Raw genomic sequence first — 72089 nt, 5'->3', positions numbered from 1 at the left:
TATAATGTAATAGGAAATAATCCTGTCAGAAACGGGGAGACATCTGAAGAAGGAGGTGGATGTATGGGGAGCTCTTGGCAGAGCTCAGGTTTTTAAAGGACATGAACAAAAGACAGAGCAAGGGGATTTAGATAAACTGGAACACAAAAGATTGTCATGAACCTTCAGAAACAGAATAAAGGAGGCTAAAGTCAGAAATAAACCTAGCTTTCCAAAAGTGCTAATGGCTGTTTCAAGAACCCTAAAAGCTTTGCTTGCGGTAAGGAGGAGCCCACACTTGGAGCGACTTGCTCTTTGAGTAAGTAAGGTGGTCCAATGTTAACAAGTTAAGTAGTTCTTACTTTTTCCTATTGTTTATTTTGCTTCTGTCTTCTCCAACATGCAAAAAGATGGAGAAAATTGTATTTCTCTTAGAGGGTGTGGAAGGAATATATTAATATCCACCCACTTGAGCATACCTACTTGGGATATTCCCAGGTTCTGGGTATCAAAGACAGGGGAAGACTTGGAAGCCCTGGAGCCAAAATTGGGGAGAAAGGTGGTGAGGAGATGATATAGGAGAGAGACAAAGCCCCTCCTCCCCCTCCCACTCTGCTCAGATTTTGGGTAAATTCCACTAAAATTTATTACTTGCTTAGTGTGAATGGATTTCTTAAGGAAATAAAATATGGACTCAGCTTGACTTTCTATGGGATGTGGGGAAAATAGAAAGCAACTCTTAGAGGCAGAAGCCAGAGGAAAGGGACTCCAGGATATGTCACCTTTAATTTTGAAAGGAAGGTCAAGTGAGAATTAAAGTCCCACATAGGTGAGAGTGTAAGAAAACATAGAACCTCTCTAACTGGATTTAGGTTTCTAGAGGTAGAGGAATTGAATGGCAGGAAATTGGAATAATGTGCAATGCAGAGAGGTTCTCAGAGCCTCTATTAATAATCCACTGGGATTATAGCAAATAGGAGAAGTGCCTGAAGACTGAAGGCTTTTCCGAAAGGGGAACAGATTAGATCTACCAGCCATGGGTCAGTAAACCCTGACATCCATTCTGCTGCAAATGATCAGTCTAGGGCTAAGCCAATCCTGGTTTTCTTTTCTTTTCTTTTTCTTTCTTTTTAAATATACTTTTATTAATTTCAGAGAGGAAGGGAGAGGGAGAGAGAGATAGAAACATCAATGAGGAGGGAGAATCGTTGGTCAGCTAACTCCTTCATGCCCCCTACTAGAGGTTGAGCCTGCAACCAGGGCATATACCCTGACCGGGAATTGAACCGTGACCTCCTGGTTCATAGGTCGACACTCAACCACTGAGCTACACTGGCCTGGCTAACCCTGGTTTTCCATTCCCCTTGCCAGGATGCAGTGCGATAGTGTCTTAATCCTGGTTAATAAGACATGAGGGGCAATCTGCCAGGGGAAAAGGCAGAAAAATGACAGGAGGAGAAGACTGGTTCTGCTGCTGCTGTTGGCAATTTTGGTATCAGATAGAACTCTTGGAACTGCTCCATATTACCTTGTACTTATGGAGGTGGCGGTGGGGAGCCAGCTTGAGAGCAAAGCCAGTATTGTGAACTTAGTAGAGAGGTAAGCTGAACCCATGAGGGCATTGCTAAACCACTGCTCTGCCAGCCTGAAGCTCATACTTCCAAAGACTTCTTTATAAGTGACTAGAGGCCCGGTGTATGAAATTCGTGCACTGGGGTGGGGGGGGGGGAGTGTCCCTCAGCCCAGCCTGCACCCTCTCCAATCTGGGACCCTTTGGGGGATGTCTGACTGCTGGTTTAGGCCCGATCCCGGCAGTCGGACATCCCTCTCACAATCCTGGACTGCTGGCTCCCAACTGCTCGCCTGCCTGCCTGCCTGATCACCCCTAACCACTTCTGCCTGCCAGCCTGATCACCCTCTAACCACTCTTCTGCCAGCCTGATCGCCGCATAACTGCTCCCCTGCTGGCCCGATTGCCCCCAACTGACCTCCCCTGCTGGCCTGTTTGCTCCTAACTGCCCTCCCCTGCAGGCCTGGTCGTCCCCCCAACTGCCCTCCCCTGCAGGCCTGGTTGCCCCAAACTGCCCTCCCATGCAGGCCTGGTTGTCCACAACTGCCCTCCCCTGCTGGCCATATTGTGGCTGTGGGTGCCACCTTCTTTGAGGGCAGGGCAGTCAATTAGCATATTCCCTCCTTATTGGCTGTGGGTGCCGCCATTTTTGCGATGGTATGAGGGTCAATTAGCATATTCCCTCTTTATTAGATAGGATATTAATAAACTTCCTCAAAATGTAAGGCAATTTGAGCCAGGGTTTACTAATATTTGGGGCAAAGAAATCCTAACTGATACACTGGGATATATTGAATTAAAAAACCAAACAGTTCACAAATATTTTCACAGTGTCACTGATATGAAAATAACTTGCAGGCCAGATAATAATACCTGGAAGAATATTTGTGCTGGCTGTGCTAACCTGTGCAAGACTTACACATATTGTCTGACTGTTAGGATATAAGCCTTAATGTTTTATCAAAAACATGGCAACATTCCATTTGAAGATAATTTAAATCTCAGGAAAGTCTAATACAGAAGATAGAATTAAAATTCAAAATGACTTCACAGGCTGGAATGCTAAGATAAAACCAACAAGTCAAACAGGTGACAAATATGGGATCCAGCCAGCCCAGACCCCAAACATCTACTCTAGAAGTTCGAGATGGGTGACACTTGGCTTAGTAGAATTTTAATGGGAAACACCTGGGAGTTTTAGAGCATGGCTAGTGGATGCTATTGTCTGCTTCTTAGATTCCTCCTTCAGAACTTAAGCAATAATACTCTCAGCTGGGGGGTGTATTGGTGGCCATTCTGCAGCAGAGAGCTATATACCTTGTGAAAAATAGTCCCCAGTGTGCTACTGGTTCTTGGTAGAAATAGAATGCCTGACCATGAGATACCAAATATCCATGCAGCCAGAATTACCCATCATCGGTTTTGTCAGACCCCCAACGACAATCATAAGATAAAAAGTTGTACATCTGGGATCAGGCCTGAGCAGAACTAGAGAGCACAAACGAGCTGCAAGTAGGTGACCCAGACTTCTGTGTCATCCACCATTGTTGAACTGACACCTCATCCTTACTTAGCTCATACTTATGGGCACATGGAGTAAGGGGAAAAGCTGAGGTTGGTTTATGGATAGGTAAGATCAGTATGAGATTGCAAGCCAAAAAATAGACTAATGCTGTGTTTCATGGGTGCAGCCCCACTCAGGGGTGCCTCTGAAAGATAGGAATGAGGGGAATTCTTCCTAATGGACAAAGCCTCAGGCACTATGCCCATCAAAAGAAGTACTTCGACATAAGAATATATATATCACTAGTGGGTAGTAGTGAATCACTTGGCCAGTAGACTCTGCAGAACATAGGAAACAGAATGTCTTAGCTGTTTGATGTCAGCCAACTTCTATCAGTGCTGGCACGACAGGCACATTAATGTAGGAGCAGATGGGAAACGGAGTCACCATCCTCACAGGGCTAATTGACCTTGATCCTCCGGAGAAGGTCGCTTTCTGCTCCTGGAGTAATGGAGACAGAAAAGAATACTCCTTTGCCCGATTTTGATGGCAACAGACAAGCACAGCAACCATGGCCTGAGAAAGGGTGGCAAGGATGGAGGCTATGCATGGCCCCAAAACATGGGCTCCCACTTGATAAGTCTGATATAATCACTGCCACTGCTGAATACCCAGCCTGCCAGCAGCAGACACCAGCACTGAGCTCCCAATAGAGCTCCAACTCTTGTTTTAATATTGCAAGTATTAGCTGTATTTTTTAATTTAAATTTTATTTTTCAATTACAGTTTATGTTCAATATTATTTTGTATTAGTTTCAGGTGTACAGCATAGTGGCTAGACAATCATATACTTTACAAAGTGTTCCCTGTGATATTTCCAGTACTCACCTGGCACCATACATAGCTATTACAACATTATTGACTATATTCCCTGTGCTGCTGTTTGCATCCCTGTGACTATTTTGTAACTGCCAATTTGTTCTTCTTAATCCCTTCACCTTTTTCACCCAGTCCCCCAACCCTCTTCCCCTCTGGCAACCATCCGTCTGTTTTCTGTAGCTATGAGCCTGTTTCTATTTTGTTTGTTTATTTTGTTCCTTAGATTCCACATATAAGTGAAATCATATGGTATTTGTCTTTCTCTGATTTATTTCACTTCACATAATACCCTCTAGGTCCATCCATGCTGTCAGAAATGGTAAGATTTCATTCTTCTTTATTGGCTCCAACTCTTGAAGACACCAATCAGCTTCTTAATGTACAAGTTTATTACAATGGGCCCTTCCATCTTGTGATTTGTCTTGATAGGAATTGACTGGAATTGATATATATTCTAGCATGACTTACTTTTCCTACTCATACAACTTCAGCCAGACAGTGCTTATGTAGCGTTTGATTCATTGGAATAGAATACTGCCAAATATTGCATCAGACCAGGGTAATTGCTTATATCAATGGAGGTATGGCTGTGTGCACATGACCATGAGATACACTGCTTCTATGACATATTACTAGCCTAATGGAATGTGCAACAGCTTGTTGGATGCACAATTGAGGCATCAGCTCAGAGATACCTTCTGATGATTCTGTACCAGCCTTTAGACACAGTATACACTCTAAATCAAAGCCCATTATACGTTGCTGACCCAACCAGTAGAATATATGAATCTGGGAAACAATAAGTGGAAGTAGAAGTGCCTCTGACTCACTTGAGGAATTTTGTACTTCTTGTCCCTGCAATTCTAGACTCTGCAGATTTAGAGGTGCTTATTCTTTTTAAAAAATAACTTTATTGAGGCATACTTTACATAACATATAATTCACCTACTTCATATGTATAATTCAATGATTTTTAGTAAGCTTACCAAGTTGTATAACCATCACAACAAATCAGTTTTAAAACATTTGTATCATCTCAATAAGATCCGTACTCCCATTTATAGTTAGTCTCCTTTCCCACCCTCTGCCTCAGAAAACCACTAATCTACTTTCTGTCTCTACAAATTTGCCTTTTCTGGACATCTTATCTAACTGGAACCATACAATATGTAGTCTCATGTGGCTTGCTTCTTTCACTTAGTGCAATGTTTCTAACATTTGCCCATGTTACAGCATCTATCACTGGTTTGTTACTTTTCATTGTTAAATAGTATTTTGTTGTATTGATACACCATATTGTGTCCATCCATTCACCAATTGATAGATATTTGGAGTATTCCCAACTTTTCACTATTATGAATAGCACTGCAAAGAATATTAGAGTGCAAGTGTTTGGATATTTGTTTTCATGTCTCTTGGGTAGATGCCCAGGAGCAGGTCACTGGCTGATATGGTACATTTACATTTAATTTTTTGAGACTGCCAAACCATTTTCCAAAGTGACGGAATCATTTTACATTCCCATCAACAACGTATGAGGATTCTCATTCCTGTGCATCCTCTCTACATTTGTTATTGTCAGTCTCTAGTGACAAATGATGTTGCACATATTAAAAAAAAGGTGTTTATAAGTAATTTTTATATCTTTTTAATAAAAGGTTTATTAAAATACTCTGCCAATTTTGGAGGATTGTTTGTCTTATTATTGAGTTACTAGAGGCCCGGTGCACAAAAATTTGTGCACTTGGGGGGGTGGGGGGGCCCCTCAGCCCGGCCTGTGCCCTCTCGCAGTCTGGGACCCCTCGGGAGATAATGACCTGCTGGCTTAGGCCCGCTCCCGGGTGGCAGAGAGCAGGCCCAATCCCTAGGTGCAGCCCCTGGTTGGGCTCAGAGCAGGACCGATTGGGGAGTTGGGGCGCCGCCCCAGTCATGCACAGAGCAGGGCAGATTGGGAGGTTGCGTTGCCACCCTCAGTCACGCTCAGGGTAGGGCCGATTGGGGGGTTGGGGCACTGCCCCTGTCACACTCAAGGCAGGGTCGATGGGCAGGTTGCGGCGCCACCCCTGTCTTGCACAGAGCAGGGCCAATCAGGGGGGTTGGGTCTCCATACCCTGTCATGCACAGAGCAGGGCCCATCAGGGGGTTGGGGAGCTCCCCCTGTCACTCACAGAGTAGGGCCGATAGGGGAGTTGGGGCATTGCCCCCTGTCACACACAGAGCAGGGCGGATCAGGGGGTTGGTGTGCCACACCCTGTCACACTCAGGGCAGGGCCGATGGGGAGGTTATGGCTCTACCCCGTCACACACAGAGCAGGGCCCGTGGGGAAGGAGGGGTTGGGGCGCCGCACTCTGTCACACACAGAGCAGGGCCAATCAGGGGCTTGGGGCGCCGCACCCTGTCACACACAGAGCCGCAGGGCGATCAGAGGGTTTGGGTGCTGCCCCCTGTCATGCTGATCCCGGTGCTGGGAGACATATTACCATTTTACTATATAGGATAGAGGCCTGGTGCACGGGTGGGGGCCGGTTGGTTTGCCCTGAAGGGTGTCCTGGACCAGGGTGGGGGTCCCCACTGGGGTGCCAGGCCAGCCTGGGTGAGGGGCTGATGGCTGTTTGCAGCTGGTCACACCCCCTTCAGGGTCGGGGTCCCCACTGGGTTGCCTGGCCAGTCTGGGTGAGGTGCTGAGGTCTGTTTTCAGGCTGGCGGGTGACTGAAGCTCCCAACTGCTCCTTTTTTTCTTTTTTTTTTTTATTCTGGGCCAGCTTTAGCTCTGAGGCTCCAGCTCTTAGGCCTCTGCTGCTGAAAGCAGGTTTCTGGCCTTTGTTTACCTTCTGTATTTGAAACAATGTTGCGATCCTGCTGGCTGAAGCCCAGCGACTAAAGCAGGTTTCTGGGGTTTTGTTTAGCTTCTATATTTGTAACATAGTTGCTTAGAGTTGCAGCTCAGAGGCCGGCAGCAGCAGGCGGGGAACATTGGAGTCCTCTGTCACTGAAGCAAGCAAGCCTCATGTTCGCTTTAAGCTGCCTGGCTGCCAGCCGCCATCTTGGCTGGCAGTTAATTTGCATATCGCCCAGATTAGCCAATGGGAAAGGTAGCGGTCATATGCTAATTACCATGTTTCTCTTTTATTAGATAGGATAAGAGTTCTTTGTGTATTCTGAATACACATCCTCTATCAGAAATGTGTTTTTGCAAATATTTTGCAAGTCAATCTATTTCTAAATGGTGTCTTTTGCATCAGAAGAAGTTAGGTATGTTGTTATGGAGTGGGGATAGGGAAGAATATATTTGGTACTGGGATAACCAATTGAGGTGTCACTTTTCATCCCCTTGTTTAATTTTGATGGTATATGGATAAATGCAGCAGCCATGGCCTGAGAAAGTCGCCATGTCCCAGCTAAACCACTGATACCAGTAGAGTGCTAATCAGTAGGGAGAGGAATCTAGAATAGAAAATAGAGGACAATGATGACAATTACTTTGGCCTTGAGATTATTGTCCACCCCACCAACCTTCCAGAGGAAAATAAGTCAACTAGATTCTTGATGAAGCTCTTTATAGAATTTTAATTTATGAAGAAAGTGGAGCCAAATGGTATAGAGGGTAAACTACAATGGTCTTCCTTATATTCTGTGGTGTGCCACTCAGATCCCTCTTTAGGATTGAGGAATTTGTTCTCCCAGTTGCTTAAGAATGTTGACAGCTAAAAGCTTTCAACTGAAGAGAGTCTCCTTGCCTTTGTCACACCTCCTTCCCAGAGGTTTGCAAATTGAGTTGGGTCATTAAAAACCAAATATTCCAATCATATGGAAAAGTGAGCCCATGGCACTCTGAACTGGTTAAACAAAATATAAGAAGATTGTATTCTCATATTAGAAAAGAAACACTAACAATATGGCAGCATCCATAAGAAAGCAACCAAGATAGAGAGTGTGAGGAAATGTTACTTTAAGTAGAGACATAAGAATTGAAACCTTAGAGAACTGTTTTAATTCCACAAAGGTGGTCGTTGGGAAGATGGAATAGAGGTTTCCGTGCTAAAGCAAAGAATAAGGACCAAAAGATGAATTTTATAAGAAAGCAGATTTTGGCTTAAAGGAGGGAGGAATTTTTTAAAGGAGACATGTCACATGTCTTTCAAAGAAGTGAGCCAACTCCTTAATACAGCTGGGTGATCGTGGGTTTGAGATGTTGGAGAGAATTTCTACAATAACTATGGGACCCGGCTAACATTTCTTTCAACTCTCAAATCCCATGATTATAAGTTGTGATAAACTGCAAGCTTTTTAAAAGGTCTTTAATATGGAATCTGCTCAAAGCATAATGCAAGACAATTACATCAGTTTTTCTCAAAGGGAAAACCAGTCTTCCACCTTAGTCAGTCTGGAGTGGTGCTACACGGGGTAGGAGAACTTCATGATATTCCCTCTTAACTTTCCTCAGCTCCAATGAGTTTGCTGTTGAATTCTATCCCCAACCGCCTTTTAAGACACAGAGAAGCAACTAAGGATTGCCTTTACAGTTTTGACTTTTAAAAGCACGTTTGTAGGTTTTTAGGACTCAGAAGATGATTTATATCCTCTAGAATTATTGTTAGCTTGCCTTATCATAGTTTAGGAATCCGGACATCACTCATAAGAAAGCTGAGCTCCAGGAAGTTTACAGACTTGACTCAGACCACTAGAGGGACTATATGCCCAGGCTGAAATCTAACCTCATATTCGAATGCCATAGCTTTTGTACATTTCCCTAATTTGTCAAGTTCCATGATCTCTTCTTTCAGACCACTCACTCTCACCACATTTTATCAATTGATTTGTGTCCCAAAAATATATGTTCAAGTCCTAACCCTTGGAACCTGAAATGTGACCTTATTTTGAAATAGTCTATGCAGATGTAATCACGTTAAGACGAGGTCATATTGGATTAAAGCAGTGGTTCTCAACCTTCCTAATGCTGCAACCCTTTAATACAGTTTCTCACGTTGTGGTGACACCCAACCATAAAATTATTTTCATTGCTACTTCATAACTGTAATTTTGCTACTGTTATGAATAGTAATGTAAATATCTGATATGCAGGATGTATTTTCATTGTTACAAATTGAACATAATTAAAGCATAGTGATTAATCACAAAAACAATATGTAATTATATATTCAATATGTGTTTTCCGATGGTCTTAGGCGACCCCTGTGAAAGGGTCGTTTGACCCCCAAAGGGGTCGCGACCCACAGGTTGAGAACCGCTGAATTAAAGTGACACTTCATGCAATGATTTATAGGACGGAAATTTGGATGCAGACACACAGAGAGAACACAGGTGAAGATGGAGGCAGAGTCTGGACTTACGCTGCACAGGCTAAGGAACACCAATGATTGTCGGCAACCTCCAGAAGCTAGAAAGAGTCAAAGAAGTATTTCGCCTACAATCTTCAGAGGAAGCATGGCCAAGCCAACACCATGATTTTGCACTCCTAGCTTCCCGAAATGACAGAGGAGAAGTTTCTGTTGTTTTAAGCCACTCAGTTGGTGGTCGTCTGTGACAGCAGACCTGGGAAACTAGCGCAGTATACCCAATGGACTTTTCTAGGGCAAGAAGTGATGGGATAAGAGGAAAGGGCGTTAGGCTCAGACATCACGAGAAACGAAGATGGAGCGTCTTGAGGAATAGGTGTGCTCTACTCCTCATTCCCTGGCCAGCACAGGAATTGAGGCCCCCAAATTGCCTTAAGCATCGAATATCAGCATCATCCTGATTTGAGATCAGGCCATATTTGGACACTTGGCTGTGTGAACAGGGAAAGGGTGCCCTGTAGGGACTATCCATTTGCCTAACAATCTGATTACACATTCAGCCAAGTATCATTTAGGGAATAAAATATAAGAGAAAAATAAGATCTCATGTGGGAGGCTGAACAGACTGCACCTAATAACTTGAGACAATTAGAAAATTAGCAAAGAGAAAGAAAGGTGGGCTGTGAACCAGATAGGTATGATAGAAACAGCTGCTTGGGGGGAAAAATAATACTAATGCTAATACTAATATCAACTATAATTATTATCTCTTACATGTGTAAGTAGAGTTCGATGGTTGACATAGCACTTCTACAACATGATTTATCTAAATTTTATTATTATTATTTTTTTAATCCTCACCCAAGGAGTGAGAATATGTTTTTCCATTGACTTTTTTTTAGAGAAAGTGGAAGGGAGGGGGAAGAGGGAGGGGAGAGAAGGAAGAGAGAGAGGAGAAAGAGAGAAACATCATTGTGAAAGAGACACAATGATTGTTTGCCTTCCACATGCCACCCAACCAGGAGGTATGTGCCCTTGACTGGGAATTGAACCCATAACCCTCTGGTGCACAGGCCAACACTCTAGCCCGCCAGGACCATCTAAATTGCAAATGGTTTAGTGAGGAAAGCCAGGCCTTCAGGTCTCCCATTTTACTAATGAGAAAGTTGAAGTTCACAGAGGTTAAAACACTTGCTCAAGGTCACTTGTCCATGCTAACACTAGAACTCTAGCCTTTGACTTATTTCTGTCCATTGTCTTTTTTATAAGGTGGTTCAGGACAGCACCCTCCTGGGGGCACATCCAGCCTCAGAGGCCTGCACCCAGCTCTCCTCCCCTCCCAGTACCTAGCAGACTCTGCACAGAGCAGGGACTTGATGCACAATTAAGGTGACCGGGGGATTAATTGAGGTGAGGGTGGGTGGAGCAAGAAGTCCCAGATCTTGTGCTTGGACAGACTCCCAGGTTCTGCCTCTGCCAGTGTGTGATAAAGAGCTGAGCTGACACCAGCATCACCCTCAACTGAGTCTCTGTGTCAGGAGGTAGTCATGGAAACTCACTCCCTTCCTGAGGAGGAGAGAATTAGGTAGAAAGGAGGCATCAAGTTAATTGCCTGTCATCCCCTCTCTGCTCTCTGTGTGTTGATTCAAATTAAGCTTTTTCAGTTTTCTGATGTTAGCAGAGACTAAAGGACCAAAGCATAGGCCTGGGAGTCAGGACCTCCAGGAAACAGCCAGTTCTGAGCGAATCCTTTAACCTTTTTACCTCTCTGCTTAGCTGTGACCCACACTTTCAGGAAAAACAAATCTCTTTGCTTGACCTCTATTGATTTCAGATCCAAACTCTCAGAACTGCCTTAAGATTAACCATCTATAATTCTACATTCATTCAAGTAGCCATTTCCCCTCTGGTAGAGAAAACAAGAAGTAATTGAGGTTGAATTCTGCATTTGTTGAAATTCACTGTAGCTCAGAAAGACCACTGTTAAGTACGTCAGTGATGGTTGTTCTATGATGTATGTTTCCCACATGGAGGGAAGTGGGAGGAAAGTTCTGAAAGTCTTCTGTGAGAGGTGTCACCACCAGCTCAGTTGATACCTGAGCAAAACTGGAGGAGGGCTCCAAAGATGAGGCCTTTTCCTTTCCTGTCCTGTCCCCAGGATCCCTTCTCTGTGGCCAGATGGGCTTGAGATTCCTTGCATGCTCCTTGCTTTTTTTTTTTTTTTTTAATCTCTAGCTTGTCAGAGGTTTTCCTATGCCTGGAATACCCCTCTTACTTTTAATGATGTCTCAATCCCAACAATTCTTATTTGGGAAGCCATCTCAAGGTTGAGTATGAGATTTCCAAACACCATCAGTTCCTTTTACTATAGACAACAAGTGGGCCACCACCATGCACATGAATTCTGCACCCCCCTACACCTTACCTCCCGGACTACAAGCTTCTGGGGGCAAGGAGATATATATATACTTGTGGCCTGGTGCACGGATTCATGCACATTGAAAGGAAAACAATTAAAATAAATATTTTAATGTTGCTATTTGCCCTTTCTCGGTAATGGATGCTGGTCGCCGTCTACAGGGCAATCGGTAGGGCGATTGGCCCTGCTTGCATCCGCCTTGGCCTAGTACTGCCTGCTCACCTGCTCCACCATCCTGCTGTGGTCCCATCAGAGTCTCATTAGGGCCGGCAGCACCTCCACTGCCGCCTGCTGCCAGCACCCCATCGCTGACGCTCGCCATGTTTCACGCCGCCCCCTGGTGGTCAGCACACATCATAGTGAGTGGTTGAACTCTGGGTCGAACTCCCAGTAGAGGGGACAATTTGCATATTAGGCTTTTATTATATAGGATATTTTTATTGATTTCAGAGAGGAAGGGAGAGGGAGAGAGAGATAGAAACATCAATGATGAGATTCATTGATTGGCTGCCTCTTGCATGCCCCCAAATGGGGAATTGAGCCCACAACCCAAGCATGTACCCTGACTGGGAATCAAACCATGACCTCTGGGTTCATAGGTCAATGCGCAACCACTGAGCCATGACGGCCTGGCAGGACTATTTCTTCTTCAATCATGTTTCTGAGCACCAAGTTTTGTACCAGGGACACAAAAGGCAATCAATCCACATTTGTGATTGATTTAATAAATGAATTAAGGACTGGAGTTTTGGAGCATGGTGTCTTGGAAGAAGGAAATATTTACTTAAGGTCTCAAATTGATTGTTGGTTGTAATCTATTTGGATTTACATACTATTTGCATTTCACCCAAGTGGTATAGGCAGATATGAGGCTACATTTGGCCTCAGACTTGGTTTGCCCCAAGAACTCTGCTCTGCTTCATCAGGCCAACATCTCTCCTGGGATTTTTGGCCTTGTTGGCTCTGAAAGCAGTGAGCTCTGAGGTTAAGTTTGCTGGATCATGTAGGAACTATAGCAGTAGAGGAGGTAGAATGCAGAATCCTAGAATGAAGAGGTTGAAGTGAGTGCTTAGGATTCCCCAAGAGGCTCTTCCTAGATGAGAAGGAAATTCTAGGGAGGCAATGTTGTCTCCTAATTGCCACTGTCTAGGGAAAAAGTTCCTCTCAGTTTACAGTGGAGGTGACAATATGACTTTCTTCTTCTACCTGGATGGCATTCATAGTTTTTATAAGGCTCCTGGGGAAGACCACTTAACTAGGATTCAGCAGATTTGAGTGTTTTCCATTAACCAACATGGGGCAACAGTTTTAGGCCTCAATTTCCTTTTCTGTAAATGAAGGACAGGGTGAAACCAAATGTTCTCTAAGGACTGTCCCATGATTTTATAAAACTGGATTATGGCCCAGCTGTCATGGCTCAGTGGTTGAGTATTGACCTATGAACCAGGAGGTCAGGGTTCGATTTCCAGTCAGGTCAGAGGCCTGGGTTTCAGACTCGATCCCCAGTAAGGGGCATGCAGAAGGCAGCTGATCAGTGATTCTCTCTCATCATTGATGTTTCTCTCCCTCTCCTTAGGAAATCAATAAAAACATATTTAAAAAAAAAGATTATGGATTTCCCCGTTGACTGTTTCAGAATTTGGCATGAGAGGGAGAGTAATCCTTTGGGCTGTGTTCTCAGGAAAGCCTAGAGGTGGAGGCAGATGGAATAAAGCGAGGCTCTCCCAGGGATCTTGTTCCATCTTTTCCTTCCCACCTGTTTCTTCCCATCCCTTTATCTCTATGGTGGGAGGAAGTGGTTAATTGTATGGGCTCAGGAATTGGATAGAAATATATTTGAATCCCAGCTCTGTCACTTACTGTGTGTGACTTGGGGCGAATTTCTTAACTTTCCTCTGCCTCAGTCTGCAGATGGAGTTTATCTTGCTAAGGTTATCACTAGGGTTGTATGACTTGATGCAGAAAGAGGTTATAAATAATTGCTATAATTCCTCACAAATCTATTAATATTAATGCTGTTTATGTTTCTATCCTAGAACTCTGATTTTGACATGGAATTCTGTGATCTTCTACTCCATTGTCCAACCTGTTTGTTGTTGATTTTATGTGGAAAAACTTAGGAATCATGTGCTTTTATTTCTTCAGATATTTAATTGTTTCAGTCCCCAGTTCTGCTTGCACCATAAATCAGAGTTAAATGGCACAAGGTACAAGAACTAGCACAAGTCAGAATTGCTTACTGAGTTACAATATACACATTGTTATAGAGAATAAAATTAAAAAATGCTGGCATTAAAAGCATTTAGGAGTAACAGGTAACTGACTCACCAAATATTTCCTCCTGCTGAATTGTACACTTAAGGGCTAGAGGAAAGGGGAAAGGGACGCCTTGGAGACCTTGTAAATTTCTGGTGCACTTTAAAGTTTAACAGCATTGCAGCAGGTATGTCATGCCTATGCATAATACTAACAGTAAATTTTTTGAGGTTTGGATGATAACATTTCATAAATTATCTACAAATTATATGTTAATTCTGTAATAAATAATAGCTTCTGAAGGTGAAAAGGTAAATGATGAGACTATTCAAGTTCCTTCTAAATGCAATTTGAATGACATTTACACATTATTTCTATACTAGAGGCCTGGTGCACGAAATTTGTGCACTTGGGGGGAGGGGGGAATTCCCTCAGTCCGGCCTGCACCCTCTCGCAGTCTGGGAGCCCTCGGAGGCTGTCCAACTGATGGCTTAGGCCCGCTCCCTGTGGGAAGTCGGACATCCTTAGCGCTGCTACAGAGGCAGGAGAGGCTCCTGCCACCGCCGTTGCGCTCGCCAGTTGTGAGCCCAGTTTCTGGTTGAGCAGTGCTCCCCCTGTGGGAGCAGACTGACCACCAGGGGGCAGCTCCTGCGCTGAGCATCTGCCCCCTGGTGGTCAATGCACATCAGAGTGACTGGTCATTCTGCCATTCAGTTGATTTGCGTATTAGCCTTTTATTATATAGGATACCTTTAATCTCAGTTGTTGGAATGGGGATGTTTAGGATCTGTGCTAGGGCTTTACAAAGACTGTTCATGTGATGGTTTTGGACAGCTTCCCTGCCTGGTGCCTCAGTTCCGAGGTTCTCTGTGGTTTAGGCAAGTCCCTAGCCTCTTCTACAAGTAAATGGGCAAACACAGGAGCAGGTGGCAAACTCCTTGAGGACAGGATCTGTATTATTCATTGTCATATATGCAGAACCTGGGAGGTAACAGGCACTTTGCAGACACTTAATACTTAATGAGTTTTAGAGTCTGAAAGTACTGGGTCTCTGTTACACAGGAGATGGAGATGCCTGGGGAGGAAAACCTTGTAGCATTATGAAAAGCATATCTAAGGCATGTTCTGAACCACAAGGTTCAAGAACAATACTACAGTGGGATTGTCATTCCTTTTTCACTTAACACCCCCATCTTGAATTACTCTGGTGTTGAGACTCTTTGAGTGTAAGGGGATGGAATCAAAGGATCTCATAGCTAGAGCTAAAATACAGGGCCAGCGAGGTCTGAAATGAAGCTTAGGTCCCAATGTGGGACAATGTCTCCTTCAGGGTGAGTGATGTCTCTACAGATCCCATAAAGAGGTAGCAGCATTGGCCTTGCCATTATACTTTAGGATACAATGAATGAAAGGAATAACCAAAAAGGAGTGGGCTCATATCAGTACAAGGTTAGCCTGACAGTGAATTAGAGGTTTGAAGGAAGAAAGGCTGTCTGTTCTGCAAGATGGCTCACTGGCTGACATTTCAAGGACTCCTGGCAAGTTGAGAATTATGAGATCTGTTCATTTTTCCTTCACTGTAATGGATCATGCCTCTGATGATAATTATGTGTATGCGTAGAGTCATGTTTTATCAGCTTCCTTCTGAATTATTGCTTATCACTCAGGGGCCTTCCAACCATTTGGAGATTACCAAGATGAAGTCAGATTTTAGCTGGGGAGGTAGACCATTCTGTTTTGCAGGAAGCAGTTGATTGCATGTGCCACTCAGAGACATCCTGGCTCCAGCAATCTTCTTCCTATTACATGCCAGAGGTCATGGCAGAGTCTTTAGGAGGAGGTCCTGGCCAGTGGCCCAATGGCATGGCAGCTGAAGGTAGACATAGGAGGTGTTCTCTCCTCTCCTTCAACAAGACAGGATCTTGAGGAAGGCTTTACGGAACTCGGTGTTGAAGGTGGTATAGATCACAGGGTTGAGGGCGCTGTTCACGTAGCCCAGCCATGTTGTGGCTCTGTAAAGCCCCGGAGACACGTGGCATGCTGGGCAGTGGGTATTAAGGATGTGGGTCAAAAAGAAGGGCAGCCAGCAGACAATGAAGGTCCCTAGGTCGCAAAGGGAGAGAAAAACTGGGTCACAGGTTTTCGTACTTGTTTTGTTATAACATGAAAATGACTCATGCTTGTTTCCTTTATGCCAGTTACCATGCAGGAAGTTTTACATACCCATTTAATTTTTAAACCAACCCTGTGAAGTAGGTGTGATTAGCCACTTTTTCTTTTTTTTTTTTTTGATGAGAAAACATCAAAATATCTTTGATTTATCTTAGGCCTTTGTTCCTAAATCAATTTTCTAGTTTGATTTTTAGGTAGCTCTTTACTAGTTTTTTCTACTTGTTAATTTAAACCAAATATTTACTTAATATCTATCCATCAAGACTTGATGTTAGGCACTGACAGGAAAGAAGACCCTAAAGACACAATTGACACAATTCCTGCCATTGAGGAGATTACTTCTAGGAGTTCTCATTCAGTCCCTGAGGTATGAGGAGGCGTGGTTTGTCAGTGATAAGGGGATGAATGACCTCCACTCTATATGGTACCTGTGATTTCTCAATTTTTTAAATTTAAATAAATAAATATTTATTTAATAAGTTATTTTTTTTTACTATAAAAACTAGCTCTGATTTTATACATTATGGAAAATTTGGTAAATACAGAAAAGTAGAAAGAAGAAAAATACCCACTATGCAAAGTCAATCACTTTTGACATCATGGTGAATTAATTTTCAGGGTTTTTTTCTCTCTGTATTTCATATAATCTAGATTTTATCATACCACACGACCATCGTTTTTTGCATCCCTATTGTTTTTACTTAATATTTTAGAGTAAGCATTTGTTAAATATCTGGTAAATACCACACACTTTTACTTAATCATTATCTTACTTATTATTTAATTTATCCATTATTGTAAGTCCATGTGATAGACAACAAACACAATGGAGAAGAGCAGCCTGATAAGGTGTCCTGCTAAGTTTTATATTTCATAAATTTTGGTCTAGGTCTTGCAATTTCCACCAGTTAACATTTATACACAAACCCTTTTCAGTCATATGATAAACATTTATAAATATAACCGTCATTGGATTTCCAATTCTGTCAAATGTGGTTACCTTAACCCTCTGCCAGCTGCACTAAACTCAGCCTAACCCAACTCAGCCTAACTCAGCTCAGCTCAACCTGATCCAAACTCACCAAGCACAATGACCAACATCTGGGTTGCCTTCTTCTCCCGAAGTGGCACTCCCCGAGGTTGCAAGGGCCCCAGTTTCAGGGATGTTGACAACCTGCCGTTACTGAGTTTTCGAACCTCTAAGCTGAGCTTGGGTGCCATGGTGGGGCTGAGGGAGTTCCGAGTGCTTGCGTCCTTTTTCAACTCCCCTTCTCCTTCTTGGAAGCCTGGTGGCCCGAAGGCTGTATCTTGGCAGATGCTATAGTAACGCCTCAGCCCCATGTGTGCCCGGCCAGGGGAGAGGGGCTGCAGGTGTGACAAGAGAGGGTCTTGACATTTCTGGGGATATTGCTTATCTTCTGAATGCCCCTGAAAGAAAAAGAGGAGGCAACGAAGGAAGGGGAATCCATCATTGTGTAAAACCTGCAGAGGTTAGGCTTATATGCATGCATACAAGTCCTTTGGTTGATCTCTCCTCTTTACTAGCGCCCCCAACCCCCGCCCCGCTTCCCCTGCCTTCCCTCTGAGGTTTGATGGTCTGATAGATGCTTCTCTGTCTCTGGATCTGTTTTTGTTCATTAATGTATGTTGTTCATTATATTCCACAAATGAGTGATATTTATCTTTCTCTGACTGGCTTGTTTCATTTAGCATAATGCTCTCCAGTTCCATCCATACTGTTGTAATGGCATGGATGGAACTGGAGAGCATTATGGGTGTGAGGGCATGGCTGGGGGGGCATGGGGAGCAATGGGGGAATAAGGACATATATGTAATACTTTAATTGATAAAGAAAAATAAAAAAAGAAAAAATGTGTTATCGTCAGATAATCAATTTATGATGCAAATATTGCTAATATATCTTTTCCCCACACATTTTAATGATCTGATCAATAATAGTGCAATAATTTTTTTCCCTTTGATTTATAAAGGCCAGGCATTGACAGGCTATATAGCCTGCAGGTCAAATTTGGCCCGCTACTTGTTTTGGTGAATAAAAATTTATTGGAACACACACACACACACACACACACACACACACACACAACCTGCAGAGGGCGCATCTGAGAATGATTGGACCATGGAAAGTTAAGGTAAGTGAAATCTGCTTCTGACTCTATACTTAAAAGTACGTGCCACATGTACAACGTGTGAGAATCACAGCCATCCCTGGAAGGGGAGAGCACAGGATTGTAGCCTGGTCTTTTTACGTTAGAATGGCTAGGATATACAGAGGAACATGTTAACTGACACCACTGAGATGTAAGCAAAAAAACCGGACAAACTCCTCAGTTTCTTCAACAAATAAATTGCAATGATGACAACAGTAACATTTACCAGTTGCAAAATATGGATCTTACTTGAATTTTGATTCAAATAAATCAACTATAAAAAATTTATGAGACAATTGAGAAAAATTTGCATATTGGATACCTATATATATAAATATGCTGAGTGTCCGACTGTCCAACCCGTCTCCATGATGTGCACTGGCCACCAGGGGACAGACGCTCAACGTAGGAGCTGCCGTGACATGTACTAGCCATGTACAGAGAAATGGCACCACAGACCTGATGCTGACAAAGCAACACTCGGCTTCCCCCAAGTGGGACACAGGCCCCGCCACCACCCTAGAGTGACAGCCCACCAAATCGCAGTTGACACTGCAGAGACCCCATGGCGCAAATTTTTTTTTTTTTTTACAAAATATTTTTAGAGAGTCTTACAAAGTATTTTGAAATGCTTCATAACAATCCAATGAGTTTATGTGAATGTAAGTGGGGGTATAGATGAAATAAGATTGGCCATGAGCCCAGCCTGGAAACAGTGGCTGTGGGCACCAGGTAATGACGTCACATAGTAATGCCCGGCTTCCTCTCCCTAGCAACAGGCCATTTAACAATAAACGGACCTGTCACCCACAAAGCAACGCTCGGCTTCCCTAAAGTGGGACACAGGCCCTGCAATCATGCTGGAGCGACACCCTACCAAATCACAGCTGATGCTGCTGAAACCCCATGGGGCAAAATGCAGCGCACAGCCCAGCCCAGCCTGGAAATGGTGGCTGTGGGCGCCAGGTAATGATGTCATGTAGCAATGCCCGGCTTCCTCTCCCTAGCGACTACTAGCCTCCTTGAAGTTTCTTCAGCCCTGGAACACAACTTGCGTTATAGCCAGGTGCAAACATTTTACACTTTAACCAAATGTCCGCGAAGCGTTTTCCAGTGCCTCATCTCATTTGATCCTCACAGAAGTCCTGGAGTAGGTACATAGGAGAGTCGGTGGAATCCTATTTTCTTTCCAAGAGTCTTTGACTCCAGTCATTGGGATCTCACCCAAGAGCCATAAGCTTTTTGAGTGTCATTTGCTGATTCTTATTCCGAAGCTCAAATCAGGCAGGATCTCAGATCTGTTCTATATTGTAGATACAAGTGTGGGATTGGGCTAGATTCTATTTTGGAATGGAAGTGGAATCAAGTCAAGCCAGGATCTTTGAGAAAATATCTCTTATTCTTTTCCTGTAATTAAACGTGTGGTTTACTTACCATTTTCCCTGTGGCATCTGATGGAAATCTGGCCCTTAGTGAAAATTGCCGAATGGGGTGCAGCCGAAGACAGGAAGACTAGGGTAGGTTGAAGGAGAAATAGTTGTAGGTTAAGCTCTAAAAAGTTGAACCATATAGATGACAATGGTTTAAATACAGTATGTTCATATCCTCATCCTCCAGTGCTGACCTCCTATTTCATGAGGACCAATATTCTTGTTCTACTCAAGCCTTGGGACTTCAACTTTGAAAGTTCGACCTCCACTCAGATTGATCTAGACATCCAAATGTCTTAAAGATCAAATTCAGTTCTTACTCTGTCTCTGAACCTCTTTCCTGAGCATATTGATCTCTTTCTTCTCATAACTTCAAAGGCTTTCAATATTTGAGGGCTCAATTGTCTTCACTTAACATTTGGCAAACATCTCACTCACTTTTGGGCTGCTCATTAACTTTGGGTGGAGGTGTGCTTATTTGCTTGTTTAGAGTCCAAGCTCCATGAAGGCAGAGGCTGTATAATGTTCCTGCCGTCCCTTCCCTGTAAGATTTCAAGTGTTTGGTATGTCTCCATTCATGCTTTAGGTACATTGTGGGTAAACTACTATGACACTGGGCCCTGGGATAAGCAGAACTTAAAACCCCAGAAATTAGAAGTGTTGAGACAACAATCTTCCTTGTCAGAGCCTAACAAGACCCCAAAAATGCATCATCAGCATTCCAGTCTACCAGCTTGTCAATGCCTGGATACAGGGACTGACATAGTAAAGAAAGGAGACTTTGATGGACCCCAATAATTTTTGGAATGAGTGATCTGGCCAGAAAGTCCATCTCGGGAACCTTCTAGAAGTGCATGATGCAATTGTCACACTAAAACTTTGAACCCTGTGTGACATCCGAACTTCTGGCCATTTGGGGACAATGAAAGACTTTGAAGGGAAGCAGAACATGTTTAGAAACTATCCTATCATCTTCCCAAGTAAGATGTGCTCTAGGAAAGACTATCAATGAACTTTTTGGATTGAACTTACTATCTCTAAAGCAGAGCCAATACCAGCAGATTAGAAGGTGGGGTCAGGTGTGTGTCTCCAAAGTGGCAGTTTAGGCAAAAACATTCACTGCTGGACACAAGGCTGGGAGGCCACGGAGTCGGGTGCTGTCCTCCCTCTGCCCCACCCACATGCTTACGTGTTGGGGGAAGCTGGGCCTGACACTGATGCACTGACTGTTCTGTCGAGTGAGAATCCGCTTCCGTCTCCTCTGTCTCAGTACCACATAGATCCTCGCATAGACGAGGACAGTCACTCCGAAGGGCAGATAGAAGGACACCACTGAAGAGTAGATGACAAAATCAGGGTTGGAGATGGAGCAGACACTGGGGTCTCCTGTGACAGAAAAGGAGAAAGCAAAGCAGTTTGCCAAATATGAGACCTCAATGGGGAGCACAAAATATGGCCCCAAACCACATGTGGTATCTGCACCCTTTGATCCACACGGAGCTTGGAGGAGCAGGGATTCCCGGTCCCACCTACACCCTCAAGGCGCCCCAGTTCACATGCTGCCTCATCCAGGAGGATTACTTGAGTTTCTTATTCAGAAGCAACTCTGTCTTTCTTTGTGCCTCACAACTCTTTACTTTTGCCTGTTTTGTGTAGTTAGCACACAGGTCCTGATTGCTATGTTGTCAGCTCACAGTTCACTTAAAAAAATCAATGATTACATGCCAGACACTGGGACTGTGAAGAGGCATGACACCGTGTCTGCCCCTGAAGGAGCTCACAGCCAGTGGTCGGCAAACTCATTAGTCAACAGAGCCAAATATCAACAGTACAATGATTGAAATTTCTTTCGAGAGCCAAATTTTTTAAACTTAAACTATATAGGTAGGTACATTGTTATTAACTTAATTAGGGTACTCCGAAGACTTAGGAAGAGCCACACTCAAGGGGCCAAAGAGCCGCATGTGGCTCGAGAGCTGCAGTTTGCCAACCACGGGTCTAGACAGACAGATGATCCCTTCCATATGCTGTGCTAAGTGCCATGGAGGAATGCAGCCCAGAAGGCTGGGGCGAGTGTCACCGAGCAACGAGCCAGAAGCTTGGGGGAGGGGTGCAGCCCCAGGAAGGGGCCTGTGGAGTGGAGGCCTGAAAGGATTGCTGAACGCACTGAATGGAGGAAGCCTTCTTTGCTGAGAATGCCAGGTCTCCATTTTGAATCCAGGATATGGGGCAGGTGGTGGCTGAATATGAGACAGGCATTTGATTTTTCAAGGAATTCTAGCCACGGCCAGCAGTGAGATGGGAAGAGGACCAGTAAGGATATGGTCATTGTGGACAATGTGAATCGAGGAGGGTCCTTGTCTCTGTTCTATGTTCGGGAATGCTCCTGCCACTCCTCCTGGGAGGGCCTTGTAGCTTTGCCTTCATCACTAGCAGATGTTGTGATTCTTCCAATGCCCAGAAGAGGGCCTGGAGTTTGCCCCTCTTGAAAGAGAAATGGAAAGCAAACTAATACCTTGCAGGTGATATGCCGACGGCTTTATCCACATTATCTTACCTAATCATTATGGAAACATTATGTGACACAGGTGCTCTTACTGACTTCATTCTCAGATGAGCAGACTAGGGCTCAGAGAGGTTTAGTAAGTGACCCAACATCACACAGCTTGAAAAGGGTGGAGCTAGGATACATTCCTCTAGCTACTCTGACCCCCAAACCAATCTTCTTTCTGTGATTTGGACACCCCACCTCCCTCTAACCAGTGGGGTATGGCATATTTGTGCTTTGTTCAGCGCTGTCAGCAACAGCTGTTGGTACATCTGGCCAATCTTCATAAAGAGCTGGGTATTCTCCAACCCAAATCTGGTCTCAGAAGATATAGACTCAGGTGTGAGTTGGCAGGAAGAAGGCTGTGGCCACATGGCCCCTCATTCTGCTTCTTGGTCTCTGAGGTAGCAGAGGGCAGGCAGCCAAGGTGTGAGACCCAGGTATGCCATTTTTTAACTGTGTGATCTTAGAGAAATTACTTAACTAGCCAAGCCTCAGTTTCAGTATCTCTAAAAGATATTGCATCATATAGAGGAAATGAAAATAAATGGCAACTATTATTTATTCTTTACTATTATTATTTAAGTTTTACCTCCTCTGAGCTTTTTGAACTGAAAAGGGATGGGATCACTTGGAATAGAAATTTGGAGCGAGACTTACAGAGAACAATGTTTGGGGGGTGGAGGCGGGGAGGAAGTAACAGCTAAGAATTAAAACAAACAACCAAAAAGAGTGCTCAGAGCTTAGTGAGGATTTTAACGAGAGCACCGCCACCAGAATCTTCATGAGCTACTCGCCAATTCTCCGATTCTTCTGGGGAGGGGATGAAATTTAGGTCATATTAGTACCATCCTACCAAAGCCGGCGTCAGTGAACTTCAGGAAATGGCTCATGAAGCTTTGAGCAGTGGCCACAGATTGGCATCTTCTGGTCTGAGGGGGCTGGGGTCAGAGGTAGGAATAGGGTGGCAGCAGGTGGTCTTCTGAACTTTTAAACAGCCATGAGCTCTCCTGTCATCAGCGTCTGACCATGATTTATGATGAGAGGCACCTCAGCACGTTTTGCTAGCAAGAAGTGGGCTAGAGGGGTAGCAGGGCTACGTCCCTGCTATTCCCCTTGTTGCCTCCTTGGTGTGCTAGATAGTCTCCATTTGTCCCTCTAGGTATACCTTCTACCCTTCTCCACCCTCCTCTGGTTCTGGGAGGCTGACCTCTAAATTCTACATATTAACGACTACTTTTAAAAAGCCAGGAGCAAAAGTAGGTATATTGTGCTTCTGTTTGTGTAAAAATGGATACACACACATACACACAAACATGTATGTGCATGTGCACATGCCCGAGTGCATGTACTTGTGTTTGCTCCTAGGGAGGGAGATGAAGGAATTAGCAATTGGGTAGAAGGGAGAGATCCATATAAATATGCATATGTCTCCCATTACACCTTATGTTTTATCATGTGCAGATATTTATTTTTGCAGTAAAAATAGTGAAAGCATATATATAAGAAACAGAGTGAAGAGAGCATGTAGTGATTTCAGGGTCTCTAACCAATGAAGGCCCTGATGTATAATCACTGATCCTACATTGTCATCCCATCCTTCCTCCCCTGCTGCCTGCCCTCACACCATGTTTGGCAGCCTCTCCCCGAATCCTGGGAGGACTGTCAGCAGGCAGAGTAACATAGGAGGCAAGTGGCCAGCGAGTGGGACCCTACTCCAGTCCCCACCAGGTCTGACCTGGGTGTAGGTCCTATTTGCAGGGTAGAGTAAGGCCCCACACCAGCAATTTTGGAAGCTTCTTTCTGCTGAGTCCCGAGGAGGCGAGGGCAGTGAGGCCTTCACAGGAGCTTCGGCTTCCCCAGGAGATGCCCCAGGAGGTACCTTGTTTTAATTATTTAATTAAAACAGCACTATGCTCAAAGACAATATGCGGGTGGGGGCATGTGCTGGGGGTGGGAGCGGGTGGGGAGAGGTCAATGGGGGAAAAAGGAGACATATGTAAAACTTTCAACAATAAAGAATTAAAAAACAACAACACAGTACTGTGCCGCCACCCCAATAGTTATTGAATGAATACATGAATGATGAACAAGTGCGCAAAGTAGATGAGCATTTTACAGAAACACACAGAGTCACTAACTGGAGGTTAAAGGGGAGGCCAGGGGTTACTCCTCATTCTCTGAGACTGAGATGTTTATCCCAACTCATCTCGACATTTAAGGAGGAAATGATAAGAAGGAGGAATTATGTCATTCAACATAATTTTATGGAGCACCTACTGTGTTCGAGGCACTGTGTGGGGTGATAAAACGCTCAGTAGCTTTGCGAATGAGTCTAAAAGGCTTTTGTGGGCTAGCCTGGCAACTTGGTCCCACAGTGATGTGAGCAGCAAGACAAGAAGCAGGTTGACCAGAAAGATAATGGACTTGAAGCTCATTGAAAGGTCTCTAACCTCTACTTGTTTGCAAAGGCAGGAGATCCTGATGAGTCTGATTTTAGAATGAGCCTACTATTCTTTTACCTTTGTGCTTCTCAACCAAACTCCTCCCAGCTCCAGTGCTCTGAAGGTCAGGTGAGGTGTATATTGCTAAATCCGAATAATTGCACTCCTCCATGTCTTTGTTTCAAAGAAAAGTTAAGCTACCTGATAGGATTTTCTCAGCTTTAAGTTTTTTCTCCCTTGAAGATTTCTTACACCCTCATTACCAGCTATTGCTTATTCACTCTAGAATTTTTTATAACACAATAGTTATCTGATTTAGCAAAAATTTAAATACTAGTTATTTTTCTTGTCTGTGAAATGAAAGGAATGGGCTGCTCATTCAGGGATCTTTAGGCTTTTCTCTAGCACCAACACTCCATGCTCCACGGCTGTTGGGGGCTGGTGATGGTATGATATGGGCTAGACTTCGGGGCCTCTGCTGGGATCAGGGGCAACGCTGGGCAGCCAGGCCCCACAGCCTTGAAACTCTCTATGACTCAAGACCCTGCCTTAAATGTACATCCAGAAATACATATTGACCTTTCCTCAGTCAATAGGAGCAACTCCAAGTTGAAAGAAACTGAAGTTCAACTTTTCGCTCCCCTCTGTTCCCTGACAATTCACCATCCCGCATGGCAGCCCATTTCATAAAAAGAAAGAACTCTGTCAGAATGTGCTTTTGTGTTTCACTTGTTAGTGAAAGTTTATTTACTTCCAATATCAGGTGTTGTTGCAGTATCCTGCCCCGTTCTCCTCTGCTTTTCACAGAGAGAGTAGAAAAACATAGCTGAGAGAAGTCGTTTATATTGGGCTTTTGAATGGCCTTGGGAACTTCCTTATAGATGGAAGAGGTGCTGGAGGAACCCACATCTATCAAGATAATGATGCTGTTCTGTGAAGGACAGGCGGAGGCCGAGAAGGATGCTGGGACTCCCGCCTTGAGTTCTGCTCACTAATCCCTGAACCGAGTTTTCAGATGAGACAACTGGTCTCCTCTATAACTACCAGAATTACAACTGTTCAGATTTTTCCTTGGAACAGGTACATAGTTAAATTTTGAGGCACAGAAATCATTCCTAATACGTAACAACAACAACAACACCATTAGCTAATGTCTAATGGGGTCTTCTGCTGGACCCAACATTTTGACATAAGATATGAATAAGTGGAGGGCTTACCATAGCCTTATTAGTAATCTTAAAGGAGAGAGAGAGAGAGAGAGAGAGAGAGAGAGAGAGAGAGAGAGAGAGAGATTACGAGAGAAGTGAGAGTGTACACACTAAGTCATGGGCATTCTCTACCATCTCAATCCTATATTTGAAAATCCTTTTGGAAGGATTTTTTTTCTGAGTTTTGTTTCTGGAAAAATAATGATCTCATTGGTGGCAACAACATTGCAATGAGCTCATCATTCTTCTTCCCTTTAGATGTTGACATTAACTGAGACCTCTAATGCCAGATTTTGAGACTGTTTTAACTCTTACCAGGGTGTGTGTGCCTGTGTGTATGAGAATGAATAAGACCCCTCCACCAGTCTCCAAAAATAAGTACGAGGACCTACCTAGTCCTGCAAACGGTGGGGATTTGCTGCTGACCAGGGAGCGGGTGAGGAGACGGTTAAGCAGTGCCTTGGTCTAACAGTGGTAGTGAGTGCTCCATGCTAAAAATACCAACTTAGAATGCATTTTTTGTATTGAAACAAAGATATATAAGGTGGCTTAGTTATCAGACTTACCCAGAAAGCATACTTAACACTCATCAAAACTGGTACTTTAGTGCGTCAGTCAGTCTCTATCATCATGTTGGGGAATGTTACTTTGGGGTGTGTGTATGTGTGTACATATATACTTGTGTGTATAAAGTGTCATTCAGTGAAAATAACAAAATAACTCATGGTAAAGAGTAATGCAAAGATGATAATAACATCGTATTTTAGGAACATCCTGAGTTAACCAGGCAAATATTTGTTGAATAATTTGGCTATTTAACCTTTAATGTGGCAGAGAAACAAGCCTGACCTTGAACAGTTGGTATGTACTGGCACGTCTATCTATGTTATCCCAATTTAATCCTCATTTAATTGTAAAAAAGTCTATGAAGGAGGTAAAGTGGAATTATACCATATGTAGGGTTAGATTCTAAAGTCAATGAGTGAGTAAAGTAAAAATTATAGAGTTGAAATTTGCTTAGAAAAATCCCCTGAATCACATATAAAGATACATGATTTGATTACAGCTCTGAACAGTAATAAGTAAAATGAATGATACATTCTAAAGAGTTCAAACGCACCGTGTAATTTTAGAGATGAAGTTGCCCGGCTTATTTGTAGGAAGTCATATATAACAGCAAACATTGAAATCTTCCTAACTGAATATACAGACTGAGTCTACACATTTGAATTTGCTCAAGTTTATGCTCCACTACACTATTATTCCAAACTGATCAATAAGGACACTTAGAAAAGTTAGGTGACTTGTTCAAGGAGACACAGCTGGTAAGTAGAATTGGAGTTTGAATCTAGTTGTTTTGACTCGAGTCTCTGTCTGTCTTTCTAAATGTGTTTTGACTTCTAAATCATTGTCCAGCAAATGGCTCTTTGAAGACTATTTATAGGTTAGAATTTTCCTGTATTTATATGTAATGTGTTACATAGAATGTCTGCATAACACCCAAACACACAGCTAGCTATGTGACTTGTACACATATACTAGAAAGCACGAACCTGGAACGCAGTAGGAATTGAATGAACCAATTCAAATGGAAAAATAAGAAATCCAAATTAACATTAGAAAAACAGTCAATCAGTTCTCTCTTAGTAAGGACTCAGTATTTATCACCAATACCTATAGCTTTCCTATATGAAAATAGTTTTTGTTCAACACATGAAATTTCTGAGGCCAAAAGATGGACATGGAACATACAAGAGGGCACTGATCCATATGAGGTGTAAATTTGGAATGGTGTCATGTCTAAAATCTCAAATATCTCAGATATACACATTGTTCATCCATCTGTCCATCCATCCATCCATCCATCCTTCCAGAAGAAGTTGTACCATGTGCCAACCATTGTGGCTAGAATTTTTTTGTATATTAAAATATGAGAAATATAACCATCAACAACTTAGGGATCTGTACTAGTTCCAAAATTCTAGAAATGATTCTTACTGAGCAAAAATTAGAAATGTATATCCTACTTGAGGGCTTTTACGTGTTACTTTGCACTGTAAGTCAATTATGAATTGTAATATTTTCATTAGCAAACCCCACCTAAATTATTAATATGGCTTCGTTTTTTAACTGGTGCATTTCTTCAAGTGAATACAATGACATTTCTTTCAAAATAGGAATAAGCCAGGTTTTTCATTAATAGGGGCAGAATTTTATCCCTGTGCCAATAATCGATGAAGTTTGCTTTATATTTTTATTATAAGCAACAAAGGAGGTCAAAGCTTTGCAGTCTACAGCATCTTCATTTGATTACAAAGTACGCTGACCAAAGGTCAGTAATTTCAGGGCTGAGCACCGCTTGTAACCACTCACATGTGCTGTGAGTCACATGGGTTTTGGAAGCGGGGCCATAATTGTTACCTGTGGTGTTAAAGCCGAAGAGGAGCGGGCAGGACACAGCAAAGGCCAGTACCCAGACGGCCGTAATCATGAGGGCCACACGCCGACAGGAGCTTTGTCCCGTGCCGTGTTGGTAGTGAACTGGCATGACCACTGCAGTGTACCTGTGAAAGGTAGGAAGGATAAGATAGACTTGGTGAGAAGGGACAGGGGAGACAGCCGAAGGAGGTTCTAGAAAAATAATCAGGTTGGTAAATGTGCAAGAGAAAAATAATTTTGATGGAGAAAGAGAGAAAAGGTGAAATAGTAGAAATGTTGAGATAAGATAGATGAAGAACTCATTGAAGTGGGGCGATCAGAGAAAGGGAGAAAGAATGAACAGTTAGCATAGCAGCAGTGGGGTGCTGGAGAGCTCCTTCATTTAGTCCTGACTGATGGCCCAGCAGATCCGAGCCCTGGACTCACCACCCTGAGCCCTGAACACCCTGGGTGCTGGTGTGTGCTTTACTGTATCCCACAGTTCTCAGACAATGACAGAACTGTGCCCAAAGTAGATGTTTATCCCTGCTTGTATTCTAGTATAAATCCTAACTCTCTCAGTGACAACTATTCCAAATAACAGAGATATTGAAAATAGAGAGGAACACTATCCAATGGAGTAAAATCCAGTTTTCATGCTGTTTGGACTGCTATATAAGAAATACCATATACTGGGAAGCTTAAACAACAAATGCATTTTTTTTTTTTTGCAGTTCAGAAGGCTGGGTAGTTCAAGATCACGGCACTAGAAGATTCAATGTCTGGTGAGGACCCGCTTCCTGATTCATGGATGGCTGTCTTCTCACTGTGTCCTCACATGGTGGAAGGGGTGAGGGAGCTCGATGGGGTCTCTTTTACAAGGACACTAATATCAGTCATGAGGTCTCTACCCTCATGACCTAATCACCACTCAAAGTCCCCACCTCCTAATACCATCGCTTTCGGGGTTAGGATTTCAACATATGAACTTTTTGGGGGTGGAGGGGGGGACACAAATCTTCAGTCTACAGCACATGCTTTTACATGGTCAAAGCACCATTCTTTATTCTTGTTGGACATTGTTGTCTTTCCTATGGCAACTCCTCACACACATTTCCAGCTGCTTGTTGGACTTATTACTTGGGCACTTGTTCCACAGGCATCTCAAACTCAAGTTATCTAAAATAGATTTGCCTACCTCCCGACATTTCTTAATCTGGTCCTACTTCCTGCTTTTCTTCAAGACATCTATACCCAATACTCAGGCCTTTTGCCTCTCCCTTGGCCCCTACATATAATTTTCTCACTCATTCATTTAACCTTTCATTCAGTGTTTATTGAGTCTCCACCATATGCCAGGCCCTATTCTGGAAATATAGAGATGTGCAAATGGGACATTGTCCCTGTCCTTATGGAACTCGGAATTGAGTGGAGTGATGGACAAAAAATTGTGAGTATACAATGAAGAGTATCATGAAAGAAATAATCTGGGTGACATGTTTAAGGATGATGGTGGCTGTAAAGAAGGACCCGGCCATGTGGTAAGATAAGGGAAGGACATTTTAAACAGAAGGAAAAAAGTCCTGTAAGTTTACCCATTATGATATCCCTGTAGGACCTTCTCCCATTGAATGTAGACCGGACATGTGAATACAGTATAATGTTGCCCCCCTGATTCGATTACTGATCAAGAGACTGAAGTAATCAAAAGGGAGATTATCCGCAGTGGGCCTGACCTGATAAGTCCTTAAAAAGAATGGGGCCCTTCCTGAATACAGAGAGATTAAAAAAGCTTGAGAAATTACCCAGCTGGCTGTAAAGGAGCAAACTGTCAAGTTTGGGAAAGGTCATTTGTCAGGGAATAGCAAAAGGCCTCCAGGAGCTTAGAACAGCTCTTGGGTGACAACCACAAGAAAGTGGGGACCTCTGAGCTACAACTGCAAGGAAGCTGAGTTCTGCCGACGACCTGAGTGAGTTTGGAAGGGGACCCCAAGCTCCAGATGAGAACACAATCCAGCCCTCACCTTGGTGTCAGCCTTGTGAAATCCTGAGCAGGACACTTACCTGCACTATGCACAGACTTCTGACATACAGAAACTGTGAGATTAAAAAATGGGCATAATTTAAGCCAGTGCATTTGTGACAATTTGTTTCAGAGCAACAGAAGAGACTGGTGTCTTAGTCCAATCATTATCCCTTCTTCCCTGGGGAGCTCCTTCTTGATCAGCTCTCCAAACTTCCCAGGCCTCTTCGTCTTACAGAGACCTCTAACTCTGAACACATTGCACTCCTATGCCAATCAATCATGTAGCTCTTCTGCATGCAGTTGTCTTGCCTTATTATTGAACTTGCCTCGTGGTGAAGGTAGTTCCCATATGATTTAAGTTACTTGATGGCTCAAATCATCTTATAGCCTTGCTATTCCCCATAGGTCCTTGCCTGAAGCAAGTAGCAAAAAGCTATTGATTGATTTCCTCATGGATCCTGAAGGCCTCCTTCCCTATAAGAGAACAATTCTAATCTTAGCCAGGCCCAAGGGATATAATGGATATAGCTGGGTCTACTTATGCTCATTTTTCCTTTGTTTTCTCAGCTTCCAGGGAACCTGGAGACCAGATGCAGACAGGAAGTGCTCAGAGGTGCTAAGCCTCTGTGCACCCCAGGCTTTTGGCTGAGGAAGGGAAGGACAGACCCCTGGCTGGAGGGGCTGGAATAATGCTCCCGATGCTCTTCCTATATGTTCTTGAATCACCTGCTTTTTGTGCATCTGGCCTTAGAGGTCATGTGTCAACATTTGTATTCCCCCAAAAGCAGCTTGAGAGTCAGCTCTGAGGACTGAGATGGAGTCAGACTCTGCAGGACTTGATCTTGGCACCATGGTGCCACCATGGTCTGTGACAGAAGTGGCTTCTTTCTCGAGAGGGAGAAATAGAGGCCCTTGTTTAATAAGATTAAATTAAGATCCCACCACTAACCCTAAGGGAGGCCCACGACAACCCAGGTCTCTTCTCCTCATGCACATACATTGCGAATCTTCCCTTGAGTTCCTACCTTGGTGATGAAGGAGCAGGGCAAGTAGCACCAGGCATTCCTCCAGGCCTTTTACCCCTCTCAGGACTTCAGACCCTGCTGGGGCAGTGAGCTGAGCCTTCAAGTCAAATATGTCTACCCCAGTCTGGCCCTTAGCACTGATTGCTGAGGCACCTTGGAGAAGACAGAGCCTTGAGTCCTGCAGCTGTCATAGGGAAGCAGCTGTCAGGGCTGGGAAGGAAAAATATGATCCACTTCCTCTTGTCCAGACCAGTGGTTAGGCCCAGGCCTTCCATTTACACAATGTCCTTTGACGTAAAAGCTTGATTATCCCGTACATTCAGTGATGTGCCGTTAAACGGCCAACGACTGGATCTCTGGGTAAAGAAAGCCCTAGTTTGTACCATTTGTCAATTTCCATGGTACAAATCTCCCACCTTACTTGTTTAAAGATACACCAAAGGTTAATAACTGGCTCAAAAAATTCTTAAAATTTTGCCCATTAGCTTCTGCTAGCCATCACCAGCCGGCTCCAAGCACACCACTGAGAGTGGCGTACATGTTTTAATGTTTAGCAACTCCATGCAGGCTCCTGTTAATTTTTAATAAGCCAGCAAGTGTAGGGAACACTAGCTCCATTTTAACGTTGGAGCCAGAGACACAGAGAGGCTACATGATGAACCTGCGGTCTCACAACCGGTCGTGGCAGAGCCAGATCTCCCAACTCTGAGGCCTTGTGGAGTCAAGGGTGCGTCCTCAGGAAAGGTGGCTTGAAGGGTGGCTTGTACTTATGTCCAGAGCTGAGTTTCCCCAGTGAACTGGATTCTATCACTTGCGTGGGGGGTTCTGTTAAAATGCTTATTCTCAGGACACATCCCTGGGTATTTTGATTGTTTCTGGAGTGGAACCCAGGTATGTGTATTTTTAACAAGCAAAGAAGTGCACCTGATGATTAGACAAGTTTAGGAAAGTCTGCACTAGGGAAAATACCTTGTTAACTTCTGGCTAACTTGGGTAAGAAGTGAGAGATGAGACTACATTTACCATGGTTATATTACACTCCTTTCTAATTATTTTTTAAACATGATTAAACATTTAGAATAAATGAGGCCCCCAAACTTGCCTCCAGGGTTTCCCATAGGGACTGAGACACAGAGGCTGTTCCGGAATCCGCCATCGGAGGGCACCATAATGCAGCAAGAACTCTGCCAGCTCCGCCGGGTGAGAAGTTCATTGCTTACCTGGGGGCTCTCTAGGCCCAGTGGGAGGGAGGCAGAGCTCAGCCCCCCGGTTCCTAGAGCCCTGCAGGGGCCCTGAATTCCCACCTAACAGGCTGCTCAGCTTCTGATCTCCTCCCAAATCCATCGCAGGAGACCGACCACAGGCACGGGCAGTGCAGGGCTGGTCTTGGATGCAGCAGGAGGCCAGCCCAGGGCCGCCTCTGAACGCTGGTCCGCTGCGCTCACCGCGGGGGTTCCCGGCCCAGCCTGCTCCCCAGATGCTGCATTGTCCCTGCGGCTCCCTCGCCAGGCCCTCTCCCCTGGTGTTTGAGCTCCTAATTCTTTGGACTCTTTCTGGCGTGGCCTGAACACGGGCAGTGTGCAAGGCGGTTAAGTCCGTGAGCGTCGGAAACAGATTGACTAGCGTCTAAATTTCAGTTCTTCTACTTAACTGTGAGTCTCTAAGACTTATCTTCCTCATCTGTACAATGGGGAGAATGATTCGCTTCATAGGGCTCTTATGCATAGTGAATGTGAAGGTTTTTTTTTGTTGTTGTTTTTTTTTCTGTTGTTTGTTTGCTTTTTAGCACAATGCCTGGTACATATTAAATATTCAAAAGCCAGTATTGTAGCACGTACTGTAATTGTCATTATTGTGCAAGCCCAAGGGACCTGTGAATGTTCATATCAGTTAATTTATTGGTGTCTGCCCCTTATTCTTGATTTTTAGGGAACATTTTATTTATTTATCAAGCAAGCATTATAGCACTTTCTAGGTGCTAGGCAACTGTATGAAGTACTTTACAGATATTAACTCATTCAATCCTCATATCAGCATTTTGCTATTATGCTAAACAGAGAAGCACACTGAGGCCCAGGGAGGTTAATTACTTGCCCAAGGTCGGATTGCTGTTAAGTGGTAGGGCCAGGATTTGCAGGCCCGCAGGGTGGCCCCTGAGCCAGGGCCCCACAGTGTGGCTAAGCACGTCTGCTCAAGTGCAGAGGAGCAAGAGGCTGATGGGATCCCTAGTCCTGTGTCTGCCAGCTGTGTGACCTGGGCAAGCTTATCTACACAGTCTAGCTGCAGCATCTTTGTTTGAAAACTGGGGATTATACACCTACCTGGCCAGGGGGTGGTGAGGGTTAGCCGTGATGAAAAGCTTGTGGTGCCTGGCACATAGTATATGCTAAATAAATAGTAGCTATTTTTATTGTTGCTGTTATCATCAGGCAAGTTAGGATGAGCACAGAGGTAGCCGGGGCATTAAAGGCATGGGAACTCTGCCTGTTTACTCCAGGGAAATAGCACTGATAGAGCTGGGCTGCTGGTGTGGCCAGAGGCCCCTCCCAGGATGCCCCTTCCCCACCTCCACCAAGGAAAGGTGCTGGCAGGGAAAGGGGCACTCAGGTTCTAGCCCCAGACCTGAGCAAAAGGCTGTAGGACTCGGTGCAAGCATGTAGCAGTTCTGCACAAATGAACTAAACTTATGCCTTTTCTGAGTCCCAATTCTGTGACTGGGGTTTGTGGGCTTGTCACTCTGAAGGTCTCAAGATCCTCCCAGAATTCAACCTCCGCCTAAAATAAAGCCTTGTCCCAGGGTGGAGGTGTGCGTGGGGGAACCGATGATGGTGCCTCTTGAGGAAGCTGGCGGTGGGGGAGGTGGGAGGCCAGGCTGGTGGAGAGCCTGGGTTTAATGAGCCCCAGAGCTCTGTGAGGGCTGCTTTTCACCCCCTTTTATTTCTTCAGACAGGGGGCTCAATAAATCTTTAGTTCTGTGGACTCCCCTCATGGAATTGTTGAAGAAAAAACGCTTCTTGCAAATGATTGGAAAGCTCTTTGCAGATATAAAGTGCTTATTTAGATGCAAACTAAAGCTCCAAGGTGCCTGTGACCCATCTGGTACCTATTGTGCTCCCACAAGGACGCAGAGGCTGCCTGTGTGATGGGCGCCATTTGAGAGCCACTTAAAGGACTCCCCGTGAATGCATTTGGTTGCATTATTCCCGGGCTTCTCGAGGGGGACTGGCATTCTCCCCGCTCACATCGTGTCCTTCTCCTCTGACACTTTCTCAGCCCCTTCCCCAAGTTTGTTCTGACTTAGGATGTGGCCCCTGGGGAGGCAAGGAGCCAAGGGGGTGGGGCCTTGTGCTCACCCACTCTGCTTTGTTGAGAAGAAAAGGCGGCTTTAATCCAATTCTTAGGCATCAGAGCTATGCCTAAGGACCTAATGACAATAGTATTGCTTGCTTTCAAAAACGCTTTAAACATTTCCCTTTCTTTCCTATCTCCTGCTCCCCTGTCATTACAGACCAGGGCTTCATGACCAAAAATGCTGAATCCATTGGGTCAGTGTGTCAGACTGGTGACTAGCATTGTGTGGAGACCTTTAGGACTGTATTTTTAATGAATTGGCCAGTTCTTTGGCGACACACGAACAGAAATTAACACGGTGCACCGCAAACCGCGGTGGAGGAGAATGGAGGCGGTTTCTCCAAGACATGTTTTCATTCCTAGACTAGAAAGGAGGCCCCAGTTGGAGGTTTGGCGAGGATTTGGCCATATAGAAACTGAAGCCGGGAAAGGAGCATCCTCCTCCACTGGGGTCCAAGGTGTAAGCAGCTTCAGGTTTTAGGTAGCCGAGTGCTATGCATTCTGGGAGTTTTCCTGCTCCGGACAAGAAACCGGTTCAAGGCATATTGTTGTTGGTTGTGTCTTCAGTGGTGAAAACAAAAGTGTTTGTTAAGCGTGGCTGCTGCGGGCAAATGGTGCGCTCGTGCAAATGAGAACAGACACCCTCTCCTGGCGGACTCCAGGCTTGGCAAGTGAAGCGCTGGCTGAATTCGGTCCCCACACCCGTGCGCAAGGCACAACCTGCACAGCCTCACCCACCAGCCGCATGTGAGTGTGTGAGGATGGAGTGCACAGGCGCATTCTCAAGCGGGTAGACAGTCAGGTCAGGAAGTAGGAGGCTGGGAGGGGGCTGTCCCAGGCCTCTCAGAAGCTCTCTTTCTGCAGCTCTTCCCTCCCCCTCCAAGGCTCACCTTCTCCCACTCTCTCCTGTCCTTTCTGAAGATGCCTATTTGCGACATAAGCATTGGCTATGCTCAGGCAGGGGCCACTGAATTCAGTTTACTATTCTTTGTCCAAGGCACTGTCATAGACACAGCAGGGAGCAGTATAAGAATTTAGTGGCGGAGGTAATGATACAGCAAACCGGAGGCTGGCTGTTACTTCTGTAAATATCACATTTATGTAATAAATGTCCAGAAATCACACAAAAGACTCCTTTCTGCCCTCCTTTTACCCAAACCAAACAAAATAGTAACAGGAAATTGTCTTCCCCACCCAAATCAGCTCACCTTTCATCCTGTCCCCCACCTCCCTTCTCCCATTAGGAATCACAAAACCCCAAAGATGGTGGAAAGCAAAAGCAGACTCTTCTTTAGTGACCTGGGGAAAAGGCAAGGCTACAAAAGCTGACAGAACAACCATTCCTCTCCTGTCACAGGGGTTTCTTTTCACCCACAGCCAGTGTTTAAAAGAAAAAGAGGAAAGTATGTCCCAGTGGGAAGTTCTCCTGGGCAGTGACCCAGTGCCCTCAGATGCCAAGCCTGTGTCTCCAGTACAGCAAGAGCAGCCTCCCCACCAGGTCCAGCCCACCCCTCTCCTAAGCCAGGGCGGGAACCCCAGCCCTACCTGTCGATGCTGATGGCACAGAGGTTCAGGATGCTGGCTGTACACATCATCACATCCAGGGTGACGAAAACATCACAGCAAAGGCGGCTGAAATTCCAGACTCCACCTGTCACCTGGCATCAGACAAAGATGTTAGTGCTCCTCCCCCAGCGAAGGGACACAACCCAATCAACTAGATGTCTTCCCGAGGCTGCCCCCTACAGACGCTGACATGCCCTCCCTGTTGGTACATCGTCATTACCTAGGGCAGGCTGACAGCAAGGGAGTGACAGGCTGCCCAAGATTGGTCACACACAAGAAAGGGCGACATCACAGAATGTTAGAAGGTTAGAGCTGGAAGGGGTCCTCCAAATCAATTAGTTCAGCGTTTCTCAACTGTGGCCTACAGTGGGGAACTCTTTAGAGATGAAGATTTCTGAACCCTTCCCTAGACCTTCTGAGTTAGACTTTTTGGAGCTGGGGCCCATGGGTCTTCATTTTAAAGTCAATACGCCCCCCCAACCCCCGCCCAATCACACCAAAATTTGAGAATCACTGATTGAGTTCAAACTCAGGAGGCCACGAAAGCTCATGTGGTTGAGTGATAGGCCCATAGATGCATAGCTGGTAGTAAATGAGTGTGGGGTACTGCCAGAGGTACTGTGCCAAAGCTGCCTCTCTGAAGCCCTCCGACCGGTGGAGAGCTCACCCTAGACCCAGGAAATAAGCAGCCAACACGCTTTTCATAAAACTTAACTCCAAAATGAAATTCTATCTGGCTTCTGGTTCTAAAGCTTGAAAGCATCTTGGAGCAACATCTCTAAAAACCTATGTAAGATAAGTCTGTGCCAATGTGCTTGCCTTCAACACTGGGTCCCATCCACCAAGAAGTGGGGAGAAAGGCAGGGGTCTAGGGCATTCAAAAGGGGCCCCGATCCTCTCTACCACTCGCAGAATCAGTGAGGATGACTCTGACCTCACGCATTTGCCCATACGTTTCAAGCTCCAGAACTTCCTGTAATACTTGTAAACAGCCAGGAAAACAGACAATTTAATTTATATTCTAGCACATTTCTATTTTATTAAAAAATTATATAACCTTATTGTACGAGAGCGATCTGTCAGGGAGACTGCCACTTTCAGAATGTCCACAAATGCCATTCTAGGGGCCAAGCTTTTGTTCCTTTGCCAGCTTCCTATCTGTAGGGCTGCCATTCTTGGGGATCATAGTTCTCAAGGACAAACCCGTGAAGCTTTGTGTCCCTGGCTGTAGCTGGGCGTCCTTGCTGGGCAGGCCCAATGGCTAATTACGAGGAAGTGGGAGTAAAAAATGGGTCCAGTTGCCTCTGAAGTAGCTTCTCACGAAAAAAGGAGACATTGTTGAAATGATAGTGCTTAAAGATGGTGCTGTAGCATTTGATTTTATCACTATATTTGGTAATCTGCAGACCCTATTTTGACATGCTCTGATCAAAGATATCTTGTTTAAAAGCATCAGTGAGAAGTCCAAACTAGCTCTGAAGTCATCATTTTTGCTCATTTGGCTGCGGATTTACTTTCTCTCTTTTATTTTTAAAATATGTTTATTTATTTATTTATTTATTTATTTATATTTTAGAGAGAAAAGAAGGGAGGGGGAGAGAGAGATAGAAACATAGATGAGAGGGAAACATCAATCAGCTGCCTCCTGCAGGCCCCCGACTGGTGATCAAGCCCACAACCTGGCATGTGCCTTGACCAGGAATTGAACCAGTGACCTCTTGATTCATGGGCTGATGCTCAACCACTAAGCTAGCGCCAGCGGGGCTACTTTCTGTCTTTTAGTTCAACCATTTGGATCTATATAAATAAAGGCCAAATATGAATTTATAGGAATTCTGAGAATGAAAAACTTTATTTTCTCTTTATTTTATTTTGTTTTTCCCTCTATCACCATTTATCCCCCCTATAATCTCTTCCACCTCCTCCTACCCTGAAAAACTTTTTACAAAGGATATATATAGTCATAATAACCCAATGAGGTAAACATTATTTACAATTTATAGATAACAAAATAGTGACTGAGAGAAGTTGGACAATTTGCCTAAGAACACATTGCTAGTAAAGGAGCTGGCATTTCAAACCCTTAATATTAACCAGAACTCTATTTTGCCTCTCAAAGGTCAGCACCTTAACACTCGGCTTCTGGGAGACGTACAATTTAACTTCATCCTGATAACACAGGAGGAAGAAGAGCTGACGTTTGCTCATTCATCCACCTATACATCCAATGTTTATTGAGTGCCCATTATGTGCCTGATACTTTGCTTGGGTAGGTGCACTCAAATGAATTAAACATTTTTTTGTGTGTGTGTCCCCAGGGCCTCAGAATATAGTGTGTGCATGTTAGGGGGAGAAATGTGTGAATGGGTGTGGGTGATTTGAGGACCCAGGAGATAGACACTAAGAAAATAACTATAATACAAAGTGATAAGTGCTGACAGTGAGGCAAGTAGAAAGTGTTGGGAGAACTTGAAAGGTAAAGTGATTTTTGAAATTATAGCAGAAAAAAAGTCTGATTGATTTAAGCCTCTTTAGAGACATGATTCTACCTTTCCCCTAAATTCTAATAAATAACTCACTTCAGAATAATCGAGCAGCCAGGTGGTGTTACTCTCACTTGCTAATGAATATAACTAGCTCCCTTTGGCAATACAGAAAGTGGGAGTAAGCAACAAAGTGTCTTCAGGTACAGAAGTTGGCTGTTGATTTTCTTCTTCTTTTTTTTTTTTTTTCAACAGACACAGCCTGCGGCAGCATTCCCCAATTTACTGATTATAAGGCAGCATTTCCCAAAGCACCTGAGGCTCTTGCTAAACAAAATGATTCTCAGGCCCCACTCAGAATACTAAGTCCCTGGAGTGATTCCTATTGCCTGGCAAGTTGGGAAGCTGGTCTGGAGGGTGTGTATGAAGTGTGTGTGTGTGTGTGTGTGTGTGATGTGTGTGTGTGTGTGGTGTGTGTGTGTGGTGTTTGTGTGTGTGTGTGTGGTGTGTGTGTGGTGTGTGTGTGGTGTTTGTGTGTGTGGTGTGTGTGTGTGGTGTGTGTGTGTGTGGTGTGTGTGTGGTGTGTGTGTGTGTGTGGTGTTTGTGTGTGTGTGGTGTGTGTGTGGTGTGTGTGTGTGTGGTGTGTGTGTGTGGTGTGTGTGTGTGGTGTGTGGTGTGTGTGTGTGTGTGGTGTCTGTGTGTGGTGTTTGTGTTTGTGGTGTGTGTGTGTGGTGTGTGTGTGTGTGTAGTGTGTGTGTGTGGTGTGTGTGTGTGGTGTTTGTGTGTGTGTGTGTGGTGTGTGTGTGGTGTGTGTGTGTGGTGTGTGTGTGGTGTTTGTGTGTGTGGTGTGTGTGTGTGGTGTGTGTGTGTGGTGTGTGTGTGGTGTGTGTGTGTGTGGTGTTTGTGTGTGTGTGGTGTGTGTGTGGTGTGTGTGTGTGTGGTGTGTGTGTGTGGTGTGTGGTGTGTGTGTGTGTGTGGTGTCTGTGTGTGGTGTTTGTGTTTGTGGTGTGTGTGTGTGGTGTGTGTGTGTGTGTAGTGTGTGTGTGTGGTGTGTGTGTGTGGTGTCTGTGTGTGGTGTTTGTGTGTGTGTGTGTGGTGTTTGTGTGTGTGTGGTGTGTGTGTGGTGTGTGTGTGTGTGTGGTGTGTGTGTGTGGTGTGTGTGTGTGTGCGTGCGTGTGTGCACTATCTTCAGAAATGGTTGTCCCAACGCGGGCTCCTTAAGTATTCTTTGTTCTATGGGAATCTTTGGCCTCACCGTTCCCTCCTGAGAAGAATGTTTTTACGTGCATATAATAAAGCAGAATGGATCACCAAGGATACCAATTACATTGAAATACAGTTACCAAAGTATTTTAAGTTTATGTGCTTCTTCAATAATGCATTAAATGACAAGAGCTAGTGGCAGGGCCAAAATTCCTATAATTTCAAAGTACTGACGAATTAAATGGTACTTCGAGGTGTAACAACTGCAGTGCGATCCTAAAGTGTAAATATCTGTGATTTCTACAGGTGATGTTAAGGGTTTCCTCTGCTGTGGGTTGATGCCTACATTCACAATTGATGGATGTGCTAAATTTCAGTTTAGTGAAAATAAGGAAGTTATTTTATTTACAACCAAGTTAATGGACCCCCCAGATTAAGAATTCTTGCTCTAAGGGATGGATTTTTAGTTGCTTTGGGGGGACAGCAAAGGGCAAAGATAGAATTACTTCTCAGATTAGCCTCTTTCATTTCATTTTTGTTTGCCACATTTGGATTTTTTTTTTTTTTTTTTTTGCAAGAGGGGATTGCTGTGGGGCAAGATGGGAAGTTTACTTCTCTGAATTCTAATATCTTCATCTGTGAAATGGGTGTTTTTGTTTTTCAGATTAATAGTTCCTAAATGTCAGTTGCAGCAGATGGTGGCTGGCTGCACAAATCCCTTGGGAGTGGGGCTGGGGCTGGGGGCCTGGTTATAATTACTATACACTTCTAAGGCCACCCCTGGAAATTCCAGTTTGGTAGATGTGGGTAAACCCAACACTCTGTATTTGGAGTGCATCAAAATCACGGAGGAGCCCATTTGAAATGCAGACTCTCCTTTATTTCTAATAATCAACATCATTACAAGGCTCCAAGGCTCCCCTCTCCCCAAACAGAGCTGCTCTTTCCTGTCATCACTCTCTGATCCTCATCACTCTCTCTGTGGCGAGTCTCCCTGCCTGAACCCACCCTGCTCTTTTTCGCTTGTCTACATTACTGAATGCCTGAGTCTTTTCTGCCGTCCACACAGTGACCCAAGCACTCTGACTTTAGTATTCCAGATGTTGCCCTGGCTGCTTAGGTTGCCTTTCTGTTCTGATATAAGTGCATTAAACATCACAAAAGGTGCTTAACTGAGTGGCACAAAATCGGACGGTTGTGCTTGGAGAGGAAAGCTCCCAACAGCTGATAGCTTCTAAAGCTGGAAATTAAAAGCTTGGGAGGGAACCTAAGATAGAGCTATTGGGTGTGGCACAGAAAAGAGTTTCTGAGAAAATACTGCAAACTGAATTAAAGAGACAGCCAGGCCAGAGCCCTCTAGAATATAACTATGCTGAGGTCACCTGTGTGGCTTTTCTCATAAACTTCTCTGCTAGGCCTGGGGACAGAGGAAACTGCAGAGGGTCAGCATTCACCTCTATACACTGCCCAAGCCCATCTCCTGTATGCCTCAGTGACGAGAATAACAGTGAAAGCCACATGGTGCCCACTTGCTGCCTATCCCCTTCCCTCTTTCCAACAGGCCTTAGGTTCCACTGGGAATCCCTGAGGTTCCTGAGCAGTTGATGTGCTCCACGGAAGGAACTCTTCTTTGCGAAACCCACTTTTCTATTCAGTGATTCTTTTAGAGAAAATCATGTGCCACAGGCCAGCTCCATCAAAGCACATCTTGACGCATCTACTAGAAATTCGGGGACATAGACTTTCCCTCTTGCTTGTGTTGTGCACATGTGAGGCTTATAGCTTACCCTCTGCCGATGGATAAAGGCAATGCATGGAAAAAGACAGAGCTGAGAGAATCATAGAGAAGTGGAGATGGACCCCTGTTCCAGCTGTGCCTGCAGCCCACTTATCACCAGACTTTTAAAGTGCCTAGCGTGAGAGCCAATGCATTCTGTTTACTGTTTAAGTCCATTGGAGGTAAATTTCCTTTTACTTACAACTAAACATGTCTTAACTGAGATATTTAGAGATTGCACTTTTTAGTTACCAAAACACTTCCTCATTGAATGACAGTTGAGCCCAACACATATCCTGTGAGATAAGAATAATTGTCACCTCCGTTTTAAACACTTAATTCCCACATCTTCTGACTCCAATTTCTGAGTCTTTCTCATAGCATGAGTCTGTGTTAGAATGACATTCATCCCAGTGAATTCCATCAGAAGCATGATGTTATGTGATATGTGACATTTCATTGCCTACCTCACAGCAATTCCTTGCCTCGACATCTTTTTTGTTTTGTTAATCCCCACCCAAGGATATTTTTCCCTTTGATTTTAAGAAAGAGAGAGAGAGAGAGAGAGAGAGAGAGAGAGAGAGAGAGAGAGAGAGAGATCTATGTGAGAGGGCTGGGGATCAAACCTGCAACCCAAGTTGTCCACACTGTGACCCAAGCACTTTGAGTTTAATATTCCAGATGTTGCCCTTGCTGCTTAGGTTGCCTTCCTGTTCTTACATAAGTGCATTAAATATCACAAGAGAGAATCCAATCCAAGACTCTTTGGTGCAAGGGTCGGTGCTCTAACCATTGAGCACCGGCCAGGGCTTCACATCTTTTTCAATGAAATCCACATTTTCACTTTTTTTTTCTATTGTCCATTTCAGCCAAAAGTGGCTTTATGATCCATTTCTGGCCAATTAGACTTACATGAAGTCCTTTAGTGAGAAGTTTCGAGCCCCTCTAGGGAAATGGCTATTTTTTTAAAAAAAAATACATTTTTATTGATTTCAGAGAGGAAGGGAGAGGGAGAGAGACATAGAAACATCAATAATGAGAGAGAATCATTGATTGGCTGCCTCCTGCATGCCCCTACTAGGGATTGTACCTGCAACCCGGCCATGTGCCCTTGATCGGAATCAAACCCAGGACCCTTCAGTCCACAGGCCGACGCTCTATCCACTGAGCCAAACCAGCCAGGGCGAATGGCTATTTTTTCCCTCTGCAGTCCCCACCTATCCTGAGTGGACTGTTGGAGGGAGTGACGCAGAGACATTCAGGCGCATTGACGAGAGCCTAGGAGCAAGTGAGAAGGACCACATGCAGGTGCTAAAGCCCATTTCTCAGCGGAGAGATGTCTCTGCTGCCTCAGATCTTCTTTCTATTATTGTAGGCATATTGGTCCATGCTCTTTTTTTTTTTTTAAATATATTTTATTGATTTTTTTTTTTTTTTCAGAGAGGAAAGGATTGAGATAGAGAGTTAGAAACATCGATGAGAGAGAAACATCCATCAGCTGCCTCCTGCACACTCCCTACCGGAGATGTGCCTGCAACCAAGGTACATGCCCTTGACCAGAATCGAACCTGGGACCCTTCAGTCCGCAGGCCGCCGCTCTATCCACTGAGCCAAACCGGTTACGGCTGGTCCATGCTCTTGATGACTGAACGCTTACACCAGAGGGCATATTGGTTTTCATGAGGGGAGACCAAGGGCTCCACCAGAAATCTTTTCTTAGGAGAAAACACATAGATCCAACCTGCAGGGGGTTCACTGAGCCTTTGGCAAGATCTCACGCCTGCCCTCTGCAGACTCAGTTGTCCTTCATGCTCAGCAGAAGGGGGCATTATCTGTTTTGGCAGGTGTGGCTAGAGGGGCTGCCTTCGTATCTGTGTGGAAAAGTCACACTATGCCTCTCCTACACTAATATCTACAGAGAATTTCTAATATGGTTCATCAGAGTCCTGGAAGCAATCACAAATGGACAGCCAAAGCGTACACCTGAGTGACCTTGTCACAGACACGAAAACCCTGGTCAGAGGCAATTAAAATGCTTATTAGACTGAAAGTCCTCTTCCTGCATTTGTTTCTGATGTTCATCTTTCCGAAAGACTTAAGAATCCTTGTAAGATATAGGGATGGACAGAAACATTTTGGTGGGTGGATGGTGGTGTGCTGAATTACTAATCCACACTCGGTTATAGCACCTAAAGTGTGCCCCACTTTTGGACAGAGATATCACATGCTTTTAACTCCTTTTCAGCCTCATTATTATTGAATGTTAAAAAAATAGTTCATGGTTATAATAGGCACAGCAGCAACTGATATAAGCAGGAATTGACCATGTAATGCAGACATTGCAGAAAAGATTCATTTAATCATTCATGTCTCAAATATTTATTTAGCACATATGATGTACCAGTGTGTTTGGACTACAGGAAGAAAGAACACATAGCCTCTGACTTTAAGACTGTCTCAGACTAATTGGGTTGACAGAAAAGTCAAGATAATTACAAGACCCTTTGCCATCAGGATTATCCTAACTGGGAAGAATAAATGCATATTTTTCCCTCCGAGTATTCTCTTAGCCCAGCGATTTTCAACCAGTGTACCGCAAGATTTTTTAAAACATGCAATACCTGAATATTGAGTCAGGGTCACTGACCTCTTTTCCCTTAGATTGTTAAATAAAAAAATGACAACAACCAACAGAGCAATAGCCGTCTGGTGTGAATGCCCTGTCTCGAACCATAAATATATGTCATAAAATAGAGTTGCATCTTAGTGGTCATGTCGCCTAATAAAGTTGCATCTGATTGATAATTCTTGGTACCAGCAATCTTTATGTAGGCACCTGATTTTTAAAAAAGTCACTTTGGAGCAAAAAGTGTAGGTATTTACTATTACTATTATTGTTTTTTGGTAAACCAATAAAAATTATACCTATTTTTTGGTCAGAGCAGCAAAAAACAAACAAACAAACATATTTTTTTTGGTGTGCTTCAGAATTTTAGTAATTAGTCTATGCATACCATGAGATAAAAATGGTTAAAAATTGCTGCTTGAGCCGTTAAACCTATTCGTAATCATCCTAGTTGTTTTTCTCCTTTTCCTTTTCTTTGTTACTTTCTTTTTTTTAATACCTTCCTGTTGAGATCATAAGTCTAATTTTAGTTCCCAGTCATTCTTTAATACAAAAACCAGCCTAGGCAGTCTACGTTGGAGGTTTTTGCTCTCCCGTGATATGTCATACTTAATTAACTGTCATCTTCACTATTAATATTAACTGAGATATTAATTTGATGAATTTTAATTTCTCTAATCATAGCATCATTTTGATCCTTCATTGGATACCTCTTTAGAATGATACACAGTGCAGAGGAGAAATATGAATAGTATATTAAGATGTCTTTAAGAAAACTCTTTAGTAAATTGCATGTTTTCTCGGTAAGAATATCTATTTCTTGAACAGTTGTAGGCACCCTGATTTCTTTGTTAGCAAATGGATGTTTTCTCTTGATCACCTCCTGACTCTACACTTTTGAATGAAAATTCTTTCAAATTTAAGAAATACTTCTCTCATATAAATTTAGGCCTGGCTGGTGTAGCTCAGTTGGTTAGGCATCTTCCCATGCACTAGTTTGATTCCCAGTCAGGGCACATGTCTGGATTGCAGGCTCAATGTCCAGTAGGGGGCACGCAGGAGGAAGCCAACGGATGTTTCTCTTTCACAGTGATGTCTCTCTCTCCCCTTCTCCCTTCCTCTCTCTCTAAAATCAATAAAAACATAAAGAGGTAATATGCAAATTAGCCAGGACACCATAACAGTCACGACCACTCAGGAGGAGGCTGTGCGCACAGGTGGGCGGGAAGGGACTCATGCACAGTGAAGCAAGCCATGGATGGTGCAGGCCCACAGAGAGCAGGGAGCAGGGCCTGCCCACAGAGAGCAAGGTCTGCCTGTGAGCGCTGTGGCGAAGAGAAGGCCCTCCCACAGAGAACAGGGCCTGCCAGCCAGGGCACGCTGGCAGTCCCACCTCTGTGCATGAGCTGCAGAGGAAACACCTTTTCTTACCACTCATTGGCTAAGCTCCTGGTACGCCACTCTCAGTGATCTTGGTAACTTGTGTAATAAGAATCCAAGAAGGTGCTCTAGGGTTTTTTCCACCACACTCCTGGAGGAAAAAAACGAAGGTCTGCTGCTGGAGGGGCTAAGAAATGTCGTATCCTGCCCTAGCTGGTTTGGCTCAGTGGATAGAGCCTCGGCCTGCCAACTGCAGGGTCCAAGTTTGATTCTGGTCAAGGGCATGTACCTCGGTTGCAGGCTCCTCCCTGGCCTGGACTCAGGTCAGTGCTCATGCAGGAGGCAACCAATCAAAGTGTCCCTCTCACATTGATGTTTCCCCCTCTCTTCCACACTCTCTAAATATCAATGAAAAAATATCCTCAGGTGAGGATAAAAAAAAAGAAAGAAAGAAAGCAATGTCATATCCTATAAAAGAGACATCTTGAAAATGCCTAAAGAAAGTTGTCATTTTTTCGTGGTGAAGGGACTGGAGTCTGTGTTGATGAAAACACCTTGGTGGCTGCGGCAGATGGCAGTGGCAGCAGCAGTGGGTTGATGGGGGTGGCACCTTCCCCTGGTCAGCCCAGTTGCCTCTTGCAGAGGGAGGGCGGACTGGAGGCCAGTAGGACATCCCCTGAGGGCTCCCGGATTGGAGAGGGTGCAGATCGGACTGAGGGACCCATCCCCCCTCCGCACGAATTTTGTGCACCCGGCCTCTAGTATTTAAATATATATGTATATATACACAACTTTGAAGGTTTGGTCTGTTCCTTCGGCAGCAGTCTGTGGAGAGCTGATATCCAGGAAGAAAGAACTAAGTCTGAGGGCAGCTGAACCATCTAAAGAAGTCTGATCTATTTGCAGACTTTTTTTCCTCATTCATTCATTTTTTTCTATAATTCCTTTTGTCCTCCCCCGACCTTCTCCTGAATCCCTCCTGTACAGTCTCACTCCTATGTACTGATGAAGGTGTCTTTTGACTGTCTTCCCCAAACCCTCATGTCTTTGAGACATGCCTGGTTTGGAGAGTCAACTTCATGCATTTTAAAGATGAGTCCCATCACTCAAGTTTGGTTACCTGGATACTGGAGACCTGGGAATAGACTCACTCCCAGCTCCCTGGTTCTGATGTATGCAAGTGATGCTGGATAATGACCGTTCTCAAAATCTTCAGCTCCCTCATGAGAGGGAGGTTAGGAGCTCTCCTTCCTTCCCCAGACCACAGGTCCCAGAAGGGAGCATTTTGAGCCCAGAAGGCCAGGAGCTCAAGGAAGACAAGGACAAACACAGTCACATGGGCAGCTGGAACCTGAGCTCACTCACCTCCAGGTACACCACCCAGGGCATCACCAAGGTGGCCACCAGCAAGTCTGCTACAGCCAGGCTCACTACCAGATAGTTGGTGGTGGTCTGCAGGGCCCGTTCCCTCAGCACAGCTACACACACCAGACCATTGCCAAAGACAATGGCAAGGATGAGCGAACAGTAGGACAGGGCATAGTAGGCATGCGGGCGAGTCTGGTTGGCCCCCGTGAAGTTGTCTGTCCCACAGGTGGAGTTGATGTAACCACTCAGCTGACTCAGTGGCGCCATAGCCCAGAGGGAGAGCAGTGACCTCAATGGTATCCTGGGAGGAGACAGAAAACAATGTTGGTAAAATCAGACTTTTTGGAGCTGGGCTGCTTGCATACATAATCTGATTATTGTTTCAACAAATATTTACTGAGCACTTTCTATATGACAAGCACTGTTCTAAGCACTGGAAATACAGAAATGAGCAAAATAAAATACCTGCCCTCTTGTCCTGGCTGGGTGGCTCAGCTTGTTGGAAGTGTTGTCTTATACACCAAAATGTTGTGGGTTTGATACCCAGTCAGGGCATATCTAGATTGTAGGTTTGATCCCCCAGTGGGGGCATGTATAGGAGGCAACTGATTGATGTTTCTCCCTCACATGTCTCTCTTTCTATCTTTCACTCCCTCTCTTCCTCTCTCTTTAAAAATCAATAAAAACAAACAAATCAATAAAAACATATCGTCAGGTTAGGATTAAAAAAAATTCCTGCCACCTTGAAGCTTCCATTCAGGAGGAAAAGACTAATAACCAGGATAAATAAAAGATGTAGTGTGTATTTTGGAGAACAGTAAATCAGGGAAGGGGGTAAGGAGAGGGAGAGGAGTGTGTGTGAGTAGGATATCTGAGGGCAATTTCTAATCAGTGTAATCAAGCCCTCACAGAGGAGGTGACAATTGAGTCAAGACCTGGGTACCCAAGGAAGCCGACTGTGCAGAGTTCTGGGGGAAGAGTTGTCCAGGCAGAAGGAGCAGCAGGTAAAAAGACAAGATGCTGGCATATGGGAGGGACAGCAGGGAGGCCAGTGTGGCTGAAGCAAGTGAGCCAGGGGCATTTGGAAGGGCATGAGGTTGAGAGGTTGTGCAGGGATGAGTAAGATGGGGACCTGGTGTAGAAATAGAATCCCAGTCCTACCACTTCCTAACTCTGTTACTTTACCTCTCTGAGCTTCATGTTCCTCCTCTAAAATGGGGGACATGATGGAACCCATCCCATAGGGTTTTTGTGAGGATTAAAGGAGCTATTTTATATGTAAGACATTGAAAACCAAATCTGACATGTAGAAAGCAATATAGGTGTTAGCTCTTTTTCTTTTACTGGTTTGTTTCTCTTAGCTTCCTACCCCGTGTCCTTGTTTCCTCCCTCCCATTCTCTATTGCTCCCATTTGCCATTTCCTCTGCCTCCCTCTGTCTCCCTCAACTTCCTTCAATCTCCCAGTCTCTCTCTGGTATCTCACATACGGCTTAGGAGGGCTGGGAGAGAAAATCTCAAGAGTAGTGGAGTCTAGAGGCTCCATGTGTGGAATTTCATTTGAAACCTAATTTTAAAGATTGGTTTCCAATTAGAGGAGTGTTTAAGCCCTATGAAGTCCCCTCCCCCACCCTAATCCACCACGAATCCCACATCCGTGGGCCAGTGACCCATGCACCACCCCCAATTCACCCTCTGACCTAGTCCAATGCTCTCATTCTTCAAACAGGGAAATTGAGACCCATAGAGATGAATGACATGTCTTAAGTGACACAGTTTATTAGTGGTAGAACTAGCACACAGGCCTTTTAATTCTCCCAATGCTGTCCTTGGCATCGGAAAGCCATAACAACTGTCATGTTACTATCCCACTGGGAAAAGCCAGTCCTCAAACTGTGGGGACTTTGGACTTAGAGTGGGAAAGGCATCAGAGCCCATCAGCTGCCCTCTTGACACCAGCCTGTTGGGGCCCCCTGGGCAAGTAGAGCCAAATTTGTGTGTCTGTGGGGATCAAGAGTCACCATGTCCTGAAGAAAACTATGGGAATGCCTGTGTGCCAAGAGTAGCAGAGCATTACAACCATGTGCTGGGGGAAGGCTGCAGCCTATAGCATGGCCTGAGACCTGGGCAAGAGGGGTTCTGGCCCCAGGCTTTGTGCTTTAGAGGCCCCTACTCTGGACCCCATCTGGTCACATCCTCCCCACCGGATGAGACCACACCCTCCCATAGCACCAAAAAGCAGGTCCACCAAGAGCCCACACTCCCCTTTTATTTTTTAAATATATTTTTCTTGATTTCATAGAGGAAGGAAAAGGGAGAGAGAGAGATAGAAACATCAATGATGAGAGAGGATCATTGATCAACTGCCTCTTGCATGCCCCACACTGGGGATCGAGCCTGCAACCTGGACCAGGAATCAAATCATGACCTCCTGGTTCATAGGTTGATGCTCAATCATGGAGCCACACCAGCCGGTTCCACACTCCCCTTTTAGAACATTCTGCATACTAAGATCACAGAATTCTCAGCCCAAGCTGCTTGGAGCCTGTTTTTAGGCCAGCACCGGTATTTTCTGGATCTGTCGCCCTGAGCATAGATAGTGCCAGGTATATGTGGGGGCCCTGGGCTCATGTGGTAGTTCTTTGGGAGCTCAGATGAATAGCTTGGGTGTAGCCTGAGGTGGAGAGAGAAGAGGACAGAGTCCCTGGGACAGGATGGGTGAGGGGGACAGCTTTTCTTGCCCTCTCACATTTTGTATGGAACTCTTAAGGGCCCAGGAATGCTAAATTCAAACTCGTTCTTTCAGATTAGGAAGCCATGTATGTCAAGGCAGAAGGATGAAACATTTTATTCAATGGTTTGTTGGTTATGGCTAAAATGTTAGACATGGAGCATATGGGCCTCCATGGGAACTTCTGTTCCAGTCCCTGGAGAGGTAGGGGCTGGCGGATACCACTCCTGATATCCGCAGCTCTGCTTTGATTAGGAGATTGGCCTAATCATGGCTTTCATTTCCTACCTCATATTTCAGTCTGGAATGTGTAAGTGTTAAAATGAATAAATGATTATAAGGGGAGGCCGACTTGGATCAAATTCAGAGACTTGTTCAAAGTAATTGTTCTTTATTTTGGCACACTGTTTGCACTTGATATATTTTAAAACATAATAATAATTTTTGATAATAATTATAATTTCCTCATTATTCGGAGAAGGGCAGCTGTTATCCTGGAGATAGCACTGCTGCTGCCAAGAGCTTTTGGAAAAATACAATGCTTTCTGATTGTTAAGGATATTTTCACCTTTGAGGTAGGCTAAGGCCCAGAAAGTCTTTCCGTCTGCATGGGGCCACCTTGGAAAGCAGTGGCCAGAAATCACTCTTTCCTGGGATCTGCGGTTGGCTAATGTCTTTGCCTCTTCTCACTTGTCAGGTAAGAGGGACGAGGAAACCTGGGGCTATTTGTTACCACCTTGCTGGACATTTTACTCCGCCGAGGTTTGACAGCCAATTAAAAATAGTACAGCTGAATGTCAATGACTAATTATGCAAAGGGAAACCTTCAACTCTGAAAATCAATTCTGAGCCTGATGTTGGAACCACAACTGCAAAGATTTCGGATTTATTTATTTATTTTGCATTGTACGGTCTTCGGTGTTTGATTCTTTATAGCAGCAGGTTGTCCAGCAGCTCCTGATGAGTTGCGGGTGTGGGAGATGAAAGCAGAAAATGAGTGAGATGCTAGATTACTCCCCATTCCTCAGCTAATTGTTTCAACTTCCTCTCTCCTTAGATTTTTTTTTTTTTTAAACCAGCATAGCTTATATAACACAGAGCTTGGCTGGGCTTTCTCCTTTCTTTCTCCCTCTGATAGATATGCTAACAGATACTAAACTGGTCTCAGGTAGGAGAAGCAAAGAGCCTAGAGAATTCATTAACTTAATAATCAATCTCTAAGTAATTCCTAATGATAGCCTGGTTTCCTCATCAGCGAAATGAGAATAATCATATCCACTCCACAGGGTTATTATGATAATCAAATAAAATGATAGATGCAAAGGCTTGTAACTTTTGAGTTTGTTGAGAGGGATTGGCCTGAGCATCTGTCCTAGAATGATTGGTGGCTTTCCTGACATCTACCCACTGGATGACAGGAGCACCCCCCTTCCCTTAAATTGTGACAACCAAAAATGTCTCCGGACATTCTCAATTGTCCCTTCTGGGGTAAAATTGCTCTCCCCATTGAGAATCATGGCGCTGGCATACTGTCTGGCACATAACATTTGAAATTTTGCAGCTATTATTGTTAAAGGAAAAGTGGGACTAAGTAAAGGGGTCATCAAATAAAGTACAATTGCATAGTATCTAATGGACTTGGAAATTAGGAGATTACTGATGACCTCAGCAAAGAGTGTGAGCAGTGAAGAGTGGATGGGAGGTGAGAAAGTGGAGAAGGCAAGGACTAGAAGATTACTGCTGGTTTTACTCTTTTGGATTCATTATACATAACACCACTTACACATTTTAATAAGCCTTTGCATTTCTTACAAAGTATTGACTAACCTTGGTCTTTATAGTTTACTTTAACGTCTTTTAGAGTGAGAGCATAATCTTTAAAAAGCAGAGGGACAGAGAGTGGTCATGCCCCCAGCAGCTCTGCTATATGTCCTGCTTTGCTGATATTCAATACCTCAGTTCTGAGCTACAGTCTGCCTGAGACACTTGTGGGGTGCCTCTTGGCACCTGGTTCCATACCAGGCTCCTGTTGAATTTGTTAGGAAGATACTTATTAAGATGTTCAGGATTATAATATTTTTTCTTTCCTTATGGCTATTGAGTTAAAAAACCCAAACCAAACACCTCTAGTTCTCAACCTCCTCCTGAAGACAATAGTCACTGCCACTTATGGCTGCTACTGTGTGCCAAACATTAGTACTTTCCACATATTATCTCATTTTAATGCGCATAGCCGCCCTGAAGATAGATATTGATATCTTCCTTTTATAGATTAAAACACTGAGAGATAGAGGTTCAGTAACTTTTTCAAGATTACACAATGTGTGGAGGCCTATGTTGAGCCCAGCTTTGATCTCTGGTTTCCTTAAATCTAAAACTCATGACTTATTTAATGTCTATGCTGGAAGTGAAATTGATGTGGCAGTCATTTCCAGGTAGAAATGGTTTTCCTAAACCTGGAACAAAACACCTAGATGGCAGGTTCCATGGCCAAATCACTGTATCATGGATCTCTTTGCTGTCTCTAATCTTTTACTCAGTTACATTCTTAAAAATTTTAATTTATTTATTAGTTTTATAAGAGAGAGAGAGAGAGAGAGAGAGAGAGAGAGAGAGAGAGAGAGAAACAATCAATTTGTTGTTCTACCCACTTATGCATTCATTGGTTGATTCTTGTATGTGCTGTGACCAGGGATCAAACCCTCAACCTTGCTGCATCTGGGTGAAGCTCCAACAAACTGAGCTACCAGCCAGGGTCTCAGTTACATTCTGACCTCTAGTCTCCAGAGATATTTTTGGTTCTGGGTTTCAATGTGGACTTGCCATATTGCCTTAAAAGGTAATAATTATAGCTAATATTTATAAGCATGATCATATTTAAACCTCACAACAACCCGATAAAGGAAGTAGGTGCTATTACTGTCCCCATTTTTACAGATGGAGAAAGTAACAGAAAGGTTACGTATCTTCCTGCAGTTGTACAACAGTAAATGATGGAGCTGATTCAACTTAAGAGCTGTCTGCTTCCAGAGTTTATGTTCTTCACTACCCACTGTTGGGGTGAGAGAGACAATGAAATGGGGACTAATTTTAAAACCTCCCCCTTTAAGAGTCTCTTGTGCACATAACCTGATCCAGCTCAGTGAAATCAATGCAGGTGCACACTGCACATAGCAACAGTGGGAGTTACATTGTCATTATTACTAAATGTAGTCTTTAGCATTTGTATGGCATTTTATTCTTGAAAATTACAGCCTAGTTTATTTTCCTAATGAATATTCACAAGTGTATTGAAATACATAGCATATTTACATATGTGAGCACATTTACATTATTGGCAAATGTACAGAGAAAAACCATAGCTGGTTACTGAGATCTCAGAGCTAAGGTAATATGCTTTCCCCCTAATTAAACCTGCTCAGGAACGCAAAGGGCATCCTCACTTTTCATCACAACCACTAAGGACTGAGCACCCTATCATTCTAATTAGAGATAAAATGGGGAAATCAATGTATCAGTCAATCAATGAGCAAATATTAATTGATGACAAACTTCAATGCATTAGAAATTGAATTTAATATTGAGTAAAATCTGTTCAGTATTTGCTCTAATTCATATTTCATCATAGCAGCCTTTTGTATAGATGCTTTAATATCAGATATTCATTTGGATACTGTCAGTATTTTCTCTGCTCAACATCCCTGCTCACTGTTAACCATGCAGACCCTTGAAAATGGTCTATAAATAAACAAGTGTCTGAGTAAGACTCTCATATTGTATCTGCTTCTCCTTGGCTACAAGAGATTCAACCAATGCTATGTCAAGCAGCAATTCTTTACTTTCATCCAGGGATGGACATCCTACTGATCTTTTACTATTAGTAAACAAAGAACTTCACCTATAAAGTACAAACTGGTATGCAGAATACGTTTAAAATCCAAGTTCCACTTTGCTATTGCAGCACTATTATTTGTGCACACATTTTAATAGTGTTTGATTAAACTAAATGCATGAACTGGAACAAATGCCGAATTGCAACAACTTCCATTGACCCAATAAGCTACAGTAAGTAATGAAAGTCCCACAATTGAACAACAACAATACCCTCAAAATTATATGCCGTCATTACAGAAAACATACACAATCATCATCTCAAGTACTGCATATCTCTGTTGGGAATAATTGAATTCTGACTTGGAAAGAGCCGTGCTTTAAATAGACCATTGAAAACAGTGCCTCTCCAAACCCTCAGTCCTGGATTACCAGGGTGCTGAATTGGGGGAGTTGAAAATAACAGACCCTTATAATTAAGTAACACTATTAAGAGAAATACAATCAACTTTCATACAAACCCCAGGAATAGTAACAGTTCCCCCCCCCCCCCATCTTTTAATTCTGCCTTGGTTTAGCTACTAGAACCCATGAGGATCTAATTTTTTTTGGGGGGGGGAAGAGAACAGATTTCTACCGCCCCCCAAATGAGAAAAAAATACAATCAGTTTCCTCAGGATTTTAGATTTTTAAGAGAGAGTACAGAGTTTCAATGCATATTCTTAGAGAACCACAGAACCCCAAACTGATTAAGTAACCTTCCAGAAAAACACTGCGTATTAAAGTAGGAACAAAAAGAAAAACTACTTACCCTGAAGATTTCTTTTGATTTCTGACGACTGTGAAGTTTAGGCACCTCAGCTCCTGTAGCCATTTACTGACAGCAGACATGCCCAAGCAAAGCAAACTTTGCCTTTCCCAAGACACAGAGACTGTGGACATGAACAGAAAGAAAATCACCCATTTTTGCCTCTAAGGTGACATCACTTGCGTGCTGCTTTTCCAGCTTCCCTAATAGACCTTACTGCATGTGTCATAGCTGCTTTTGAGTGCATCCGTTTTCTGTGGAAGATTTGGGAGGGACCCTAACTGAGTGTTGCTTGGGGCAGCCCTCAGAGCCTCTGTCCTTGGTGCTGAAAGAGGGGTAGTAGGTAGATGAGCGATCTTTTTTCTACCTTGCTCTACTCTTCCTTCTATGCCCCTATCCGCTCCGTGCTATGCTTTTCAGCACATGTGTGTTTTCCCCTCAGGGCTGTTCTTAATCCCACTTCCCCACTGTCTTTCCTTCTATGCTTTAATGTCTTCATCTTCTTTAGTTTAATTGCCGTTCCAGCTTTTGGTGGGTGTGAAGATGATTGGTTCAGCAGAAGGAACAGATCAACAAATTCATACCACAAGTGGTTAACAGAAATCAGTACAATTTAAAACACAACTGACAGAATAATTGAACTTGGAGGTGTAAGCCTGTGTGGGAAAAGGAGGTTAAAGAAAATATATTACAGTGGAAGAAAAACTGAGGCGTGGAATATAATGTGCTAGAGATGAAATAAGCTTAATACTGTGAGAAATGTTAAATGTTCATTTAGCAGCACTTTTTTTTTCATAGAACTTAACAAAAATATTTGCCAATTCATTCTTACTGCTCTTCTGGGGTATATGTGAGTAATATTTATTAACTCAACTTTGGAATCGGCTAAAGTGAGATGCAACTAAGGATGATACCGATGAAAGTCTGTTTCTGAAGCAACACTAGAACTTAGGCAGTCTTAACTCATGGTCAGTCACCTGTTCACATAACATTTACCATGGAACCTTAATTATTCCCTGTTCTCTTGTTTTGATTTCTTCTTCCTCCAGACAGAGTGTTAATTCTTTCACTGCTTTCTCTGACGACAGGGGATGTGCTTGGCAGCTGCAGTATAGACTGTCATGGGGAAGCCAGTCTCAGTGTGACTGTGATGGGGACCTCTGCTGGCTGAGAAAGAGGCAGCAACAACGAGCTCTAAATGCTGCTACTAACAACCATCACTTATTGAGCATGTGCTATTAGCTAGTCATTTTAATGCATTCTCTCTTTTAATAGTTTCAGTAACCCTCAAAGGTAGGTACTGTTTTTACACCACTAGTTTATAGACAGGAAAACAGCTTAGAGAGGTTAAAATAAACTTTGAAGGTCACAGCTAGCCAAGATTTGAATCTAGACATCTTAATTCTGGGGCATGTTTTCTCTCTTTTTAAAAAATTCACACCAGAGGATATGTTTTTATTGATTTTAGAGATAGAGAGAGAGAAACATCAATTGGTTGTCTCCTGTACATGCCCTGACTGATTGAACCCACAACCTTTTGGTGCATGGGACAATGCTCTAACCAACCAAGCCACATGGCCAACAACAGAGCATGTTCTCTTAACTGCTATGCAATAATTCTTCAAAAGGTGGAAAATTTATACTTCCCAAGAGACTGACAACATATCATAGAGATAATTATAGTGACAAAGGTGATGATATCAATGATACAATATTTGTATGATGACATAATTTATAAAGCATTTTCTAATTAATGTTCTTGATTGCATCTTACATAAATCTTCAGGATGCCCAGTTTTACAGGGGCTGTTATGGATTGAATTATATCCCTCCCCCCACACCAATTATATATTGAAGCCTCAGTCTCAGAATGTGACTATATCTGGAGATAAGATCTTTAAAGAAGTGATTAAGTTAAAATGAAGACATTATGGTCTGCCCTCATCTAATCTGGCTGGTGTCCTTAAGGGAGGAAAAAGGTACCAGGGAGACACTTGTGGGGACATAGCAAGAAGGGAACCATCTACAAGCCAAGGAGAGAGGTCTCAGGAGAAATCAAATCTGCTGACCTGTTGATCTTGAACTTCTAGACTCCAAAACGGTGAGAAAATTAATTTATGTTGTTTAACCCACCCAATCTGTGGTACTTTGTTTTGTCAGCCATAGCAAACTAATAGAGGCTTAGAGAGTTTAGGTGCCATATTGAAGGTTGCTCATTATTTATAAGACATAAATGCATTGTTAGCTATACTGAACATGCCCTAAGACCGGAAGGTGAGTGGTGAGTGAAGTGGTCCTTTCTTTCAGGTGAAGTTTAGGTGAAGATCAACAATTTTTACTTTTAATCTGGCATATTTTATTTGTACAACACTGAAGAAGTTTCATTCTTTTAAGTAAATGGAACTCTTATTCAGGATTGCCACTGATGATGTTGAGATTTCCTTCTGGGAAGAACTCCAAGATGCAGAACAGACAAGCTTGGGCAGAAATCAAGAAAAATACAGATTCTTTTCCTTATCTTCCTTTCAGGAACCCATATCAATGGCATGGCTAGAACATTCTCATGTCCTAGACAACAGGGCTTCTTCAGGGAAGGCATTATTTTTTGAACCTGAAGTAGAAGGTTTAAAGGTACAGTTAAGAGGTATTGGGTGTCTGATTCATAGGCATGCTCAGTGGTTTTGTTTTAAAGGGAATTAGTGTGAGCTTCTGGTGAAAATATTCCTTTCTGGTCTTTGTAATGCTGCTCCAGGGTAGCAATTCTTTGATTTAATCACAGGAATCTTGCCTTTAGCATCAAACATGAACTGTAACATGATGTTCTCACACCACTCTAAAGCTCCCCAGAGCTCCCACTCAGCAGGACAGTGTGGAGACCAAAGGAGGAAGTGTGGGGAGCCAATTTGCAGGGTCCTGTACAACAGAAGGGCCTTTGGTTCCACATCTTACCCAAACCAGCATTTCTCACTGTAAACTGGTAGATTGAGATTGATGATCTTAAATTGCATGGATACCTGTATCTACTCTAAAGAAGAGCCCCTCAGTGTATTTTTCACTGGAATCAGAACTTCAGTTGTAGAGTGTAAATGTAATTTGAAAAAAGCAGTAAGTGGACCAGGCAATATTGTTGCTTCCTCCCAACACCAGCCCCCATTCCTCTCAAATGACACAATGATTTTGCCATAAATGAGAGCTGTCTGAGAGAGCCCTAGGCTTTGTGTGTAAACTCACTCTGCTGCTGTAAAAAAATGTATTGAAAGAAAAGAATAGCTAAATTCATTTATTATTATCCAGTACTGGGCTCCACTCTTGCTTCTCTTCTACCAGAGAATGGCAACAAATAACAGAGGAAGCTTCCCAACCAATCACATAGGTACCCACTCCACTCTTTCACTAGTAGCAGGGTAAGAGTAGGGAAGGAAGTAAATAAATGATATTTGTCTTCACATTTACATCTACTTTTCTGTGTGCTTGCATCTTTCTTTTTAACATTTCCTTCTTCATTTTTCACCTATTATCTACTCACCATCAGATAATCTTATATTCTTCTACTTTTCTCAATTTCTTCCAATCTAGTCTATATTTCCTGAAATATAAACTAGGGGGTAGAATTAGAAAAGTTTTATCTTAATTTATCGCTTGTTTAAAAAACGGTTTTGGCTTCATGAGTATGGCAGATCGTATTTTCCAAAGATGACCACAATTATATTTCCCATCCTCATGCTCTTCCAGAACCTTGCCACTTCACCATCAAGAGGTACAGTCTCACATCTCTCCTCTTGAACCTGGTAGGACTTTGCCTCAGCTAATAGAGTACGGCAGAAGCGACGTTATGTAATTTCTGAGGCCGGAACATTAAAATGCCCTGCATTGACTTCCATTTCTTTATCTTGAGACACTTACACTTGGAACTCACTCATCGTGCCATGAAGAAGCTTAAGCAGCCCCTGGGTGGGCCCACGTGGAGAAGAATCAAGATGGCTGCACAAGCTCTGGCTGAACTTCCAGCTGAAAGCCAGCATCAACTGGTAACTATAAGAGAGAGAAAATGTCAATGAAATCCATCTGGTCTAGGGTGTCTTTTTTTTTTTTTTAAATATGATATCACATTTATTTCTCACAACATCCTTGCAAATTAGAAACTAAAGTCTGGAGAAACATTGGAACTTACTTAAGTCAGAAAGCTAATGGGTCGTGATGCAGGTTCAGGTGTTGGTACCTAGGTCTCTGACAAAAGCTCTCCAAGTTTCTCCTTTACCACGATGTGCCGGGGTCCAGGGGTCCCCAAAGATGTGGACGGAGTCGGCGAAGAAGGAATGACACGGAGACAGCGTTCAGTTGATCAGCAGCCTAGCCAGGATCTCTAGCCAAGTTCTGGTCAGGATCTCCAGCGAAGTTCTGGTTAGGATCTCCAGCCAGGTTCTGTGTCCAGGTTCTCTTGCTAGGTTCTCCAGCCAGGCTCTCCATGTTCTCCAGCCAGGTTCTGTAGCCATGTTCCCTTGCTAGGTTCTCCAGCCAGGTTCTGTCCAGGTTCTCCAGCCAGGTTCAGTCACCAGGTTCTAGTCAGGTTCTCTTGCCATGTTCTATCTAGGTTCTGTAGCCAGGTTCTGTCTCTAGGTTCTTCAGCCAGGTTCTCTCGCTAGGTTCTGTCTCCAGGTTCTGTGGCCAGTTTCTGTCCAGGATCTTTTGCCATGTTCTCTCGCTAGGTTCTGTCTCTAGGTTCTGTCTCCAGTTTCTGTCCAGGATCTTTTGCCATGTTCTCTCGCTAGGTTCTGTCTCTAGGTTCTGTCTCCAGTTTCTGTCCAGGATCTTTTGCCATGTTCTCTCCAGCGAAGTTCTTCTGTCTCTAGGTTCTGTGTAGGTTCTGTGTCTAGGTTCAGTCTAGGATGTCTTTTAAGACCACTGTGTCCTTGTTGACTTTCTGTCTGAAAGATCTACCCGTTGATATCAGTGGGGTGTTAAAATCCCCTACTGTGACTGTATTACCGTCATTCTCTTCCTCAATGTCCAGTAAGATTTGCTTTATATATTTAGGTGCTCCTATGTTGGGTGCATGAATGTTTATAAGGGTTATATCTTCTTGTTTATTATTATGTAATGTCCCTGTCTGTCTCTTATTACAGCTTTTGTTTTAAAATCTTTTTGTCTGGTATAAGTATTGCTATCCCAGCTTTTTTAAATTTTTCATGAAACACCTTTTCCCATCCCTATACTTTCAGGCTATGTGTGTCTTGTTCTAAGGTGGGTCTTTTGCAGACAGAATATATATGGGTCTGATTTTCTTAACTATCCAGCTCCTCTATGTCTTTTAATTGGAACATTTAAGCCATTTACCTTTAAAGTGTTTATTGATAGGTATGCATTTGTTGTCATTTTATTGTTTATAACTATGTTCCTCTGATTTATTTCTCCTTCCCATCCTCCTCCTCTTCCTCCTCCCTTCTCCTCTTCCTCCCCTTCTCCTTCTCCCCATTCTCCCTTCCTCCATTGCTTCCTTCCTTCCTTCCTTCCTTCCTTCCTTCCTTCCTCCCTCCCTCCCTCCCTCCCTCCCTCCCTCCCTTCCTTCCTTCCTTCCTCCCTCCCTCCCTCCCTCCCTTCCTTCCTTCCTTCCTTCCTCTCCTCCTCCTCCTCCTCCCCCTTCTTCAAGACTGGTTGGGTAGTAATGAACTCCTTTAGCCTTTTTCTTATCTGGTAAGCTCTTTATTTCTCCTTCCATTTTAAAGGATAGCCTTGCTGAGTAGCCTTGATTGCAAGTTCTTGCTTTTTATCACTTCGAATATTTCATGCCAATCCCTTCTGGCCTGAAGTATTTCTGTTGAGAAATTCTTGGCAGCACCGTCTGCCCAAGGTTTATCCTGAGGCCTGGAAGTGAAGCTCATTTCCCCTGTGTGAAGGTCTATGTAGACACAGGATTGGGCCTAATTCAGAGAGCCGAAGGTCCAATGGGTAGAAGCAGCAGCAACTAGGGCTGGGCATGGCTTGAGGCCTCCAGACTGGCTGTTGGTCACTGTCATTGCAGAGCTCAACTGAGGACATCAGGGAGCAGCTGTCTACCAGTGAGGGGCAGGTATGCCCCACCACTGAGGGCCAGAGCAGGCTCATAGTGAGTGTGGCCACCTATAGGGGCGGGACTCTGGGGAACCAAAGCCAAGGAATGGCTGGAGAAGGCCTCCTCCCCCTAAACTTCCCAAGCTCCACAGGCAGATCATTATTTCTGACTCCAACCTTGAGCTTGTGGCTGTGTTCAATCCACTGATCCAGAGGACCTGGAACCCCTGGAGGCAAAGCCCAATGGTAAGAGGGTGGGGAGATGGAAGTGGAATGAGGGATGGAGGTACATGTGAGCTTATGGGGAGGGGTTGGTTCCAGACATATATGAAAGAGCCCCAGAGGCTGTGTCTTGCTAAGGACACAGAGCTAAGACTGGCCTCAGACCACCCGCCTGCCAGCAAGGAGGACATCCTGTGGTGGCTCCTGGGCTGTGGCTCTCTGGAAGGTTCTGGCTGTGTCCTGCCTTTGCGAGGAGGGCACATGGAAAGAAAAGCAAAAAAAAAGGTGGGGGATCTTTTCTCCTCTTGCAACTCCAAGGCCAGCCAGGGAGGCAGAGCTGCTCCTTCTCCAACACCTGTCATACATCTTGAGGAGCCAGGTGCTAGACAGATGCAGGGGCAGACCTGGAGGCCACTCCTGACATGGAGGAATGTCCTCCCACAGTGGCTGTGCCACCTCTTGCAGCCACTCCAGCTGCAGCTCTGGAGCTGGGGCCGGCCTGGGCAACATCTCCTGACTTAACTGAGGCCTCACCATCCCTGCCTGAAGAACCCTGCCCGGAACCTGCCCTGGCTCCTGCCAGAGACAAGGAGTTGGCTCTAAAAAATGCCTCAGAGCAGCTCTAGAAACATTTGTTCAACGTGCTCTCCCACTCCCACTAGAATTTGTCTCCACACCTCCCTCCTTTAACCTTTTTTTATTTGTTAATTTTAATGTTTTCTTTTTATGCTCTTTATGGTATGATTTATTTTAAATTAAAAATAAAAGTTATTATTTATATTATAAGTTGTTCCATTCCTGAGCATGAATTACATTCATGATGCTGTGCAACCATCACCACTATCTAGTTGCAGAATGTTGCATCATGCCAAAAGTAAACCCTACACCAAAAGCACTCACTCTCCACTCCTCCTTCCCTGGCTTTCTGTCTCTGTTCCTTTACCTACTCTGGATGTTTTCTATAAATGGAATCTTACAGTAGGTGCCTTTTGTGTCTGTTCACATATATATTTTTTAAGCTTTGCTTTAAAAAAAATTTTTTTTTGTTGATTTCAGAGAGGAAGGGAGAGGGAGAGAGAGATAGAAACATCAGTGATGGGAGAGAATCACTGATCCGCTGCCTCCTGCACACCCCACAATGGGATTAAGCCCGCAACCTGGGCATGTGCCCTTGACTGGAATCAAACCTGGGACCCTTCAGTCCGCAGGCTGACGCTCTATCCACTGAGCCAAACTGGCTAGGGCCTGTTCATATATTTTTGTTTGTTTTTATCTGAAATCACATTTTGGTTATTTGAAAGGGAAATCCCAAGTGGGTTAGAGAGCAGAAACAAAGCCCTTTTAGTAAGTATGTGCACAATCTCAGGGCAGAGACCACCCTGCTAAGTGTGACCCCGGGCCAGAAGTCAGTCAGGCAATGGCTGGCTCTTCCTTTGCCCAAAACAAAAACAAGAAAAATGCAAAAGTCTGGAAAGACACGCCACAAGTTGGAAAGCATTCCTCACAACCCAAGGCCAGAGGAAGGTGTAACATCCTGTGCTGCATTACACTCTTGAAATTCGGTGTTTTCTAAAGGAACAACCCATGCACTTCCAAGGAGAGGCAATGCCTATGACAGTACATGTCAGAGATGCCCCACCTCCCCGATGGGGACACACACACTGTAAACACTGGGGAGGGAGCACTGTCACCATCAGACTGCAGGCTTCTGGTCTGGTGGCGACCAGCCATGGAGACAAAGTGATGAAGCAGAGGCCGTAGCAGATTCCCAGGCACCAGAGCCAGGAAGAGGCACTCATGTAACATCTGGCTATGAAAATCGGTGATTCCATCTGCCAAGGAGAGACGTGGATGTGTGGGTGGGGTTTGGTAGAAAACCGGGTGCCCTTTTAAAGGGCTACTGCACAAAATCTCATTTGTGTGCACTCACCAGTGCTCTGGCAGAAAGACAGTGTCTTGGAGCAGACTAGAGCCATAAAAGGAGAGGGCTGGAGGGACAGCTCACAAGGCCCCTGTACTGAGCCCACCTCCTGCACCGCCCGCAGATGCCATCTTTCCTGGGGTGAACATTCCACTCCATTGGCATCAGCCTGGGGGAATGCACTAGCCCCAACCTTCCAACTGCCTATGACCCTGCCCTGCCAAGCTCACTCCCTATGGAGGAGTCACCTGGCTTTGGAAAGCCTGGGCCCTTAGTTCAGACTTTATTGGAAGGCTCTGGAGAAGTGCTGGGCAGACTCAGGCAGTGGCAGAGACTGACAGGAGGATGAGACTGAGTTTTGTGTCTCTGGGGTGAGGGCTATTTTTCCCTCACATGCCTGACCAGCACCACCGTTTCTGTGCAGAGCCCTCCCTCCACATGGACAAATCTTAATCTGTTTTACTCTGATAAACTCTGCTGGCCTCACCCTGATGAGTCCCTGAGACCCTGCCGCAGTACAAAAGTCCGCAGGTCCCAGGCAAGTGGTGGCTGGCCTTGATGTGAATTGAGACTTTTGCTGAGTGGTCTCAGGCCCAGCACTGGCTTTGAGTTTGAATCTGTGAACACCACTTGCCCCTACCTTGTGACTTACTGAGAACCTATTCATGTAACTCACTACCAGAGGCTCTTTCAGCTGGCAATCGGGTAGAGGGCGGCACAGAGGGGAAAAGGAGACATCTGCAATACTTTCAACAATAAAGAAAAAAAATGACATGATCATATCAATATATGCACAAAAAGCATTTGATAAAATCCAGCATTAATTTACGATAAAAACGCTCAGTAAAGTGGTCATAGAGGGAAAATACCTCAACATAATAAAGGCCATATATGACAAACCCACAGCCAACATCATACTCAATGGGCAAAAACTACAAGTGTTTTCCTTAAGATCAGGAACAAGAAAGGAACTGGAAGGCCTAGCCACAGCAATCAGACAAGAATAAGAAGTAAAAGACATCTGAATTAGAAAGGAAGAAGTAAAACTGTGACTATTTACAGATGACATGATACTATATATAGAGAACCCTAAAGATTCCACCAAAAACTACTATAATTAATAAATGACTTCAGTAAAAAAGAAGGATACAAAATAAATATGTAGGAATTAGTTGCATTTTTATACACTATAATGAACTATCAGAATGGAGGAACCTGGAGAGTATCATGCTAAGTGAAATAAGCCAGTCAGAGAAAGACAAGCATCACATGATCTCACTCATATGTGGAATCTAAGTAACAAAATAAACTGATGAATGAAATGGATCCAGAGACATGGAAGCATGGAACAGTGTGGAATCTGGGAGGGAAGGCGGGGGAGGGTGGGTGGGTAGGAGGTAATCAACCAAGGACCTTGTATGCATATATGCATGGCCTATGGACACAGACAATGGGATGGTAAGGTCCTGGGAGGAGCGCGGGGGTGGCAGGGGGACAGCTGAAGGGAGTCAGTGGGGGGAAAAAAGGGACATATGTATTACTTTCAACAATAAAGAATTATTTTTAGAAAAAGAATGGGAGACTAATTTACAACTTCATAAAAAATAATACCGAGGAATATTTTTAACCAAGGATGTAAAAGACCTGCACTCAGAAAATTATAAGAAGAAAGAAACTGAAGGAGATACAAATAAGTGAAAGCATGTCCTATTAAGAAAGAATTAACATCATTAAAATGTCCATACGACCCAAAATAAATCTATAGATTCAACACAATTCCTATTAAGATAGGGGACATCTGTAATACTTTCAACAATAAAGATAAGTAAATAAATAAAGAGATACCAATGGCATATTTCACAGAATTAGAACAAATATTTCAAAAATCTATATGGAACCACCAAAGACCCCAAATAGAAACAGCAATCTTGAGAAAGAAGAACAAAATTGGAGGAATCACGCTACCTGATATCAAACTATACTACAAGGCCATAGTAATCAAAACATCATGGTACTGGCATAAAAACAGACTTATAGTCAATGAAGTAGAATAGAGAGCCAACATACTTAGGGTCAATTAATATTTGACAAAGGAAGCAAGATCATACAATGGAGTAATCAATCAATTCAGTAAATTGTGCTGGGAAAATTGGGCAGATACATGAAAAAAATTGAAACTAGACCACCTTCTTACACCATGCACAAGAATGAATTCAAAATGAACCTATTTGAGACTTAAATGTAGGACTCAAAACCATAAAAGAAAACATAGGCAGTAAAATTTCAAACATTTCTCGTAGCAATATTTTTTTCTGATATATCTCCTCTGGCAAGGGAAACAAAAGAAAAAATAAACAAACGGGACTATATCAAACTAAAATATTTTTTCATAGCAAAGGAAACCATGAACAAAATGAAAAGGCAACCCACTGTATGAGAGAACATATTAACCAATAATACATCTGATAAGGAGTTAATATTCAAAATTTATACAGAACTTACATAACTCTACACCAAACAAACAAAAAAACAATCCAATTTAAAAATGGGCAAAGGACCCAAATAGACACTTCTCTAAAGAGGACATACAGATGGACCATAGACATACGAAAAGATACTCAACATCATTAATCATTAGATAAATGTAAATTAAAACTACAAGGTAATAATCATCTCACACCTGTCAGAATGGCTATCATCAATACATCAACTTATAGCAAATGTTGGTACAGATGTGAAGAAAAGGAAACCCTTGTGCACTGCTGATGCGAATGCAGACTGGTGCAGCCACTTTGGAAAACAGTATGGCGTTTCCTCAAAAAATTAAAAATGGAAATGCTTTATGACCCAGAGATTCCACTTTTGGGAATATATCCAAAGAAATTGAAACACTAATTCAAAGAATATATGCACCCCTATGTTTATTGCAGAGTTATTTATAATAGCCAAGATTTGGAAGCAGCCCAAGTGCTCACCAGTAGATGAGTGGATAAAAAGCTGTGGTACATTTACACATTGGAATACTACTTAGTCATAAAAAAAGCAAATCTTACCTTTTGTGACAGCATGGATGGACCTGGAGACTATTATGCTAAGTAAAATTAGCCAGTCAGAGAAAGACAAATACCATATGATTTCACTTATACGTGGAATCTAATGAACAAACAAAATAGAAGCAGACTTATAGATGCAGAGAACAGACTGATAGCTGTCAGAGGGGAATTGGGGAGCTGGGTGAAAAAGTGAAGAGATTAAGCAAAAAACAAACAAACCCATGGACACAGACAACAGAATGATGATTGCAAGAGGAAAACGGGGATGGGGAAGTAGAGGAAGGTAAATGCTGACCGAAAGAAACGACGTAGGGTGGTGAACACATAATACAATATACAGATGACGTATAATAGAATTGTACACTTGAAACCTATATAATTTTATTAACCAAACTTACCTTAATAAATTCAATAATTAAAAACCAAACAAACCAACGAGTCACTTTGAAGGTGGCTTCTCCAATCTCCAATTGAGCTGTCTCCAATTGATGCTGTGGACAGCAGAGACAAGCTATCTCTTGAAAGCTCTGCCCAAATTTTAGATTCATGAGAAAAACAAATGTATAGTTTTAAACCAAGAATTTTGTTGTGTAGTGGTAATAATAGATACACAGAAGCTCAGTTTTTCTAGAACTTGTCATAGTTAGTATTCAGAAGAGCACATATCAAATTCTATCAAATTTGATCATATTTTAAAGCAATTGCCGTTTAATTATTTAGTGTGTTTTGTTTGAATCTCAGGTGCTGTTTATTTTACAAATTTTATAAAATCTTGTTACTCAACGTATGGGCCATAGACCAGGACAAAGCCGGGCCAGCTTCACTTTTGGCGTTGTTAGAAATGGAGACTCTAGGGCCCTACCCAAGACTTACTGAATTCAGAATCTGCATCTTAACAAGATGCCCAGGGTGGTTATTAGAGTGTGAGAAGCACTGGTGTAAGGAACAAATCTGTCACGCAGATGCAGCTATAGACACTAGACAAAGAATTTATTGTTTGTTTTCCATTTGCTTTTATTGGCCCCCTGGGAACCAGGAGGCTGTGTGTGTGGGGTTGGAGATGAGGGAGATGGAAAAGAAGTGTTATGCTAGAAATAGAAATGGCTGGGAAAGTGAGGAGTCCAAAAGGGGCCTGGAGATTCTAGACTGAGAGAGGCATATTTCAACTGTTTTACTCTAGTGGGCCAAGGACATTATGGGGAATAAGGTAGAGGAATAGTAGAGATACTTTAATTTTTTCATAGCTGACAACATAGGCGGTGTTTTTGTTTCAAATGCCTATATATATATATATATATATATATATATATGAAAATGTGTACGTTTATTTTGTAAAATAGTTTTAAAGACGTTTAGGATTTCCTGGGAGGAAATGTTCTCTAAGATTAAAAATAGACTGTTATTATTGTTGCCATAAGTTGGGGTTTGAGTGTGCACACAACATGCCTCCCTTGGGTAAGTGCCTTTGTCATGGTTTGATCCCTGCCCTAGAGCACAAAGGAACCCCTTTAACTTCATATCTGATTTTTCAAGATACTCATTATATATAAAGTTTAACTGCGGTCATTCTCTATCGGTTATACTTTTCTAATCCTCAAGAGTTCAGTTCTTCCCAGCAGATAGGACTTGCAGAACTTGCATGTTAATGACAATAATCTTGCATTCAGTGGTTGCTTTTGTTTCCTCTATAGCCTCATTGTAAACTTCTCATTATTGTTCAGATATCCTACTGCACTGCCATGACTCAAATATGGTCACTTACTGAGCACAGAAAAGTGACAGACTATTACAAAGTAGCTGGTTTGAGAAAGGATGAATTTAAGCATCCAAACAAGATCATTTGGTGTCACTAGAACTCCTGGGGGAGTTAAAAACTCAGATTTATTGGGATGATATCTTTCTTCCTAGAAATGTCTGTTTCCTCTTTTATCTTACTTTCTCCTAAGAGATGAATTCTCTGTCAAACTGGTTCCAAATCTCTTATGTTTTAAAGATGCCATATACAAGTGCGATGGTCATCAGGTTGTGGTCATGTCTGAGAATGCAGTAGAACCGAAACTGGTAGCTCAGGCAAATGAATGATGCTTATATCCATCCTGGCCACACCCCTGAAACCAGACGCTTGAGTATCGAAATGCAGTCATGCTGTCTATGCCTTTGGAAGAGGAAAGAAGAAGAAAATATGAAGGGGTACTGCCCTCTCCATAAAGATAATTCAAGTGTGGGTTCCAAAATACAAGGGGGAGAATCACATTTGCTGTTTTGGCTTTTGCAAACAGCAGAAAATGCCATTCTCAACTGAATTAAATGATGAGGAGGTGCTTTTCTCACCTAAGAAGTCCAGAGGTAGGTGACTTCATACTAATCCATTAGGGATCATTTCTATCTTTCTGCTCTGCCAGTCTCAGCATAGGCTGGCTTGCCTCTGAGTCAGAAGATAGCTGCTGCAGCTCCAGGTCTTTGTATTCTCACCGCAACATCTGGAGGTAGAGAAAAAAAGCCTGCTTTTAAAAATATTAAATTACCCAAGTAGCTCCTTAGCAAGTTCTCTTTATATTTCATTTGCTAAATTGACATCATGTGTCCATACTTGAACCAAGGAAATGGGAACATTGCTGTTGACAGAAGGACATTCTGAAGTCTCCAGGGAAAAGTCTGGATAATTGAACAAAACACAGGGTTTTGCTAGCAAGGAAAAAGGTAGGAAGTGGCAAAGAGCAGGCCCTGACATTAAAACGAACCCTCATGTTACAGAGACTCTTCTAAAATCCTATACAAATATTATAACAGTATTAAAATGATAAAAAAAGAATAACAACAATCCTGCCTTTTGAATTAGTTTCATTTTACAAACTTTAGTCTTTGTTCACATGCACTTTTACACAGTTGAAATCTTAATGTCTCAGTGTATGTTTACCATCTATACTAATAAAAGGGTAATATGCTAATTAGGGTGGATATCTTCCAGATGTCCATCTGAACGTTCATCTGGACAAAGCCCCAGTGGCTGCGAGGCCCGAGGCTCAGGCAGCTGTGAGCCCTTGTGGCTGGGAGGCCCAGGGCTCAGGCCTCACAGTCGCCATGGCCGGCAGTGGCAGCAGCAGCAGGGTGATGGGGGCGGCGCCTTCCCCTGAACATCCCGGTTGCCTCCCACAGAGGGAGGCCAGACTGTGGCCATCAGTAGGACATCCCCGGAGGGCTCCTAGACTGTGAGAGGGGGCAGGTCGGGCTGAGGGATCCCCCGCCCCCCGCAGTGCATGAATTTTCATGCACTGGGCCTCTAGTGTAAAATAATTGTGAATAATATTTGGACACATTTTACATTATTGTCTTCATCTTTAATAATCAAATTCTCTTTTATTGAATTGATATGACATTTTAATCCATTCTCTATCATTTGAATCTCTTCTTTTTTTCCTCCCAGGATATTAATTGTTTTTTTTAATCTTGGTAAGAGAAATAAAATTAGTAAAGGACTATTGGGTACCCTCTAAACTAGGGGTGGGGAACCTTTTTTCTGCCAAGGGCCATTTTGATATTTATAACATAATTCATGGGCCATACAAAATATCAATTTAAAAATTAGTCTGCTGTATTGGCCAAACATTTATTTTTTATTTTTATTATTTTTAAATTTCGAACAGCAATATAAAGGTATGTAAATAAGCTCATCACTTTTTTAAATGTACTCTTTATTGTTGATAGCATTACAGATATCTCCTATTTCCCCCTCCCCACCATTTTCCCCCTTCTTCCCAGCCCCTGTCTCCCCTCCCCCCCACGCCAGGGTCTTAACTATCCTATTGCCCGTGTCCATGGCTTATGCATATATGTACACTAGAGGCCCCATGCACAGATTTGTGCATTGGTGGGGGGCGTGGCCTGTGGGGATTGCCCACTGTGGGAGCACCCCTCATCCTAGTCAGCCTAGCAGTGCTCCCACTGTGAGAGTGCACTGACCACCAGAGGGCAGCTCCTGTGTTGAGCGTCTGCCCACTGGTGGTCAGTGTGCATCATAGTAACTGGTTGACCCATCGTTTCCCCGTTCGGTCACTGGGCTTTTATTATATAGACTAGAGGCCCAGAGCACAAAAATTTGTGCACTCGAGGGGGAGAGGGGTCCCTCAACCCGGCCTGTGCCCTCTCGCAGTCTGGGACCCCTCGGGAGATAACGACCTGCTGGCTTAGGCCTGCTCCCAGGTGGCAGAGGGCAGGCCCAATCCCTAGGTGCAGCCCCTGGTCGAGCTCAGAGCAGGGCCGATTGGGGAGTTGGGGTGCCGCCCTCTGTCACGCACAGAGCAGGGCCCATCAGGGGGGTTGGGGAGCTCCCCCTTGCCACTCACAGAGTAGGGCCAATAGGGGAGTTGGGGCGCTGCCACTGTCACACTCAGGGCAGGGCCGATGGGGAGGTTATGGCTCTACCCCCTCACACACAGAGCAGGGCCCATGGTGCTGGGGGTTGGGGTGCCGCACCCTGTTACACACAGAGCTGCAGGGCGATCAGGGGGTTGGGGAGCTCCCCCCTAACAGGCACAGAGCAGGGCTGATCAGGGGGTTGGGGCGCCTTCCCCTGTCCCGAACAGAGCAGGGCAGATAGGGAGGTTGTGGCCCTGCCCCCTGGCACACACAGAGCCGCAGGGAGATCAGGGGGTTTGGGCGCTGCCCCCTGTCATGCTGATCCTGGTGCCAGAAGGCCTCATGGCTCCACTGATCCTGGTGCTGGGAGGCATATTACCCTTTTACTATATAGGATAGAGGCCTGGTGCACAGGTGGGGGTCGGCTGGTTTGCCCTGAAGGGTGTCCTGGATCAGGGTGGGGGTCCCCACTGGGGTGCCTGGCCAGCCTGGGTGAGGGGATGATGGCTGTTTGCAGCTGGTCACACACCCTTCAGGGTGGGGGTCCCCACTGGGGTGCCTGGCCAGTCTGGATGAGGGGCTGAGGGCTGTTTTCAGGCTGGCGGGTGACTGAAGCTCCCAACTGCTCCTTTTTTTCTTTTTTTTTAAATTCTGGGCCAGCTTTAGCTCTGGCTCCAGCTCTGAGGCCTCTGCTGCTGAAAGCAGGTATCTGGTTTGTTTGGGTTCTATAATCGAAACACTATCAATTCCAGCTCTGAGATCCCAGAGGGCTGAAAGCAGGTTTCTGGGGTTTTGTTTAGCTTCTATATTTGTAACAATGTTTCAAAATGCAAGCTCAGAGGCTGGCAGTGGCAGTCGGGGAACGTTGGAGTCCTCCGTCACTGAAGCAAGCAAGCCTCATGTTTGCTTCAAGCTGCCTGGCTGCCGGCCGCCATCTTGGCTGGCAGTTAATTTGCATATCACCCTGATTCCAATGGGAAGGGTAGCGGACATATGGCTAATTACCATGTTTCTCTTTTATTAGATAGGATGGTCAAACATTTAAGTAACTCACTCATAATATTCTGGCAGGTCCAGAGCAAATGATTTTGCAGGTCAGGCCTTATACGGCCCAGGGACTGGATGTTCCCCACCCCTGCTAAACCAAGGTTTCTAAGTCTCAGCACTATTGAAATATTGGAGGGGTCTTTTCTTATTATTAATATCACTGCAATAAACCTTTAAAGGGGATATTTATATTAACTAACAGGAAAAATGATAGCAAGGAGCTGAAAAATCATTAGACTTGGAGTTGGAGACTAGAGTGTTGTTAACCGTGCTACATGCTTGCTGTGTACCCTTCACTAGTTTATCAATCTCTTGGGCCTCAGTTTCCTTACTTGGAAAAGATAAAGTTAGAATAAAACTTCAAGATCATTTACAGCTCCAATTGTCCATAATTTTATGAATTCTAAGATCCTTTGAACAGCCTAAGTGCTTGGGCCTCAGGCTAGAATACTTAAGGGAGGCTCAGAGATTGAAAACTGGTGGTAGAAACCTTGGGTTTAGCCAGCACATTTAATGTAAAGTGAACGCAAATACATTTTCGATGGAGCATGCACTATCCATTTCGGCCACAGTTTTCTCCAGTTTTTGTTGTTCTTCACTAGTTTCCTTTACCCTTTCCTAGTATCTATTTTGCCCCTGAAGGGCTTTGAGTTTGCATTCTCTGTAAGAGATGAGACTGTGACAATGAAATGAATCACTCACCTGAACACAGCACCCAGGTTTCCATGGAAGTCTTCTTTCAGAGCATTGTGAAAGGCAGCCTCAGTCCTTCGCAAGATCCAGCGACGCTTTCCCTGTTATGCACATAAACACCTTGTCAGGCACCAGAGACAGGTTGGAGAGGATGATTGATGGGAGTGGGCTTGTGAAATCACACCTGCTGTCACAGCAGATGGGGAGAAAAGTCGGGAATAACCTGTGGAATTGCTGATCCTTTTTGAAAATTCACTCCTGAAAACATTATTTTAGCTTT

At 43.8% G+C, this 72089-nt stretch overlaps 1 protein-coding gene across 2 annotated transcripts; it reads right to left on the bottom strand.

Annotated features, from left to right (window-relative positions):
* Positions 1–15811: 15811 nt before the first annotated feature.
* Positions 15812–47368, bottom strand: DRD3 (dopamine receptor D3; the record flags this gene model as incomplete). Of its 2 annotated transcripts, XM_081085654.1 has the most annotated exons (7): positions 15812–16008; positions 17160–17505; positions 19683–19760; positions 20868–21064; positions 28300–28442; positions 36244–36356; positions 47099–47368. In XM_081085654.1, the coding sequence occupies 7 exons, from the start codon at positions 47366–47368 to the stop codon at positions 15812–15814; spliced, it is 1344 nt and encodes a 447-aa protein (XP_080941780.1). The 2 variants fall into 2 exon arrangements, with proteins under 2 accessions (XP_080941780.1, XP_080941781.1); XM_081085655.1 differs by lacking the exon at positions 19683–19760 and having other exon boundaries at positions 17160–17442.
* Positions 47369–72089: the final 24721 nt, after the last annotated feature.

Source organism: Myotis nattereri (assembly GCF_964212035.1).
Source record: "Myotis nattereri genome assembly, chromosome: 3".
NCBI lineage: Eukaryota > Metazoa > Chordata > Mammalia > Chiroptera > Vespertilionidae > Myotis > Myotis nattereri.
Note: the sequence above shows the minus strand (reverse complement) of the source record. Positions and strands in the feature narration are given on the sequence as shown.